General features: G+C 38.2%; 2 long non-coding RNA genes across 3 annotated transcripts; both read right to left on the reverse strand.

Moving 5' to 3' along the window:
- Positions 1–4,466: 4,466 nt before the first annotated feature.
- On the reverse strand, positions 4,467–5,626 carry LOC113952309. The gene is made up of 3 exons (XR_003529510.1): positions 5,524–5,626; positions 4,943–5,073; positions 4,467–4,538 (listed from the first exon to the last, which is right to left on the reverse strand). It is a non-coding gene; the product is annotated as an uncharacterized LOC113952309 (long non-coding RNA).
- Positions 5,627–11,191: 5,565 nt separating this feature from the next.
- On the reverse strand, positions 11,192–51,477 carry LOC113952308. 2 transcript variants are annotated; one of them, XR_003529508.1, is made up of 5 exons: positions 51,322–51,477; positions 18,435–18,494; positions 16,434–16,544; positions 14,237–14,547; positions 11,192–11,376 (listed from the first exon to the last, which is right to left on the reverse strand). It is a non-coding gene; the product is annotated as an uncharacterized LOC113952308 (long non-coding RNA). The 2 variants fall into 2 exon arrangements; XR_003529509.1 differs by lacking the exon at positions 11,192–11,376 and having other exon boundaries at positions 11,825–14,547.
- Positions 51,478–72,089: the final 20,612 nt, after the last annotated feature.

A 72,089-nucleotide genomic window follows, 5' to 3' on the forward strand; every position in this document is an offset into this window, starting at 1 on the left:
TTTGAATAGTGATAAGACTTATTTGCAACAAAATCCTCTTATAAATATAAAGAAGGAACACTGAACACTATGGAGCTTGAAAAGCAAAATAACAGAAAATGTCATCAAGAAAAAGTACAGTCATAGGTGAAAGACTTTCATTACATTACTTTTCAATATATCTCTACTACTAATGTCAGAGTAACAGGTCAAGGCTTTAAAATTCCCAGCATATGCCATGTTTATTAGGCAGAAATACCTGAACTTCTTGCACTCTGAGGATTTTCTTGTGATTGCAGTTTTTTTAAAGCTGCTGAACCAATGTTTTAATTTAGCAAAGATAAATATAATTTCCTGTGTATGACCTTGAATTTTAAGTCTCAACCCAGAGGGAATATTTACAACATGTAAACAGGCTCTGATAATGGAAATTCTGATAAATCTCACCATTATGATGCTAGTTACATTCATCTTCCAATTTTTTTCCCCTCTCTAAGACATAAATATTAACATCTGACTAAAATCCTTGTCTTGGGTGTCTATCAGAACATCTCAGACATTTGCAGCATAAAACCCGTGGGTTCACTTCTCATTTACTTCAACTTGACTTAGTGTGTATGAAGTCAGCTTGTATTCAGGCCTGTATTCCATTTTGGAGTGTTTTACAAAGTAACTCCTATTGGCAAAATTTAAGCACAATATTGACTACCTTCATTTTCACAAAGACTGTAGATTTCAAAGTGTTCTTTTTGCTTGTTCTGACTGGCTTTGCTGTCTCATACATCCACTGTAAAGCAGGAAGCTTCTCTTCCACTGCCTTTCAGAAACCATACATCACCTCCTAAGTGAAATATTGACGATATAGACAAGAAGCTAGAGACCAGCAGTGGTGTATCTGGGTTCTATTGAATCCATATTGTGAGTGCCCACCAGTGTTTCAGGTTATGCAAACTGGTGCTTGCTGATCATCTTAATTCTTGTGACAAAAGCATCATCAGTCTATGCTTGTTCTTACTTATCATACAGTTCAGCTACAGCAGGGCTACTACTCATCCTCAGAGAAAAGGATACCCATATCTTGAGTTCTCAACCCACTTTTCTGATGAGCAGAAGAATATTTTGCTATTTTACTATGCCAGTATACTGCACATATTGTAGTGTTCTTTGGGGTTTAGGATTCACAGTTATTAGTGTGATTATCATTTCAGTATTTGGGGAATGAAAGGAGAAAATAAAATCTTCTCTAGAATCCATCCCCTACAAATATATTTATTAAATATAAATATAGTACGTGAGTGGCCTTGGTGTCAGCTATCTTGCTGATTTGAACCAGTACAACTAATCTGTAACAAGTCTCTCTGCGAAAGTCCTCTCCTGTTCACCTTCACAAACTACTTAAACCTCCAAACTCTGGAAAAGAAGTTTAGCTGTTAGAGACAGATTTGGAGAAACCAGTCAGTAATGTGCTGACTGAAATTCCTACTGCATTGCATCAGACATAGCTAAGGAGAGGGCAAACCTTCCAGAAATTGAAACACCCTGTCACATGCCTTTCAAAATCGGGAGGAAAGATTTGTCCCTTGTTCAAGAAGAAAACACTAAATTATCTCAAAACAAGCCAAAACCTCCAACATCACAAGTATTTTAACTTTTGATCTCTATCTCTTCACCCATATGTTATCACATGATAACATGCTACAGAACTACATTACAAATTGCATCCCTCTTTTTATTTTGCTTCCTGTAGCTGCTAGTCTTCTAGGAACATTCTGGTTAAACTGCTTTTTAAGCTCCAGAATCATAGTGAAAAAGCAAAATTCAGTGCAACTATTTGTCTAGATATGTTCATTAACTGTGATGGAAAAAGAAAATGACCCCAAAACAGAAACCAGCTGTATCTAGACACGTATAGCAGCATGTATAATTTTCCATAGCCTTAGGCAAGAAATCTATTCATAGCAAAATTTCTAAGGTGTCAGAGTAACCAGAAATGGATTAACAAGAAGATAATTAGGGACTGATTATGAAAACTTACCAGATGGATATAAAATTAAAGATTGGGGGATTTCTTGGTTTTGAGTTTTTATGTATTTCCCAAATAATCTGTATATTTAACTACAGTCAGCAATTTTATTCTCCCCGTTACCCAGTATAGCCAAGAAGTTACTTAAGTGTTGTTACTGGAATTTCACTCACAAGTTCTTCCTGATTTGATTCAAATGCTTCATCTGGTACCCAGTTCATGCCTTTTGTTCACTAGGTTGTCAAAAGGTTAAAAATCTATCAGTAAATAAGCAGAAGTATTTTTTATTTAGAAGTAGTCGTAGAAGGGATTGTCTTTTCAGTAATGTTTACATTACGAGCAACTACTTTTCTTTGAAACAGTACTCTTTTTGAGAAAAAAAAAGGGTACTCTATATGCTGTCTCATCCATAAAAATTACATTACTGAGATACTATGTTTAGGAGTCTGGGCATATACATGTCAAGAAATTCACTGTGCAAGCTTCCTAGCTGTTTTGTTCTCATTTGCACACAGTGAAAACTCCTTAATGGTTGTACACAGCAAGCAATGCCCGTACCGAAATATTTGCACTACCTGTGATATCTATGAAGTTAGCAAGTGAGAAGGAAAAGACAAAGTTGATATCAACATGTAGACTGAAAATATCCAAGTTTCCTCACAAGACAAGTTCATCATTAATAAAATGTAAGGCATGCAGGGATAAAGTTTTTCTATTAACAAAGCAAATGCTTGTGTAAAGCAAAATAGAAGCAGTGCAAGTTTTCCAAAATGTCCTTTTCCTATGCCATAAACCAGTTCTGGCAGGACAACTCCTGAAAGCTATCCACTCAGTTCACTGCTGCCACACTAAGATTGCAAGTGAGAGTGACGATAGATGTCTTAAAAAAAATAAATCTCACCACTAAAAAAATGAGTTCATTTAGCATAATTTTCTAACCGGCTGTCAAATGGTAACAGCTTCTGGTCATTACTACTAGAGTCAAATCATTGCTCTGGTTTCAAGATCTCTAGTTTTTAATTATTGATTCCCCAGCCTCTCCAATCCCTCCAATTGTCAATTCACGTCAGCTGTAGGTGCTCTTGGTTTATGATGGAGCCGTAATAAATATGTACATTGTGCAAAAAATATTTACCAAAAAAAAAAATCTATACATCCTAAACTCACAGCAGTACTCTGAATATCATCTTAGTGATCCCATCAGATTTTACGTCTCAGGAATACAGAGATCCTTGATAGCTCTACCTAGTCCTCACCCTGCATCCCCAAAACGAAGAGGACTTGATACATGAACAAAGAGAAAGAGAGGGAGAGAGAGAGAAATTTTTGTGTGCTCTCACTAAATAAGTTGTCTGACAGGAAGCAAGGAGAGTTGTAATGCACATATGTACTATTGTGGGAAAACCTATTTGGGTCTATTACAATAAAGAAACAGATGAAGAACAGTCCATCTGTGCAAAAATATGACCCCTGTGATGCTGCCAACATCAGAGTGATCTGCCAAATGATACCATCTGCACAAATTGAAATTCTTCTATGGGCAGATTGAGCTCATGTGCAGATTTAGTAAAACTCTTAAAGGAATACTGTATCCAGAGACTGTCTGCTTTGGAGGTGGGGGAAACTTGCTATCTGCTAATTCTTGTTCTGCTGCATGACAGATTGAGGGTCTGAAGGATGTTGTCTTTTACAGATTGGCGGGGAAAAGGAGCAGGATTGTGAACTTTTCAATTTCTTGGGATCCCTGAGCAGGACAAGTGCATCTTGTTCTCTTTTCCAGCCAGCAAGAATTAGCTCCTTTCTTTGTACCATTTTAAGAGGACTCCTCTTTCTCACCTCAGTGAGGGCAGCTGGAAGACCCTGGTTCAGGGCTGCACTACTACTGCATTGCAAGGACCTTACGGGACTATGATTTGGGATTCCTGATTTTGAGTGCAGCATCTCATCTCATAGAGCTCCTGACCTGCAAAGAAGGAACCTAACACCATAGCACAGCACCTTAATTGATTTCCAACTGTGACCCCATTTCTGTGTGACCTCCCAAAGAGTAGCACAGATGGTTGAATCCATAAGGAATTTAACCACTCCTTTGAGAACAACCACCCTAGAGGGAAGACATCTGTACCCTGGAGCACAACGAGGTTGCCTAAATTCACCAGCACTTTCACAGTTGACCTTATGAGGGAGGTTTCCAAGAAAGCCACCAGAACCAACTGGCAGGATAGAAGCTGTCAGTGTGCTCTGGAAGTAGATTGGGCCCCGTGGCTTGACAAGAGCCTGTGTTGCAGTCACGTAAATATTAATATATAGGTGCAACTGTTTGAGCTGCACAGGAAATGAAGACAGTGAGTCCCCTAAGCCACAGAGAGCGGCCTCGGTCAAGGATCTACTCGCAGATGCCATGAAGTTGAAAAAGAGCCTGATCTAACACAAAGAGCTTAAAGCAGTTGTGAAGCTTTTTACCTGTTGCTGAGACTCCTTGACAATTTCTCTGGACTTAAAATCATATTTTAAAATCTTCATCTGTCCTCTGTTGCTTTTTAAAAAACCAGCACATAAGAGACCAAGTAATTGACTTTGTAGTGAAAACTAAATCTGACCATGCATAAAGCACTTCCAAAAGGTACTAGTGAAATTAGAAAAGGCAAATATATATATTTCCTTTAATCCTCTTTCTGTAAGGCATTTTAGATGTTACTTATACAACAAATAATAATAAATACAGAAATAACTCATGTTAATGATATCCCTGGAAAAATACATAGCATATGCACTTCACTCATGGTAGGCCTTAAACCACTTTCATTCAGTACTATTTCAATGGAAAAAGTTTGGATATCTTAGCAAGAAAGGTGATTTCTTTATGTATTTTCTTCTGGATGCCCTTCTAATACAGGGAAATATCATCATTTTTCTTACCCATAAGCAAAAACTTCTTACCAGTATTTGGTGGTCCTGATCTGAGATCAGGCCTTGTATCCACAAGTATTGATTGATTAAAGCACAATTCCAAAACTGGGCTTAGTCTGCAATGATGAGCACTGAAGTAATCAGCTTGAGGGGTCAAAGTTCTGGAACAGAAATTGTAATATTGAGACAGGTACTTGGGGATCTCCCCTGGGCAACCCAGAGGTGGGTATCCAGTGTAACAAGACTGATGTGGGCAGGTCTTAAACACCATGATTTGCCAGGCACCACGTGCTGTGTGCAGTGCAAACAAAAGACAACCTACTCTCTCCAAATCAGAGCTTCAGTTCTTCCCTTATGAAGACAAAACAGCTTGCTTCTTTTCTCCCTTGGAGAGCACAGCTACTGTAGGATGTGGCCTCACCCTTTTATGTAAATAGATCACTTTTCAAAAATGCAGAAGAGCCACTTTCCCTGTATTCCTCAACCTAAAGGGATTTGCAGCTGCATGTCTCCCAAGAGAATGTTAAAGCTACCCACTATTCTGGAAAGAAGGTACTCTCCCATATTGCGGCAAAAAAGGAGACAGTAAAAGTGCCTTGATGAGTAGGTACCAGGTAGATAGGTTCATCATCAAGGACTGTTTCACATGAAACTGAAGCAGCCTGTGGAGCATCGACTGGAACTTCTTCTCATGCAAACACCCTGATTACAAATTTGTGATCAGTTGCAAAAAAAAAAAAAAGAAAAAAAAGTCAGCTATTCTGTTTGATGAGAGATGTCACCCTCCAAAATGTCCATTCTGAATTTAGCATGTTTCATGTTTTTTCCTTTTTCAGGGTAAGCATTCAAACTATTCAAACATGCTTAAAAAAAAAAAAAAAAAAGCTCTATACTTGTGAGAGACGACTGATTGAAACATGCTGTCAATGGACCAGTTTCCAAGGTGATGGTGACAGCTCTTCCAATAAGTCGCTTTATAACTGGGTTTTGAGGGTGCAGGGAAATATGTATAAATATAGGTATAACAGAATGCCTTCTGTTCAAAATTATTTTTCTTCTTCCAAGAAATGTTTTAAATGTTGACAACCAAGCTGTATCAGAAAACTAATCAGCACATCGACGCCCCAGAGTCAAAATGAAATGCAGACTCCACTTATCTTGAATGGCAGTTGCATAGTGACACTTGTCTTCTGTGAAAAATATTATGGAACAGAACCAAGCCTTGGAAGATTTGGGTTCTTTGTTTTGCCAGTCTTCCTGTGAGACACTAACCAAGATATGAGGCTTATTTTTTGTGGTTTTTTGTTTTGTTTTGTTTTGTTTTGTTTTTTTAGTTATACATCAACTTATTCCTGAGTTATGTGAAGAGTTTAGTTCAGAAAGTGATAAAAATTTGTTGGATGAATAACATCAGCCTGCTGTCTACATTTTGCCATCATACTAATCACTAGGGACACATCTGACTTTAGCTAAAGAATACCTACAGGAAATATCTGTTCACGTATTTTCAACATTAATTATTTTGCTTCCAGTTTGCTACATCGTTTTATTATAACAGAACTCAGACAACTGTGGTCAATCTGCCTGGGATAAATTTCCTTAATTCTTCTCTTGAAGAACTTAACTTTTTAAAAATCAAAATCTATATACAATAATATAACAATATGCTAGACATATGTAAACCACTTAGTAAATTGTGATTTCAACTTTTTTTTTATCAACATACTTTATATTATTCCATCCATCTACACTCTGCATTAAGCAGAGTGTTTACAAAAACACAACAGGAACAGGTTGTTCTCACAAAAACCTGGTGCACTAGAATACAGTAAGATATATCAGAAAGAAAATAGTAAAAAGGAGACTAATAATAATGAAGGTTAATTTTTTATCTAATTTTAGAATTTTCTGCTAATATTACAGGTTTTGATGAAATTCTTTTTTGAGAAAAACAAAACAAATAAACAAAAGTAGGAGGAATTATTTGCCTTAAGCAAGATGATAATTTACCTAAGTATTTTCTACTTTTTTCCAGCTGAGAAGTCTTTCAATTAAGACTGCATAGGTTGTATTATGAGCAAGATACTATCTTTCTCTAAGTATTTTGCACACTGTGGGATATTCCAAGGACAATTCTTGTTCTTTTCTTGCCAAGATATCTTATAAACTGTCAGGTGGCCATTTATTCCACCTAGCTGAAGGTCTGTTTTGAAGGATATTTGATTAGGTTCCCCTGATCAAGATAGAGATCTAACTTTACAAGGAGGATGGTAAGGTCTATTCCCAAGTTAAACGTTCAGAGGTACATGCATTTAACATAGTTCCTTCTCCTATTTCAGATTACAGATAATGTTTCTTCCTCTGTAAGATACAGATCTTACTGCAAGTTCAAGACTGCACCAATCCCATCTGACAACACTGGCTCTTTATGCTATTCTACAAGATTAATTTGCTCATTTTCATAAACCATAAACTCAGTTCTGAAGTTCTGTTATTTAATTGAGTTTAAAATCATTACAGGTAAAGGCATTTCAAACTGTGTGGCGTCAAAACACGAGCAAGAAATGGCCACGAGGTAACTTCATGCCTCAAACAGTTATTCCCATTAGACTTTGAAGAACTACATCATACACAGTTTAGATAGTTTCATCCTTTTTTTTAATTTTATATAAAAAGAAAAGCTTGTGCAGGTATTATAAAAAGCACTATATCAGAGTAGAAAGCCTACAAAATTTAAAAGATTAATCGACCTACAGGAAAGAGATGGATGGCCATTGATTACTGTGCATGCATGTCCAAGATGATAGATGAATGCTGTTGGACCATTGATCTTTGCAAATTAGCCTGCTTTTGGTCAACGAGCACTTGTCTTTGGGACTTCTTCCATTAATAGCTATCCTGAAAGAAAAAAAAAACAATAAAAACCAAAACCCAACATATCTCACTGAGTTTTAAGTCATTACTTTGATCACAGTCTCATTGATACAGCCATAGCACATTGTAATCTTAGAGCTGTTCTGCAAAAAAAGAAAAGATTGCTTCATTTTTTCACAATTCTGTGAAAAGACCCACAAGATTTTTTGTGTTTTCTGCCAGGACCTATGTTCAATCTCCTTCTCCCATATGGTCTTTTTTCCCAATAAAGTTTACATTTACATTTCTAGAACAGGTTAAAAATGTGAGAAACCGTTCAACAAAGATAAAAATGTTTATTGAAGGTTTCTCCTAACTCTCATTCTGATCTTGTACTTTTATACTTGCACAGTGTTAGATCAGTTTTAAATGAACGTTTTTGCTATTCAGCAATAGAAGCAAGATCCAGATCAGCCTATTGAAAACAGATGTGAATTTTCTGCTGACCTTTGTTGTGCTACTGAAGATCTAGGCCAAGTAATCAAGTGCTTTCCTATTCCCTATTCTTTTTCTGAGATCTACTCAGATGATCAGCTGTAATCACTACATGCAGCACGAAATTCAAAATCTGTACATGTAGGTACATCATGGTTTAAAATTGAACAGATATATGAGGAAATAAAGTGTGCCAGTTTTACCACCATCTATGCACAGACACCTTGGAACATGGCTATTGATCATGTCTAGGCTTGTCATTATTCACAGCAAGATCCTCAGCTTCAATTTTCAGAGTTCACTGACATTGTATACTAACTTACAAGTCTTTCAGCCTTGATGTGAACTTTCAAGAAAGACCAATATACACTGTTATTTATGCTGAGGAAAACTTAGCCTGGACGCACACTGGCTTCATGTCCAATGAAGATCATAGAAGTTGCAGGCCAGGTGTCTAAGGAGATATATTCCTGACAACCTGGGAAACGTTTCAGCAAATGTACTGCCTGAGATGTTAATGTTGATAATGAAGAGGGTAAAGTCTAATAGGTAGCAAAATGCTCATTAAATATGATAATTTCATACAGGATTCTTTCCTTACCCCTAGAGGAGGTCTGGTCTGACAGCAAGGGAAGAAATCACTCTAGGAAAGGGGTTGAAACTAAGAAAAGTAACAAGCAGATGAATTTTAATACTAGGCTCTAGATAAGTACCTAAACACACTTGCTTAGCAGCAGATAAGGCAGACTATATGCAAACCTTACTCCTAATGTTATGTATATCATAATTTGTGGTCTAAAACCTACACTTTATGAACAACTGTGCTTCACAGCTCCTACTAAGCAAGATATAATATGTTTACACAGGGGAAAGAAAGCAAAAGGTACCAAAGTTAGAGAGGGTCCTTGCAGGTCTGTCTAAGATTAGAAAAATTCATCCATTTTACCATGCTTGAGGTCATTTCACCATTTCTTGAGAAAGAAAAAATATCTGGCATATCTTGGGAACTTTGTAAATCACTAAAATCCATTCAGTGACTAAACTGATTACCAAATAGAACTGGCCAAAATCAGTTTTCACCTCATGGATAATTGAAATATTTCACTGTTTGTTTGCATCCAGAATTAAAACGAAAAATCTACGTTTTCAAATGATTTACAAAAGGATTTGGTTTCATAGAAGGGCCTCAGAAATGTCAAAATGAAGTTTGACATTGCCAAGCAAGTAAAAATATTTTGTCATTTGCAAACTTCTCTCATTTCACTTAACAGCACAAGAACTTTTGGGAGGGATGAGGGTATGTTCAGCACAGATCTGTTTCCTCCAACAGGGCTGGAGAACTCTGTGATCCACAGTCTATATTGCCAGGTCCATGCTCTCCTTGGTGGATCAGATCCTATTCTGACAACAGGTGTAATGAATGCTCTTTGCCCACCCGACTTAAAAGCTACCCCTTGAGTTCGATCAGGTAAGCAAACCTCAGGTATCATTTTCTGATGCATTTAGGGAAAATTTCCATTTTATGAAAACTGTCTGTCATAATAAAACAATGAAATACTAAACTTCCCAAAGAGTTTTTAAAATATTAGTTTAAGTTTCCTTCCTCTAGTGTTGTTATAAAAACAGTAGGGCTCAAATTATAGGGTGCTTAAGCACCTTTTGTAATACAATTGTAGAACAAGTTGCCACAAGACCAACCCGAACCCTGTGATTGATCTCTTCTATTGAAACCAAACTAAAATATTCCATTTCTTTTCTTTTTTTTCTATGTAGCTGCTCTCACTTCAGTCTGCTACCAGATGCTTATTTTATGTCAGACTGTCATATCCTTTTCGCAAGCATTTTGGTCCCTTTAAAAATGTTTCCACTTAATAATTTCACTTGACCAAGGTGACTTTTTAACATTAGTTCATTGACTAAACTTGTGAAGTTCTAATCAATGCAAGTTCAAAGCCTGTTTTTCATCCAAATCTCTTCTGTTTTCACTGATCTCTTGCTGAGACAGCAATTTAATTCTTTTGGTTATCTCTCGTATATCATATATAACAGGTGTTGTATAAATATTTGTCTGCACTTCCACACCACCATTTTTCTAGTTTTCTAGAGAGCACCGCAGTATTAAATAAAAGACTTCTTGTATTTTGGGTTTTTTTTTTTTGGTTGGGTTTTGTTTGGGATTTTTATTTGGTTGTTTGTTTTAGGTTGGTTTGTTGTTGTTTTTTTTAGCAACATCTATGAACCTGTGATATCCACGTTTGTTATCACAATATAAATCAGATTGGAAGGACGACACCCAGCCCTACACCCTGCTACAAGACTGCACAATATGTCCATAAGCCTGCTTGGCTACCGTTATGGGCAGTATGAAACTCTCATTTCAGTTTGTTCCCACTGTCCTTTGTGCTCCTGATCTATCATTGACATTTATGAATTTTAGGAAAGTTCTTCTGTTCTCTTTTCTTTAACCTATGCACCAGGTTGGCAGTCACTTTGCACATGCACTGCACAAATTCTGCAAGGCATGCTGAGGTTACTCATGTCTGCTCAGAGTTGATGCTCAGGTGTTTCTGGCTGCCACTGTATTAGTAAGGACTACATCTCATTTTGGGTGCTGGAGACTTATTTAGCCCAGCACTCCAGCCTAGAAGGATGTGACAAAGTCCTGATATACTCCTCTGCAGGAACTCTGAGGCCTCAAGCCTTGTGTTACTTAAAAAAAATGTTGCTTTTTAGTTATAAATTATTAGTATAATCCATGTAAAATACTAATTTTTAGTCTTTCTAAGACAATAACCTCACTGAGGTGAAAGTGTCACTTTTTCTGAAGAAACTGCAAGAAGTACCCATTATGAAAAATAGGAAAAATTTCTAGTAGTGATGTAGTAATACAGGTAGCACTTTGGGACCCTCTGTATATTTATATACCTCTCCTCTCATACTAATTTCACCACCCTGCTTCCTCTACGAATGAGGCTGGCATGATACAGAAGGTTCAATCATCCCAAACTGCTCCATGTGTCCTTTCTCTGCCAGTGCCACTGCTTCTCTTCAAACCACAGTGGAGGCACCTGATTTTCTGCCTGTTGAGAATTCTCACACAAACACTGAAAGCATATCTGATAAACATTCAGAATAGGAAAATAAGAAATTTTATGTAACACCACTGTTTTCTTTTCATAGTGCTACATCTCTCCTTGTTATCACCAAACCTACTCTAAAACCAATATAGCCTCCTATGTTTCTATCATGTTCAATTAAAGTACTGATATTTGCTCTTAGTCTTACCTGTAAATGAGGGTAGATTACTAGAATACCTCCTCTCAACCTGTCAGTCCAAGAATCTGTGGTACATGTAGAAAAAACTCCAAAACCTATTGAAATATATCTATGTTTAGCAGTTAAACTCCAAAAGTAATCCCAAGAGGAAGTCTACTGCAATTGTGCTTCCACAGCACATTGTGTTTCCTCAGTGCAGTCACTGTGCTTCTCTTTAGTCCTCTTATGAGCGACATGATATGTGGTTACTCAGAAATCCATTTGTAACTCTGACAGACAAAAATCAAATTCAAGGCATATTATGTCTTTATTTTGCGTGCATAATTTCTTTAACCCAATCACATCTTACACAACATTTAAACCAGACAGCCATGTAGTTTTAAGTCCCTTTGAGTTAAAGCATTTGAATGGTTCCTAAATTCTCTTTGTTAATCAGACAAACATCTCGCACATCTCAGAGTATTTTGTCCCATGGCATATATACCCATCCTCTTCTGAATTGTCAGCTTTGGGTACTTGGGTCTGAAGTAGAGTTATTAAATATGCACTCAACTTTCTGCTTTGCCTTTATTTTTAGTTGAGTCATGCAGCCATTTCATTCATGCTCCCCTTTCTGCTAGGAAGTAGATTTTCATTGTCTGAACTTGTTCCACATTTTCAAGATGTTCAATCAAATAATGAAGCTATTTTCTACATGTGTTTCCTCAGCTATATTGTCCCCTGTGTATCATTATTAAAACTTTGTGTAAAAAGAATTTTCTGAATTTATTCGAAGTTTATGAATAGTTTTGGTCATATACAGTTTTACTTTTCAGACAATTGTTTTTTTATGTAGAATGTTACCATTCCTCCAATTAAAACACCACCATCATCTCCAGTTTTATAAGACCTAACTTCTGTGTTGTTTTGTGCCAAAATATTTCTAGAAGTAATTTTAAGGAGTAACTGTCCCAGATGTCACTATGAAAGCAGTTCTTAAAGCCTTAAGAAATACTTTCACATCTCCAGATGAAAGATTTCGGTAATACATAAGGGAATTCTCTGTATTTCTGTCAACGTATCTAATTTGCTAGAGGATTTGACTCCTGCATCCTCTAAATTTTGTCAGTAAGTGCAAGCATTTTCTTTTATTCTTCTCTGTAAACTCATAAAGATGAAGAACTCTGGACCCTCCCATTCTTCTGGCCAAATACTGTACTCACTCTTCTGAATTTTTAAAGGATATCATACATTGTTTTGCAGCTTCTTCTCCTTTCTGATTTTAATTTAAGGAATATATTTGTAGCACGTGCTACAGAGAGGAATAAATACAGTTGAAAAGAGGGTATGTTAACTGGAGACTTTTTATCCATGTAGGCATATTTGGAAAAATTCTCAACATTATTTCTGGGGGACAAAAAAAAGAAAGGGGGAAGGGGAAAGGGAACATTTTAATCCTTTTTGTTTAATACAGGAACATTTTACTGAATATTAGAATATTCCCCTTCTGAGGAAAAAGAAAAAAAAAGAAAAAAAATGAGAAAAACTCTTTCAGATTCCCCCAGGGTTTCTCAGTCTGGCTCATTCTCCTACTGTGAACTTTTGTGGCTTACATGACTGTGGTCCATCCTGGGAGATGCAGCTTTATTGAAGACCCTGTCAAGGAGCAAGAGCAGGAAGCATTGAAACAACAGTTCCTTGGCCCTTGGCCATATCTTGGAGTATATTTATCATCCCAGGCCTACGTAGAATCTCTGGGTACTACTGAAGTCAAAACAGCTTTAAATGGAATTGAACATGTTCAGTTTGTAGCAGCTATATACTGTCCTGAGCATTTGATTGGGTTGGAATGGTAAATTATGATTCCTTTGAGATGACAGATGTTAAGAAGTGGGTTTTTCACACTGCTGTGCACATGTTGTTGTGAAGAAAAAGATAATTATTATTCTGACATTGTTATCATAATAATCCATATGAAAACTTTTCTTTTTCCCACCCAAGCCAGTCACAGGTGACTTGATGGCCTGTTTGATGTGTGCTAGTACTTATTCATTTCACCAGAAATGAACCTGCTAAGGTGTTTCATGTAGGTATGTAGTTTTTAAGTTTGTAAAATAAGATGCTGCCTGAAATGTATTTTTCATGTGTTCCCCACTCAGTCAAATTTACTGAAAACAAACATCATCACAATGACAAGATCAGCACACTTGAAACATATCTTTACATATCCAAGGAAATAACCTAATGCTTGTCCATTCTTCTTTAATATGATCCAGAAGTGAAGTCTGTCTTTCAAGGCACTGCCTATGAAGAGGGTATGTCCTGACTGGTGTCCATTGACTAAAATGTGTGCAAGCTTGAACTTTGAGGCAAGGAGTACATCTGTTAAATACAAAAAAGAAGGCTGTTTACCCGCCATGGACATTGTTGCAACCTGGTTTATATGTTAAAGAATCTCACAGTTTTCTGCCAAAACTGAGGCTGTTTTCCATTCTAAAAATAAATAAACAAATCTCATCTCTTCCATATAATGCAGGCAGGAGATATTAGCCCTCTCAACACCTACTGGGTATGGCTTACAGAAGACCTGACCAGCATAGCAGCTTCATCATGGCCAAGGCTGCACAAGTGCATGTGAAGATACAGTGCTACCCTTCATTGGAGAAGTTACAGGGCAGTTTGTGTTTTCTTTGGGCAAAAGAAAGGCCCTATACTGCTTACCTGCCCTGCTTCAGGTTTTCTAAAAGGTTCTGGATGCTTTCTCCACAATAGTTGCACTGCTGAGACCCTGGAATCCTTCAAGCAGAGGTGAGACAGGAGTGCTGTTCCTCAGCCCCAAGGAGAGCAGTTTACAAAAGATGATCCCCAAAAGCTCCAGCACCAGGTTACCTCATTCCTGCTTCAGTAGGTACCACCCTTGAATATGCCTCTCTGTGCTAAATGTAAGTAGTGTTGGTAACCTCTTCTTATCAGCCAGACTTTTTGTCAAATTTCAGAGTATTCACATTTTCATGAATTCCTTTTTATTTAGCCTGAAAAAAAAAAAAAAAAGACATTTCTCAACTCCTGCACAAAAAACTGCTGAAACGAAAGGCCTGTTACCCACCAGAAATAACCAACTACCTGAAGTATCTTTAAGCATCTGACTGCAAAACGGGTTCATACTGAAAGATCCTGTGAGTATAAATGGCTCTTTTGTGGCCTGACAGGCAAGGACTCCCAGAAAACCCCAGCAGTTGCCTCTCCTCCCTACACATGTGAGATCTCAGGAAACCTAATGAGCCTCTGTTGCTTCCCAGTGCTGCCCATTAACACAGCTAATGGTTAATGAAGCCTTGCTGCAGCTTAACTCTGCTTCTCCTGGGTTCTGCTGCCCCAGGGAGTGGGGTGTTCCACCACGAACCTTTCACAAAATCACACAGTTCCCATATAGGGTGTGAAGGGAATTCAGGCTCCATGGTGACTGAGGAGAAATTGTGCTGCTCCAAATGTATTACAATGCACCCCAAAACACAAGTCTGCTTGAGGTGATCCTGAATAGACAGTCTAAGCTTTAGATAAACACATACCTGTATGAAGTAGGATGGAGAAACTGAAAACAGAGCTGTTAGGAAAGGAAATGCATTCAAACTCAGCAATGTATATCCCTTGCCTGAAATATACTTTTGTCATTGTCTCAGTCTTAGTAGCAATGAATCTGTTTCAGGTACATGCCTTAAACTGCTGTAAGCTTTTGTAACACCTTATAAAGATGTGTTCTCAAATCTCAAAGGGTTGTATAAAAATTGCTTTGTTTCATACTCTAATTTCAGACATATGTTTGATAAACTGTTGATTAATTAGTTTCCTGATCACATCCAGAAGTGTATTTGTTTATATGACTACAGTTTGGTATAAAACAAATTATTATTCTGATTCTTCCAGTCTGTAGCAACAGTCACAGCTTCAGGTTTTGTCTTTTTTTCTTTACCCCCCTTAGTTCTTTCTATTACAACAAACAACATGTAGTCAGGATGAGAACTGCAGACAGAAGACTGCAAGCCCTGGGTTCTTTAGGGACTCTACTGAAGGTACAGGCAAACCAGACAAATTCCATAAGTGTAGGTTTTAGATGGACCCCAAGTTAGATTTGTTCTTCATAGAGAAGTGAAAAAACTGCAAGTGGCCATTAAATCCAAAGCCCTGTCGATGACTCACAGGATCCATTTCCTTAAGATATAAGCCAAGGACTGGCCAACCTTCCTCTTGGAGCATGATCTTATGCACTGGGTCAGCAGACAGCCTAGGAGAGCATTATTGACTCTCTTCCACTCCCTCCAAATGCCCTTGATAGCAGACTTCGGGCAAAATGCCCTGTCCTTTGTTTTTCAATGAAAGCAGACACAGATGACTCCCCTGTGGCTAAGATCCCCATAAATATAGACACCTCTCGGTCAAGAGAATTAGATGTGAATTTCCTTCCTGTGGGTGAACCCTGGAAATAATAACAATACCCTGGAAAAACAAAACAGATTGTAGCACCTTTAATTATGTTTTGCTTGCCCTCAGTAATCACCAGCAAGGCAGAGCTCTTCATATGCATGATTAATGTGGTAATTTAACAAGTGATCTATAGCAAAGGCACAACAAGTAGAGGTTTTGTTTGTTGGTAAGTAGGCATGCACCTGCCTACCAACAAACAGCACACCCTGATCTACAGGAAGATGGCCTGATATGAACATTGCTCTGACCTGATCTTTTAAAATATTTATGCATGTACTGTAGTCCCTCATGAACCTCCACAATATTTAATTGGAGACACATAGTCCTACTACTGGTCTCTCACTGCAGTAAATATTTAATCACAGAGGGAAGTGTGCCTTTGCAAGAGGAAGCATCAGTCACTGACTCTTAAAAACAGCACAAAGGGCACTATTACCTGGAAGAAGTATTTTACTCTGTAGTCTAGAAGTCAAGAAAGGTCCATCTAATTATTTCTGCAGTGAAATAGCAGTCTCTCTTTGTGAGTTTGACATTTATCCCCTCTTCTCTGGAAAAAAAATTAATTGAACACAGAATTATAGCTTTTCCTGGCTAGTTTATTACTAGATTTTGTAGCAGGATCCATGGTGCTTGATTAAGTGGCCAGCAACATTTAATTTGTTTTCTAAGACACTGTACAGGCACTGTACTGACAGTACAGGTTCTGGGACTGCCCAAAAATTCTCATGCCAGATCATCCTGAGAGAGTTGCCTCTCTCAGGACAGAGTTTTTAATAATCACTCAGAAAGTATGAGAATGTGTTTAAAATAATTCAGAATAAGGTTTGACTGAATCAAACAGGTGATGAAGAATTAATGGCAAAAAGACATCTGCTTTTATAAGTGACAAATTTGCACTAATTCTTGCAAGGTTGTTAGCAGAAAGGGGGATAGATAACTACAATCTGGGAATATGAGGGCTAAATACAACTTGATATACACAGTAAACAAAATGATGATTTGAGTAGGCATTAGGAAGTAAATCTCAGAAAAAAAACATATTGAGGAATGTATCAGGAAAGTAATGTATCAGAATGAGGAAAATGGAGTAGAATGTGATTATTTTGAACTCAGAACAAGTTTAGTGGAGCATAATATACTCATTCTGCTAGAGGTCTAGATTGTTCCATGAATTTAACTGTTGAATGATGGGCAGACCAACATCTCTAATATAAAAAAATAAAATTAAAAATGCTTTTGTTTGAGTCTTAGTACTTAGGGGTTTTTTCTAACTGGGATGTATACCTGAAATGCAAAATTACATAGGACAATTAAAGGATACTACTATTAAATCACTGCTTCTTTTGGTTCTGAATTATGTTTCAATTCATTAGTCAGAGACTATCTTGCATTATTCTCTAGTTTAAATTTTCAGACTGTGGCTTTCACTGGAGTTGATGACATAAGTTTTTCTTAATTATACTGGAATAAATCAAAAGTAATAATGCAGCAATCTGTGGAATTGCTCTGGGTATACAACAACTTAATTGGAAACAGAATTTGAATCACTAATTCAATGTTCTTTTTTTTTTTTACTGCCTTGCGTGTATGTGTCGCACTACATTAATTTTATATGAGGAATATTCTAGAAATACAAACCTACCTAATTATTATTTTTCTTTTTTTGCCTGACAAATGCGTATTTGTTGCAATATAGATCATTTATGTAAAAATATTTTCTGAGAAAGTTACACTAGGGTTAAAGTAATTTCAGGATGATATTACAATGAAAGGGGTGTAAATGTTTCTGATCTGAGGGCACCTTTTTTTTTCTTAATTTCAGCTAATGAAATAAATCTAAATCCTTAAGCCAAGCTTGAGGAGGAGACAGCACATAAGGATTCTAAACAAGTATTGATGGAGATAGTAGCAGACATCAAAATGTCAATATAGTGGGTTTTTTTGCAACAAATAGTTTCCTAAAAAATGTCCAGATGCTGAAGTTCAGGTAAATCCACACCCACAAGTCATTTAGTCAATTAGTAAAACTGCCAGTGCCACACACAAGATTTTCCTTCTACTTAAATCTGTGTTTTGCAATAGATTTGTAATGAAAACCTAATAAAAAAAAAGCATCTCTACAGAGAGAAATTTGGTGAATAAGGGATAGACCACACACAGGCATATATAATTTCCATTTTCCGATAGTGATAAGATGCAATTTGTGGTCTTCAGTGACAAAAGACCAAGACTTTGCTTATTTTGTTATATGTTTAAAGCATTGGACCAAGTGAGTTGGGAAGATTGTTATCAGACATCTGGCAAAGACTGTACATTGTAATCTGGGCATGTATGTTATTTTGATGTTTCAGGTTTGACACTTCCCCTACTATCAAAATGTATCAAATCCGACAGATGCAAGTCAACAGCTGGGTGTCCACACATACAGCTTCCTTACTTAGTTCAAAGGCAGATTTCCATTTCTGCAATCTGTGGCGGTCAACCCGGAAATGAGAAACTGCAAATAAAAATTTTTCCGTGAGAATTTTTTTACAAAATTTTTTATTTCCCTGGGAAAAAAAAAACATGTCAGTGCAAAACTTCCATCTCCAGACCGTTCAGAACATTCCTATGAATGTATTTTTCATGATTGCCTGAGAAGTCTTCTTCACTGGTATTTTTCCATGGGCTCTCTCCAGCTGCCAATACCAAGCTTGGCAAGATAAGATTCTCCTAAGTTGTTGCACGGCCCAGCCAGCCTGATTAGGTTGATTAGGAGGTCTGGAGCCTGGGACATATTAACAATGCTTAATCTCATGACACTCTATATGCCAAGGCAGCACGAAAAAACAAGGCACCTTTGGATGCTGTTTATACCAAAATAATAAACACACATAGATAAAACAAAAATTTTAAAGTCCCAGGCCCATAGACAAAAATCTGAAATTTGAACACCTGGTGAAACTGTTTGCAATATGCCAGAACAAGTCCCATGACCCATAAGACTACACCTCAAGTTTGAGAGCTCATTAGGGTAGGCAATTAAGGAACCCTGAGATTCTCTAAGGCTGAGGTTGTGACTGCAGAGCCCACACGGGAGCATGGGACAGATGCATCCTCCTGACATATTAGATTCATCCAGAAAGACACTTAGGACACAACTACTGCTTCTCTTGCAAAAAGGTCTATAGTTATGACAGACCAGGGACAGCCCCAAGAGCCTAGATGTGGTCACCAAACACTTCACAGACTGTGTGTACTTCCAAACACCTCTCCTGCCATGATAGGGGGAAGTTGGTTGTCTTACATGGGTTTCCCTTTAGGAATACTACATTTGCCATGCATAGCAGTAGGTAGTTATTTGGAGTCTCAAATTTCACCCTGGTAGGCCTAGGATTAAATAGATATAGCCACAGTAGAATCATCTAGTTTGAACATGACCAATGCAAGCCAATGCAAGTAGAGGTTCCTGGGTGTGTGTCTTCATATACAGACACCAAAGCACAGACAGACTTATACGATAAAAGTGTCGCTTGGGAATTTGCCTGTGACCTTTCAGTGATATATCTGGACAAGGAATCTCATCAGTGCCTTTGCCCACTGCCTCAGCAAGAAACCAAATAGAAACACTCTACCAGGGTAGGGTCAAGAACACTGAGCAAACTGTGGGCTCACACTGTCCCTAGGTGGTGGTTGGAACCACTAACACAGTCCCACCAAAACCTCACACATAGATTGCTTCCCAGAAGTGTCAAGCTTATCTGCAGCATCCAGCAGTTCTTATACAGGTTACTCCCAAAGGAGTCATCTTAAATCCAAAAATCCTCTTGGATCTATCATCCTTAACAATAAAAAGCACATTAAAAAGTGAGATTAAAAGCCATAATAAATCTCTAATTATAAGGTAAAAAAGACAAGAAGTTGTTAAAATTGAAAATTTTTTTCTTTCTTTTTTTCTTTTTTTTTTTTAACATGACAGCATAATAGCAATATACCAGCACTGTTAGTTTGAAGGGCTGTCCCAGCTTAGAATAAGAAAGTAAATCTTCGTGTGCATTTTAATATGAATGCAGCAATTAAAGTTTTCTCTTACAAGAAAGAGTATTTTTTCTCATAATCTTTGTGTGTACTTTAATGAAATATAGCATCTCATATTTGAAAAGTGTTGGCCAAGACAAAAATCTGAAATGGTTGGGTTTCTGGTACCTATGACTACAAATGCCTATTCAGGCTAAATGAAAAGAGAGTTTTTCAGATGTTTCAGATATACATATGGGGAATGGATGTTCCCCAAAAGGGACAACCTTTCCACAAACATGTAGAAATTTTGATGTCCTTGGTTGAAATGTGAAGAAAGAGGTTCTTTTTTTTTTTTTATGATTTCTCAGAGGAACAAAGCCCTGACTCAGTCATTTTAGTTCAATCATTAAGAAATAATAATAACAGGGTTTCATCTCTTTGACAATAATCCATTTTTAGACAAGCTATTAATTGAAAATGTATTAAGTATTACTTTCAGTTATCAGTCCATTGTTTTAGTGTAGTATTACATTAGAATGACTTCAAAAGAGTAATATGTATGTTACTTCAATATAGTAATAGATATACATATATAATTTATAGATAAAAATAGATATATAAAATAGAAAACAATTCAATTTAATCATTCTTTAGCAAATTGCAGTGAAAGGGAACTGAAATTAGGATGTCTTCTGGTAGGAGGTGAATCTTTAGTAGAGTTTTGTTTTCATGGGTAGTTATCAAATACTGTTTTACAGCAGTGAAAGCAACTTGTGCACTGATCCTTAAGAGCTGTTGTGGAATCCCCAGAACATAACCTACATATTTGTAGCTGAGATCTTCAGGTACAAGCAGTAGGAGGAGAGATAAGAAAGAATATGACAGCTCTCAATAAGTAGTCTGCACAGCTGTGAAACTAGGAGTCAGATTAGAAGACAGAAGGGAGAAGAAATTAGAGAGAACTGTGAAAGTAGGAGAAAAGTAGAAAGAAATTCCATCCGAAGACCACGTGAGAGGGTAAAAAAGAAGGTTTCATGGTGAAGATAAAAGATCTTCTTAACAGTCAAATAAATCAATGAGAGGTTGATATCTTCCGAGGAGAGGTTGATGTGGCAGGCTGACCAAAGCTTCAGCAGAAGGGTGGCTGCCCATAGCAGGTGTGCAACACACAGTCAGTGCAAGGTCAACCAGCATTATGCTAAATTCATGCAGTGCAGCAGTGGTAACTGCCCTTAGCAGTTCTCTTCCATTGAAGAGAAGGATCATTAAATCTTAAAGGAATTATTGTTGCTTTAATTATTATTGGAAGCTAGGGAAAGAATCACCAAATTCAACTTTTTTTCCCATATCTTCGAGTCAAAACTGTTGCCTACTTGCCCACCTGTTGACAAGCAGGTACATTTAAATAAAACCCGACATTGGTGTGGTTCTGTTGAGCCTTTTTCAAAGGCACTAAATTTTTTTGGACAAAGAAGATCCTAGGGAATACAGACAGGGACAGAAACACAGTTTGCATTTAAGCCAAAAGTGTTTGTTTGGTCATATTTCTTGACTACATTTGATTCAACACCCTATTTGAAAGAATGCTGCCAAGCTTTGCACAGCCAAAATGGGACTTACCCTTCTTTGGTTAATTTTAGGGATAAATTTTTAAATACTCTCAGTTTCTTATTACTGCTTGCTTCTGCTGCTAATAGAAAGCTCAGAGCCAAGTAAATCAAAGTATCCAGATGGAGGAGAAAAACAATTCACTCAAGAAAAGGAGTTCAGCTTCAGTTTTCCCAAGAAGCTTTTATGAACCTTAAGGAACAGAATGTTTATGAAAAATGTCTCATCAGTGTCCTTTTAAATGTGCCACACATATGTAACATATACAAAAATGTTAGAAGGGAAATGAAGTTCCTGTAGATACTCCATGTCATCTGGGCATTTGGAAGCCACCCATGCTCCAGTTTCAGAGTACTCGGCAATACCTATAAGCCCAGAAAGGATCTATTATAAGAAAGGTTTCTATCTGCCATGTATAGGGGAGAAACACATTGAGTTGAATATGTTTGGTCTGGGAAATCTGTTTTTGCCCATTAAGCAGAGCTCTCTTTACACATTAATAGAAAGATGAACGTAATGTTCATTGCCTCATGTGGTTTTGTGTGTCCCAGGAATACTACTACTACAGTCTACAACTACAGGACTCCATCTGGCTGCTCAATTGGAGCCCAACGTGACAACTAATTGTTATGCAAAAACAATTGATTAGATTTTTATGTCCCTCAACAAGCTGACTCAATTACAATGAGTATAATTTTTCTTTTATTTTTTTTTTCTTTTTCCTTTATAGCTTATAGTTCATTTTATTGTTTTCCAGATCTGGCACTGAAGTCTGTGGACTATCAAACGCCCTTGCCAAGAGGAAGCTATACCACTCTGGGAGCTCGATGTGCTGTGAAGGGCTTCTGGGAGGCTTAGCAGTAACTTTGCCAAAGCACAGTTGATTATGCAGCATTCAGACAGAATTTCTGAGTAGTCTTGTTAACCCCCTTTCCAAAATAATCGGGAGATGAATATTAAAAATGAATTTAAGCTACTAACTGTTCATCTGTTTACATCTTCTGAGAGTCTGCTCTTCCACTTTTAAAGCTCTGTTTTAGAGATGGAGTGGGCCAAACCCTTGACAGTACTGGTCTTCCTCATTTTGGACAGACTAGCAACAAGGTCTAGGGGAAAGAGGCTATCAGGACCTGTCACACTCAGAATCCAGACTGCCCTCTCATCTTCTGGAAGAATTGCTTTCCAGTGAAGTTCTTCAAATTTCTATTGACGTTCTGAGAGAAGAATTAGGGCCTCAGAGATGGATTTTTCCTCAGCATTATAGTGATTTCCAATAAGCCAAAGAGCAAATAAAGCTCCTTCTCCCCTGCGTATCCTGCATCTGGGAGTAACATCCTTGTGTTTACAAAGATTTGAGACTGCTATACTTATTTTCCCAATGTGTAGGAGGTGTGTATATACAAAAACATCATCAAGAGTGCACTTTACCTGCTCAGGCCACTGACGTTCATCCAGATGATGAGCATCCTCCAGGATGCTCCTCTGTGTTTGAAGGCTACTTTTAAGTATCATCAATGCAATTGAGCTGATTTCTCTGCAATGAACCTTGCCGCCACCACCAGCACTCACAAATTCCAAAAGGTGCCTGCCTCTTTGGCCTCCTCACTGAATTCTCTTGAAATACAGCCAGACTTGCCAAGTCCTGCAGCTCCATGACTAAACACCACACAATTTTAGGTCAGCAAAGGACTTTCTTTGTCAGTTGGTGCTGAAGTTCACTGGCTTATTCAAATCCTTGATTCATGGGTTCATAAGAAAGAGCAGTTAATGTACCTGTCTGGATGCAGGAAAGTTCACCAAAGCATCTGGGAAGAGGAGAAGAAATTGAAATATTTTCATGTTCAACAATTAAGTGTTTTTCTCGGTCAGCATTCTAACATGAAAATTAAACATTATGAGTTTCTCAGAAAAACCCCAAACAATTCAAATCATTGTGGCTTTTTTGTTTGTTCATTTGTTTGTTTTTGTTTTGGTTTGGTTTGGTTTTTTGTTTTGGTTTGGGGGTTTTTTGTTTGGTTTTTGTTGGATTGTAGGTTTATTTTTTTTTCCTTCAAGGGAAAGTAAGGGCAGGGGACCTCAAGGCAGAGTTAATTTTTCAGGAGACTAGACTTCACTCAACACTTAGCTCTTTACCTGTGAACGAGTATTGTGTAACTGGGACACTGGAGAGGGAATCACAGCACTAGAAGCTTTATACAGATGAACTGGCCATAACCTCTGCTAAAAGCCAGAAGTTTCTTAAAAAGTCAGCTCTGTAAAGAGCTTAACTCTTTGCAATGCTTTGAAAGATTGGAATAACTACTGTTTCATGCCTGCCTTAGGCAGTAGCACAAAGATGATAAATACCAGTACATTGCGATTTTTATAAAGCATAGTTTCTTCTTGCTTTTGTAAGTGAGGCCAATAAATTAAGGCCCATAGTCTATCCTGCCCAGCCAGTGTTATTAGACTTGTTCCACTGGGAGGGAGTCCCAAAGGTTTCAGTCCAACATGAAATTATTCAAGCTGCACCCCTCTTTTTTTCCAAGTAACCTTTAATACTGAGTCACACCAGCAGGCCATATTAGCAACATCAGTCCTGCTGGCCCATAGCCCCACACCACCTCCCAGGTGAGAAAAAAAGCAGCAACTGAGAATTTATTTTGAACAATTTAAAACATGCAGCATAAAGAAGAACTCAGACTTGGGAACAAAATAGATTTCTCTTGAAGAAACTGAAAAAAGGTATTTCCACACTACTAAAATCAAGCTACTAAAATCAAGCAGTGTTTAGTACAAAGCAGCTCAGCTGCCTCTCAGTTGAAGAGAGGGGCTAGTGTCTGCCATCTCAAGGTTAAGTAATGAATGAATGTATGCATCTTTTTCTCTCAGAAGTGACAGGTGAAAAGAAGGTAATTTGCTCTTCTTCTTACATGAGTCTTTGCACACTTTGGAGCACAGACAAGGAGGACTGTTGCTTGATCAAAATCCTTGACTTCCACAAAGCCAGGGGGAATTTCAACTAGTGCTAGAGCTGTGTAACTAGTCTATGTCAATGGATAAAGAGCCCAGCAATAAAATGGACTCAGGTCTCACATACTTAGGAAAGCTGACACAGGGTGATTGCTATTTGGAAGTGCAAATACTCACTGAAGTATACACCACATTACTGTTCTCAGCAGCAATGTTCTTCAGCTTTAATAATGCTGTCAAAGCACTAATTTTACCAAAGGTTAGAGGGGTAACACTACCAGCATCACAACCTTTCACAAATAGTAATACCCTTCAAACCGGAGTGTTTTGTTGCAGAACACAGTTGAAATTTAATTTTTCCACCATATGAAATATTGAAATACTTAAGTAATAACATTCAGCAACATCATCTGCCGTCTGATAGTGCACAGAAACTGGGCAATTATGTTTCGCCTCGGGTGGCTAATAGGCCTATTTCAAATTTCAGGCATTATCAGATAATAACACTGCCTGCATCTGAGTATGTTATTATAATTATTAGCTGTAAAGAAAGGGAGGGGGACATGCAAACAGGGAGGGACAAGAATTGTTTTTAATTATTTAATTTTGAAGTTATATAAGTTTATTTTTCCTCATGAGTTAATATTCAGAGACCAAGTGCTGGCACTGCTGCAGATTTAACTCAGTTCAAACTGTTTTGTTTTCACGTTCATAAAAACCTTATCATTGCTATTTGGAATAAGTAGGTCTCAGAGCAGTGAGACTTGCCTAGAAACATTACATGTGAGTGAAAATGGTTATGACAACAGAAACTTTAAGGAAGATTTCACTCGAATCCAGGGTTTTTTCTGCCATCACACTAAAAACTGTGATCAGTGTTTCAGTTTCATTGCTCTATTTTAATTATTTTGCTTTCAAACTCTTTTTAGGATGTGGATATTAATGAACAGAATGATGAGACAGAGCCTAGATGAAATATCCTTCATATATTCATAAATGCCAAAATTTAGGGCCACAAATGTATACAAGTTTGGAAAGTGGAGAAATGGCCTTTGGGAATAGGTGCCCTTAGTCCAAGTGGCACTGGAAGCCAGTGTTTTCTTTTCTGTCCTGGGTAAAAATATATAAAGGCAAAACATAGTTATTTTGACAAATTTCATATCCTCCATTTCTGTACCCATACCAAAAATGACATAGCATCAAAGTGAAACACAGTATTAGGCTTTTTAGATCTATAGCTTCTTCAGTGCATGGGAGGATTATTAAATATATATCTTCCCAGAGAAAGGAACAGAAAATCCAAAAGATATAGAATATTTAGGAAATGAAGTTATGTAATGCAAAAATTAATATTAAGTCATATAGAGGTCTCCACTTTTCTCCATTGGCTCTGGTTCTGTGATATTGGTATTCTTCAAAACTCAAGGCTCTGAGACAACATGAAACATGCTTTTAATAATTGCTTTATTTTAAAAGTAGTTCTCTAGCATTCTGTAGGAAAAGCTTCAGAAATAGTGATATAAATTTACGCTTTAGACCCAAACACAAGATAGAATAAAAAGGTTAACTAATGACTTAAAACCTTTTTCATTATTTCATATGAGACTGCCCTTTCCAGTCCTCAAAGGTCATTCAGTGCACAAAAAAACTAAATACATGAGAGTTGAGTGCTGTGTAAAAAACACCTTTAATGGACTTCCATGAAAAACAGAGAATAAGAAGTAAAGGCAGTTAAAACCATATATTTGTCTAATCACTCAGAGGCAAATAGTCCTCCATTTGAACAGCTACCATGAATCACTTCAAGCCACCAGCATCATGCCTGGTCCAGTCCCACCAGCATTCCAACCACATCAGAAGCCAACTTCTCATCTCTTACACCATCATACATCTGTGTCTGTGGATATGCTAGAAACAACTGCGTCCTTCCAAAAAATGGTAAACTTAAAAATTCAGTTTTTACAGATGTCTGTTTCTCTACGCATAGTGCAATTATCTCATGAATGATATTTTACAACTAGAAAAGCAAGAAAAATCTTCTGCCCTCTGCAGTGTTAAAAGGTGACTGTGAAAGAAGAGTTGTTTCAGGGAACTCACAGCAATGGACAGCCAGGCACTTCTCCGGATCACTCCAAAGCAGAGCTGCTCTACCTCCTTAAAGGGGAGTTTTGGCTAAAACAAAACACTTCATGTTTTTCCATTAGCTAATCTTAAATACATATGTGGATTTAGTTGTAAGGGATAAGGTGGATACATTGCAAGAAGGTCTCTGCCTCAACAGCAGTGGATTTGATGAAGAACAGGTTTCCCTTTTGAACTTTTGTGAGCTTTCACAAAACAGCCTTGCCAGCACTCATGTAGCCAGTGCCAGCATTTGCAGCTTCTCTGGTCCTATGTTCCAGGAAACTGGGTAGTTGTCTCCAGTGCTTTGCTCCTCAGCTGCCTGCAAGATTTCACAACATGGCCAGCCCAACCTGTGTAGCCAGACCATGTGCAATGCAAGGAAATTGGTAAAGGGGAGAATTGATTCTGCCACATGTCAACAGGAGACTGAGCAGCAAACATATGCTTTGGTTAGGCTTGTAAAAACGGAGACCATCGGTAACAGACAGACAGAGCTAAGCTGAAAAACATACTGAAATGTGATCTCCAGCATAAGGGTTCTGAGATGTAACCACCAGGAGGCAAAGGCACCCTGTTTTCCCTGAGTCTACACGGGCAGAGTTTGTGCATAGCAATCATGACCCTGACACAGCACCTGAGAATCAAAATGGGAGTGATGTTTGTGGTTACAAGTTGACTTTATGACCTTTTTTAACCACCGGGGAATTTTTCAGAAAGTTATTTTCTCAGGGCCACACCATGGAATTTTTCAGCATGATGTATGTACTTAATGTTTCAGCCTTTCCAGTGCCACACAAGAGGTAATTGGAAAGGACATGAAAATTTCCATTACTGTAGAGCAGTGTATCTCAGCAATTTTTTTTTCAAAGTACATTATTGATATGATATTTAGCAAATTCTGAATGGCAAATTACTTTCTAGTTTGCAAACACTGAATATATTGAGCACTAAGATATTCAACCCTTATTGCTCTCAAATAGAAGTAGATCACATCACATATTTAAAACAAACAAACAAACCAACCCAAAAGCAGAAATAAAACTGTTTACTCTAGTGAAACAAATCTCTTAGCTGTGGAAATCTTCCTCTCTCTCTCTCACTCTCCTCCTCCCCCATATTTTGAAATGGCATTGGCCCAAAATACAGTAATCCAGTTTGTTCAGTGACCAAATACTCTCTCACGCCTGAAGGATCAACTCGAGATGCCGCACAGCGAGAATCAATTCATGAAGCTGACATACGAGCACCCTCTGAAGGCTGCAGTACCTGGGGTGCCTGAAATGCCATTATTCTCCCTGCAAGCGGCGAATCTCAAGAGGTGGAATCGCTTTTTCCCTGGCCTGTTTTCAATGGCAACATGTCAGGTTTTAATTGCTTAAAAGGGTCTTAAATTTAAAATGCTTTTTCCCAGGTTCTTGGATAATTTAAATCCTTGACTAGTTCATTAAAAGGCCATTTGCGATGAGGGGGGCTGGCGCATCTCTCACTTAGCACGCTCAGTTGAGCTAGGAATAGAAGCAAATAAATGGCAACTGTGCTTCCTGACACTGAGCATGAGCGTTTGAGGGCACTCCCAGCAGTGGCAGAGGGTCAGATATACTGTGGTTAAAGGGCTCCATTCTTCCTTGAACAAACATATAAGGTGAAATCCTGGCTTTAGTGAAGTCAGTAGCAAAATTCTCCAAGCTTTCAATGCGACCAGATTTTTCTCTCTATTAGTTCCAGGGTTCCTACAGTGTGGAGCCCTTGAAGGTGCAGTGTAAATAGATAGCTGATCCATAAGGGTCCAATGTAGCTAATTGGAAAATGTAAACCAAATAGACCAACGACATGCAGTAGATGTATGCTTTGGCTCAATGCCTTCCTCAGGGTTTTGCATTTTCATTCTGTGTTCTGTTTGTGTCTGTGTATTACTTTAAAATGGTATAGTATTAGATTAGACCCACTAGTGGAAACCTGATTTAAAGAAGCATTCAGGAGACCTGTAAAAGTCAGTTTCCCGATGATTGGAAATGGCCCTATAACAAAAATGGAAAAGATGCATTCTCAAGATATTTGGAATTGTCTTTGAGAAAGAGCAATAACTGAGAGAAGTAGGAATAGCCTCTCATACAGGTTTTGCTTTCTATGCAAGAATACTCTAAGAACTTAATATTTTTTAAATTTGGAAAATATTAACATTTTCCAAAGTTTTGGATAAGGTAGTCAGGAATATATAATTAGAAAATTTCAGATCACGTTTAATGACTACATGTATGCACATGTGTAGATGGTATTCATAGACACTGCAATCGCTATTCATATACACATAAACAGCAATAATGTACATATGTACAAAGAAATAATGACACTTATAATGCAGCCACCTGCATTGTTCTCACCTGAATGCACATGCACTGTGCAGACCCTCCTTTTCAAATCTTACAGACCCCGACCACGAATATTTCACCAGCCAGGACTGCTTGCAAAATTCTAGTTCTAAACATCAATCACTTTATTAATAAATTTACTTGGCACTTTCATAACCTCTTTTGGGTAACTGATACCTTCTGGATGCTGAGAGTTTTTCCTTACAAAAAAGCCATACATTTGTGGTATCACAGTTTCTTGCCAAAAGCTTGGTACTATGGAGTGCTGAAAAGTTTTGCTCTGCAGTGCAGCCTAATCTGGTGCTATACAAATGTAAGATGCTGCTGATACCTCTAATGAATTTTTCAGATATTCTAATTTTGGCTCTTAGGTAGCTGGAAAACTAAATCTGGGTGGAAGTTGCAGCTTACCAGAAGAGTCCAATGGTGAAGCATAGCTGTTAATTTCCAAATGTCAAGGTATTTTTATTTTCCCGATGTAGTTCTTTCCATCACAATTTAAAGTAAGCTTCTTGATTAACTTTTTACACATTTCCCAAAGAGTTCGAAAAAGGAAGTGTGTCCTTTTAACTGTACTGTTTTTTTAAAAATCTATCTGCTTCCTTCTCTCCTCCTTTGAAATCTTTTTCCACCTTCGAAATCCTATTCAACAGAAGCAACCTCTTTCTGCTTTCTGTTTTTCTGTGACAGGTAAAGTCTCCAGGTTTTCCCTTTCTTGCTTCTTAGTGTCACTTTGCTGTACAACTGAACAGTAAAAAAATGATCCATCTCTGTAAAGGTTGTTTGTCATTAAACTTAATACCTATTTGAACTGCTACTTCTTTTTCTTGAAGGCCTACATTTGTCTTTAATTAAGAAGAAAGGATGTGGATGATGCATAGCTAGCTCCCTCTGATCTTTACTGTTTGATCCCATCCATTTGAATATAAATGTTCTTTCTTGTTCATCGAGACACTAAATCAATGCAACAAATCCAAAGATCTACTGCAGTGTTCGTTTGTTTGTGGGATTCTTGTTTTCTGTGTTTTAAAGAATGTGTTGAAAAAGTGATACTAACATAGCTGGGCCTCAAGAGCTCAATATTTAAAACACAGAGCATAGCAAAGCTAGAGCTGTTGTAGGCGATTCAGGATATTTTGCAACATAATGGAAACATCTACATTAGGAAAGCATCAAACTCAAAGAGTTAAATACCAAGAGAGGGATTACTTGAAGCTGACCCTACCTTCCAGGGAATGCAATACCAATATACACAGAGGATTAGAAGCTTTAATACAGGCTAAGTGTATCCATGTCTGACTAGCTCCTCTTTCATGCTATGGTTCAGTCCATATTCCCAATCAGTTCAATTTACTGTTGCATTCTTTTTTCAGACATGAACTACACCGTAACTTACAGCTTCTTTTCTGCCCCAGATAATTATAATCCTCTCAGAGACAATATCTTTTCTGCTTTGGTTTTAAAATTTTCCAGTTAGATTTGTAATACAAGATGAAATTACATTTCCATATCTTCTCCTGCTAGCTCTCCCAGCTTTCCTGCTCTGCAGCTTTACATGCTAAACTCACAGCATTTTTTCTTAAGATGGGTCTTGCTAATCTCCTCTGTTCAGCCCTGTCATGTTGGCATCTCAGGGTAGATCACATTGGAATAGGGAAGACAAGGGACCTGGTATGTTGTAAGTAGGAGATATTTTGCATATTTACCCACTTTCTCTTTTAAAAAATATTTTCTTCAGATTGCTTAATATTTTCTTCATATTGTAACTGTCTTTTGTGTCAGAGTCATTTATGAAATCCCTACTGGAGAATTCTATCCTAAAAATTAGCCAGCTGGGGACTGGAATAGTTAGGAAATAATATCATTACAATGCAATAATGTGTTAACAGTGCTATTATAGCTTTGTAATTCCTACAGTTCTCATATTCCTGGCCTGCTGTATGCTGATTTTTCTTTGCACTAAAGGAATTGCTATAGCAACATACCTTCAAACACATATGATTAATACTTTATATGCCCATGACTGACTAGATATTTGTTCTAGGCATAGCATATTGAAAAACAAGATGGAATACCTGCCACGAATCCACAGAACAGAAACTGATTTATACTGGGAGAAAAATAAATCATAAATTGAATAAGAACAAGTTAAAAATACAATTTCATAGATTCGGCTTACAGGCTAGTTGATAAAATATACTGCAATGCTTTGATCTCTATGGTATTCCTAAGAACCTAGAATATCGCAAGCCATTGTAATGTTACATATTAAAAAATGGAATCTTTTCCACATAGGAAAACAACTTCATCAATTTTTCACCTGTATATAGATTGCTCAACCTAGCAGCAAGATTCTTCCTTAGACCTTGGAGAAGATAAATCTGTCTGAGTTTGGGAAACTAAGAAGTGGTCACATTTTGCAAATTTAAGCTCGCATGCACCTTCAAGCCTATAGTAAATATTTGAGCTTCCTCTAAACAACAGTTCTGGCTGGTATCACTCAGGACTTTTGTATAACTGACTATAGTTGCCATTCCTGGTCAGAATAGACAATGAGCAAAATATGTTTTCTTAAAAGCCATTAACCACACTGGATTAGAGTTATTGGAGGCTGATAAACTTATTTTCAGAAGTCACCCCTTTTGCATGATACATCTAATGGCAGAATTTCCTCATCTCTAAAGCAAAAAGCACCAGGCTTTCCCAAGTGTAGTTACATATTTCATCTTTTAAAATTAATAAGGAATAAAGCTGAGTCATGCACTACATGGGGCAGTTGTCAATAGCAAAATTGCCTTGGTATGAACTGTCTGGCAGATTCAGGAGGATGCCCACACACTATTAACATGGACTTTAACAAGTCTTTAAAACAGGGCTTTGGGGCTGTGTGTGAGCTTTTACCATGAAGATGGTAAATTCCACCATACGGGTCGCCAGCGAAGGTCATGGTGAAGGGCAAGTCTGTTCATCACTCAGGTCTGTGGACCTCTTGGCTTTCTGAGACATCCATTTACCAGCCCAGATCCTTCAGTTCGTTTCTGTCTAACCCCTTCAACATGGGTTTTGTGTGCACGCAGAATGTGTTTTGCCTGATGCAGGAGTCAGAGAGTTTGTCATACAAAATGTGGAAGATAAATAGGGGGAAAGAAGTGTGATCAGAGTACCAAAGGGCAATCTCCAACTCAGAATGTGGAAAATGTCAAATCTCTCAGGAAAAATGGTGAAATCTGATGTTATAATGAATAGATTATATGGAACATTACTGATACTGGAGAGGCTCTTTAACATTCCTAGAGCTGGAATTATTTTTCTGGTTCTAATTTCTTGATGTTGCATGTGGTGCTCACATACAAGCCCCTGAACTCTATTAACCTGAAAGGGTGTGTGTACACAACTCTTCTCAGTCTGTGATAAACACACCTTCAAGACATTGGCAAAGAGAAACATCTCAGACAATCTGTCTTAAATGATGCTAACAGAGTCACTTGTGTTGGCTACTTTCCTAAATTCTTTCCTGGGATTTTTAAAAGGCATTGTCTTCCTATGGACAATCTCAGGGCCTGAGTATCAAGGTAAGTTTACCTGCTAGACACACATGCCTTCCCACTTTATAGGGATAAGTATCCCAGACATCTTTAGGTATCTCTGACCAATTAAATGGGCAGGTAGCTGCACTGGTGAATTTGATTTCTGACTGCTTATAAACAGCTGCTTGTCCTTTCATCTGAATGTCCACTACTTATGCCCAAGTTCTCAGCTCATTTAACAAATTCTCAGTTTGCTCTGTTTTAGCATTTTTTGGGCTCACAGCCTTTTGTAGGCTTTCCATTTCAACTTAGGCAAGGCTGATGGAAAAAAATGTCTCTAGCCTCTTTTTCTAAGTCAAAATTTTTAAACTCTGATTGTGACAATTTTAAAGGTTCAGACAGCCTTCTGGTATCATACTGTGACATAACGTGCCTCAGTTTCTCTCCTGGCAATGCCAACTCATGTTTTCCAAATAACTGCCTATGGTCTTGCACAACCTCTATGTTTCAATGCTTTATCCTGAGCATTTCCTCAAACAATTCCTCCCAAGTAATTTTTCCAAGACCTATAAAGACCCCAGCTCATGCCAACTCACACTAATTCTTTTGAGAAGGGAGTGAAAAAAAATGGTGCAAAATCCACTCCCAATTTTCCTAAATAAACAAAACTAGGTTATCTGACAACTGTCAGTTTAAGTGAATAAAGTACATTTGTTAGAATGGACGGAAACAGATGCCTTAAAAAATGATAGGCAGCATTAATCAGTGATGGGGACAAAGAAATTAACTAAATTGTTAGTGAGTTAGCCCTGAGTGACCCTTTTATAGAAAGGTCAAAGTCTTCCTTAGCCATCACTGCTAGCTTCATTAGTACACACAAAACTTAACACAGGAGCTTCTTGAGCACTGATTTTTACCTGAGAGTTGACTGCCAGTTGCATCGTGAATTGGGGGAGCAAAGGGAAGAATGGGATAACACAGGCAGGAGGTAAGCAGAGAAAAAATCTCACTGTCCCCTCTGCAATCCACTCCCTCTTCCCATCACACATCTCGTACCATCCATTCTTGCTGCAGAATCCAAGAGGCAGGAGAAACGAGTCTGTCATTTCAAGCTTGCATGCCTTTAAAACCACACTGACATGGGGTCTCTTTTTCTTTTTCTCCAAAAATGAGAAGGGACTGAGGGAGGCAGAATTATGGTGATTTGCTAGTCAGAGATACCATTCCTGAAGAATACCAAGACATTTCTTCTTTAGTTATATTTTCTTTTTAAATGTATTTTATTTTAAAATATGTGTTATTTTAAACAGATGCCTATTTCATCTCCATTTGTCTGACTGCTATCTAAACACTGTCCACATATAATGATCAGGGGGATTACAATAGTGCTTTATCACAGTTCCCCATATTGTCCAATATACATGCCTTTGCCTGTAACCTTGTACCTGTACAAAAGACTAAGACCTTCTGTATTGAGGCAGTGGTTTAAGTGTTTAGATGCATCCTTCTAGACTGTTCATATGTGGAGATTCCCTTTAATCTTAATTCTGAATTTGTGTTAATTTAATAAGCAAATTCAAGGCTCATAAAGCTTTAAATTGAGCAAGAGGAACTGAGTGCTTGGTTTAGAATTTCTTACTAGAAAGATGATTTGAATAAGAAAGACCTTACTCCCGAAAAACAAATTAAATTTATAAGGCCAGGTTTTAACCTGCAAAACAATGTATTTTATATCTGCAAGGACAGAGAACCTCTTAATTGCCTCACTCCAACACTTGCAGAAGGAACTTGCAACTCCCATCAACTGAAAAATCACTACCTCATCATTTTGCCCCTGCCAGTTAAAACCTGTTTCTGTCACTAAAATCCAGAGCCATATGTAAGGCCAGTAAGTATCCACCTTCCAGCTTCTCTGCATTAGTTTGTCCAAGTCTCCAAATGTGCTCTCAAGAGAGCAGATCCTTCTTGAGATAGCACTGGTTCAGTAGCAAAACACACCCCAGTCAGACCACCAGAATGGGAGCAGGTAGCTTTCAAAGCAGCAGAAAATAGCATTGCATCAGCAATTCTGTCTCTCTTAAATGTGAAGTACTGTCAGACTACAAGTACATTTACAAGATACTGTCTTTCCAGAATTATTCTAGTGGGAAAGTATGACTAGAAATCAAAAGAAAAATGTTTTTAATCACCTTCTTTTGCTATAATCTAACTAAATTAGAAAGAACTGAATACTAACTGCAGAGATTTGAGATAAATCATATATTCTGGACCATATAAGATGGATCCTAGATACAACACCAAGAGACCATAGGTGTAATGCAATTTTTAGTTTTTCCACACGCTGAGGCAGCCTAAGTTTCATTTACCTGAATCAAGAGACCAAAAACTCTGCAGAACATGAAGATATACTTTATTTGTCACTCAGGGATGGACATATTCCACTGCGAATACAAAAGAAAATTATCCTTCCTTTCTACACTAAAAGGAGTCTTCAGATCCATGAACACTTATATGATGGTGGAAGACCCACAGGCTTGCCTCTGTGAGAGAGTAGGGAAAATAACATGCTACATTTTGAAAAATTGGAGGAAAAGTCACATATCCTGTATTATGGCATTTGCTCTTTCTGTCTCAAGAAAATGGAAGCAAGCCAGAGAAGAGTATATGGAATCTAATTTGATCTCCAAACATTTGAAAACTGTGGGATAGAGTAACTTGGGTAGATTCCACAGAAATCTGTAGACATAGGATATGGCACTTACTAAATATGTTCAGATGTTTGGTAACTGTTTCTGAAGCTTTAAAAAACTTTCCATTGTGGGAAAGCCATCTGGCGGGTCATCCACATTTGCTCAATGAGAAATTCTTTGTAAAAGTGAAAGTTAAGGACTGTCCTGAGCCTGACTGATTAAGAACCACGAGATATGTCTGCTGGCAGGGCCAAGTCCCAGAACTTTATCAGTTTCAGTTCAGACAAGAACTGCTGGGAGAACAGTCGGACACCTCAGACAGTTTCTGACAGACTTCAGAAGGCTGGTGAACAGTGAGGAAATGCTGTGGCCAGGACAGTCTTCTCAGACTCTGAGCACAGATGACATTTGCACAAACATACTGTGGTTATGCTACAAATTTTAAGAACTGCCTTGGGAACAAGATGAGAAGGGAATTCCTTTGTATGCAATAAAAAGTGCCCAAACCCTCATATTTGGATATAAAACAGTAAGAAAGTGAGCAAAAGTGCATAAAGAATACAAACAGAAATACTCTAGTAAGTTTTGTTTAAAATTTTTTGAGGGTATTCAAAATACATTTTAGTGTTACCATTTACAATATTTTCTATATACATTAAACATTTTCTTCCTTAAGGAACCGTATGGTATTTTAAAAATTTTCTGTAAGTTAATAACACCTGTTTTCCAGAGCTGTGTCTGCAACCCCTTGAGGTGTGAAACTTTGAGACCATCTTGAAAAATGAGGGCTGTAAACAGTACCTCAGCTAAGAGTTAAAAGCAAGTGGGAAGACGGGAATTTAAGGACCTGTGCAAAACATTGCCTACATCATTATATTAACATAGTTTAGTCTGCCAAAAGCAAACATGTTTAAACAGGAAATACCTTAAATATGCTAGCTTACATCTCAGCTGATGTCCTTAATTTTACTTCGGGGATATACTGCATCAGCCCAAGTTCAGCATTACTGAAAAAGACCTGATTTCCCTTTTCAGCCCTACGTAGATAACCTTCCTTCATCAGTACTAAACCCATCATTATTATTGGCCTACTGTTGCCTTATCTCTTTGCAGGACATCTTCCATTCAAGCTTCATGCTGAGGTACCACGTCCAGGCTCTGCCTTGATAAAAGTTGTTAGTATTTTCTGCTCAAAAGCTCTTGGAGTCTTTCCTTCAGACCAGAAATTCTCATTCCCCGTCTTGAATATTGCCGTGTTCCTTCCCTTACCCTTATCAAAAGTTGTCTCATCTCTCTGGAAAGCTGTTTTCCCTTTTTCTAGTTTGTTGGGTTGACTGTATCAAACCTCTCTTCACATTTTTCAGTGGCTTCCTTCTCTTTATGACATCTTTGTTTTCACTTCCAAGGTGCTCCACAATTTATCCCCTCCTCAAAATCGTCTTTTATCATACAGTTAGCCCCTGATGCCAGCTTTTCTCTGCTCACTTTGTATTTGAGATTTTTCCATGAGTGCTGAATAAATGTTCTCAGAGTGACCTTGATATCTTCCTTCACATTTGTTTTCCCATTGCCTTAACTTTGCTGGTAACTCAAGGCCCTGTTCTGTGCTTGTGGATGCCTTTGGGAGTATTGCTGCAAGAATGAACAGGAGTAAGAGAGAACCTCTGCTATGAGATACTGGGATAGTGTTATAAACCTTAGCTGATGTTTTGGTTACCATGTCATCAGTGCATTTTGTTGCATATTGTTTCTCTTTCTTCTAGTGGAAATGAATAAAGCTATATTGAATAAGGGGGGGATTTTGTGTTAAACTGTGTGTGATTCAGTTTTAAGAAGGACTGGAAGCAGTTCAGTGAAAACTAGTCTGAATCATAAACTTAAAACTGAACACCTCTTGTCCTTGAAATTCAAGGTTGAAGGAAAAGTTCAAACTTCAAATTTCCTTGGGTTTTGATTCTGAGCTGCATTCAAAACCAGAAGGGACTTATTTTCCAAATGCAATTTGATATGGCCTGGGATAGCATAAATCTCACACAAACATCTGGGAAGAATTTTGCTGATAGAAAGAACATGGGGGTAGTGTTTCTTCATAATGCCCAGCATTATAAAGCTAACATATATTTTTTCTAAAATTATTTCCATTTTGACATTAAAATGTGGGTCATTAGTCCAGAAGAATAGCAGAATAACTTTGAATAATTCTTTGCATCCTAATTACGTATTGTTATTTTTATTTCTAAGAAAATAAAAATACCTGCTTGGTAGAGCTAATGATGTCCAACACCATCAAAAGGACAGTGGAATTTAGGCCACATTTTGTGGTCTGTTCTTCTCACACTTCCTGAGCATCCAGAAAGACTGTTTTAAGGATGTTCCAGGACATATTCATGTCTACTTCACTTCAGTCTTAGTGCAGATCTACTGTCCATTAGTTCCTCTAATTCTTTCCTGAACCTAGTGGTATGCTCTGCCTCCACAGCTTCAAATGGCAACACGTTACAAAAGCTCACAACACCCTGTGTAAAGACATCCTTTTGTCTGTTTTAAACCAATCTCTTACTAGCTTCAAATGCTCTCAAGTCGTCATTGTAGAGTGTGGCAAAGAGAAGTTCTGTATTTGCCTTACCCACTGCCTTTGGATTTCATAACCCTTCATTGCGTCTCTCCTAACCCAGCTGTCTCTTGAAGCTGAACAGTCCCAAACTTTTTACTCTCTCCTGGTAAAGTAGCTGCTCCAACTCCTGGAACATTTTGTTATCCTCCTCCTCACCAGTTGCACATTATCCTTCTTCAGTTATGGAGATCAGAAGTATACACCGCATTCAAGATGTGAGCCCATCAATTTTTTGTATGATTCCCTCCTTCCTCCTTCCTGACAACACCCTGCATTTTTTTGGCTGCTGCTGCATGCTGAGCTAATGATTTCAGCAACAACTAAGAACTCTTCCTTGAGCCATCACTGTCATCTCTATGTTCAATTCAGTGCAGCAGACCAGTTTAGACTATTTTATTTCCAGATGCATTTGTTTATATTTATCTGCATTGGTAATCCTTCGCCCCCTTTTTACCCTCAAGCTTCATTTTCTGAGGTCCTTCTGAAGTTCCTTGCCATTAGCATGGCATTTGGCTTTCTGAGAGTGCTTACTGTCTGTTGCTTGGAGATTGCACTGTGAACTCCCACCACCACATCATTGATGAAGGTTCTGAATAAACCTGGTTTTAACACCAGTTCTGAGGGAACAAACTACTGACTCATATCCATTTAGAAAAATCACCTTTAAGGACAGCTATCTGTGTCCTGTCCCTTTACTAAGTTTAACCCCATAAATGATCCTTTCCTCCAAATCCATGACAACTTAATTTCCATAATAACCTCTGGTGTGGAACCTTAAAAAATTGTGGAAACTCCAGGTTCTGTCCTTTATCCTTTATTGACATGATCATTGACACACTCCAAGTGCTTGATCAGGCTACTGAGACAGGATTTCCTTTTGAAGAAGCCATGTACCTTTCCTAAAAGCCCATGTTCTCAAAGCTTTTACTAATATTTTATAGACTATATTATCTGAACTGATTTAACAGCCTCTAGTTATATCCAAAGACTTTCTAACCAGACTGCTGCATTAAGCAATGATGCCTAATCTCCATAAAGCGTGTTCTCAATGTATTATTCATATCCTGGAGGTGGGTAAATGGTGCAAGTTTCTCAAAGCTGTAGCTCTTGCTGAAAATTATTTTTATATGCTAAGTATAGAAGTTCAAGGGAAGCCAGCTCCGACAAGTGATCACACCCACTTAATTTCATTGCTAGGCAAAGAAAACAAAACCAAAATAAACCCCAGGTGTGTTACAGCCTTACAGTTATAATGCAATTAGCAGCATGATATGGACTCTTCCTTTCAACTAGGTTTCTCAGCTTATATACACCGCCTCCCCATATTTCTATAGGAGTAGTCTTTTTATTTTTCTGTTTTAACTCCTAATTAAGTTATGTTTGTTTTTCATTCTCTCTCCATTGTTTTTCCTTCACTCATCAATTTTTCTTTGCCTTTCATATCTCTTAACTTCTTTATTTTTCCCACTAAGAAGTGGGAAAAATGCTAAAATATAACCTTTAATAAAATACTTCCCCTTGTTATTAAAATAGATCTATCTTCCACATTCATTTAAAATCAAAGTGCTGAAAAAAACTGATCAATTATTGAGAAAATATTACCCTTTCTATGCCAGTAAGAAAAAAGTCTATGCAATATAGAAAAAATCCTTACAATATCAAGTTCTTACAAATACACCTAATTTAAAGTAAGGAATATATGATGCTCTGATTTTTTAAAGAAAGGGATCTGACATTGGACAAACACGCATACACACTGCTTACACATGTTATAGTGAAATTGCATGAACCAATACTCTAAGGGCTTGGCCAAACTACTCTGGCTGGCAAAAATAATGATGCAGTATCCAAGCCTTTCTTTTGGGGGTTCACTTCATGGTATTTATCAGACTTGACATTTCACCCCCACTATGCAGTAGAAAGGTTACTAAGAGCACAGCACAAATAGCCTGTATTCCCAAGAGCATATTTTAATCAGGAAGAAAAACAGTAACTGCAGACTCTGATAAGAAAGGGGCTCTGTGTGAGGGAAATATCAGAAATTGCATGGAAGAGTTTTGCTTGTGCCTGCGGTCAGGCACATCCTGTGGTGCAAAAGGGAATGAACCATCACCTGCCACCAGCTGGAGCTGATCTCTGGAGTCATGTACCGAGATGCAGAAGAGATATATCCTTTTCTTGCTTAGCTCCCATCACCTGTCTTTCCTGTGGATTAAAAAAGACAAACAAACATACAAAAAGTTGTTCCTTTTTGTCTATGAGGAAGCAAAATCTGTGGTACACTTGTGGTCTTATTCCCTTAAATTTCTTGGTAAATACTACTGGAAATGTGCCATCCATTAGTGTTCCTTCCCTGATGTACCTTTCAAATTTCTTTTTACTTTATTTTGTAAGCCATTAATAGGAGGGTCAACATGGCTTCATCCTAATTTATTGCTCCTAAGAAAAAATTAAGCAGTATGTGACCACACATGGCTGCTGACTTCCACCATGCTTAGGTGATATGGCTGAGCTGGAGTCAGGTCCCAGCCATTCCTGACTCCTTCAGTGGCATCTCTGCCCAGCAGCTGCATCTGGTTGCCTGCCCCTTGCCTCTGCTGCACAGCAGTCAGGCACCCACTCAAAATGGTGGCTCAAGTGTGGGACTCCTCTCCATACAGCACGAACTTGCAGCCTTGGACAGGGCCAGAGAGGTGCTGGGGAGCCCTAACCATAGAGGCAAACTGGCAAACGGCAAGAGCGAGAGTTCTGGGTGCAGAAACATCTTCAGCCTCTTTGGTTAGCCTCAGTGTGCTGTACTAGAGCCACAGTAGCATGCAGGGATGTATTAATCCCTCATAAGTCATCACAGGGGAGAAAGAGGCAGATACAATGGGTAGTAGATGAGCTCAGGCAAAAACACAAGAGTCAGTGATTTTGAAGAAGGCAGGTAGTGAGGGAATAGCAGGAGCTGGTTGCATATACAGGCAAATGGAGCAGAAAGCCTAAGTGTTGAGTCCTGAGCACTCCTCTAGACCAATCATGCTACATCATCTCCTGTTCCACTGTTCCATGGACTTCAGCTTCTTGCACTGGAAACACTCCTCAGTCTCAGCATCATGATCTGGTGGCCGCATCCCAAAAATGCCCATAGCTGTGCAAGCAGCAAGGGGTGGAAGACCACATGCCATCAAGTTTTCACAGGCGCACCGTGACACAAAAAGCAGAAATAGTTGAAGGGATTAGAGCTTTTCATCTACTTTTCTGCCATGGCAGGGGTGTTGGAAATATTGGGTCCTCAGCTACTGAAGGTCATAATCTGGTACATTAACTTCAACCTCCCTTATTGATCTCTTCACTCACATCAACTCTAGAGTTGATGACTTGAACAAAGATGGAGAAAGGGGAGCACAGAGGTTACATTGATAGCCTCAGATAGGTAGACTCCTAGCCTAAAGAATGGATCTCTTCCCCGCATCTTTGACATCTACTTCAGAATTTCTCAACATAGAGAACTGGAAAGAACAAGTTCTGTGTGTCTGAAGTTTTGCTACTCTATTGCCTTTTTTTCCAGTTCCGTAACCTTTTTAGGTATTTCGTAGCTGAAAAAAAAATCCTTATTTACTGCTTTTGAAGATTTCACATTTCTAAGTTCACCTCATCATCAGAGGGGACATGCCTCAGGACTTCTGAGTGCATGGCACTGTCTGCCCATGATGCAGCCTACATTACCCTGCAAGCAGACACACACTTCCTAGTGCTGAAATTCTCAAGACATCTCTCCACTGTGGCTTCAGCTGCAGTCTCACAGCTCTGGACGCTGTGAGGTATATATCAACAAGGCTGACTGCCTCAAAAAGCTGCATGTTACCTAGCAGCAGCATAAAAAAATGTGCCTACTAAGTAGCAGTGTCACTCTCACCGCTTGACTGGAGAGCACAATGAGGCTGTTTGAGCCTTAGCCTGATCAGCATCCAGTAAAAATGAAAAACAGTGTTGTGATAAATCAGCTTGAACTCCACTCCAATGTATTCAGTGACATTATGATGAATTTCTCCATTCACGTGCAATCTGCTTCTATCTTTGCCAACGTTTCTCCACCATATTTTCAATTCCAAAGTCATGGTCATCAATATTTGATTAATTTAACTAGGGATAGTTAAGATAACCTAGGGATATTATTTAGATGTAGAAGCCAGACATTAAAAATGAAGTACTTCTTAGAGTGTCCATAGGTCAATCATTACTCAAATAGAAGATTCAGTGCAGAATTAAATGGTTTTCTACCTTTGTCTGATGTAGGTTTTTATCAGCCCTAAAATAAACTCTCTACGCAACCCCACAACAATTATATCATGCATTGTTTACATCTGACTGAGGTTTAATAACATTTAAACTTGAAAAAAGGCTGCAGTTTTTAGTCTTCCATGATACCTTAGAAGCAAAATGTTCTCTATCAGGATATTTTGCCCATGTACTATATAAAAAATGTATAATGTGAATGTGGAGTATAAATATTTATACCACATTCACTTAACCTCAATCCATCATATATATTCAGTTTTAACTGTGTAAGTTTTGGGGGAGAAGTATAGCTTCCAGGGTAAATTGTCAATAGCCCATGCTTATTACAGGATGATTTTTCCTTCCTTCTTCCTCTGTACCCCACAGGGAAAGAACACGGTGGTCAAGACCAGAATTTACCATTCCAAAGCATAATTTATTATTAAAAGATTAATTTGTTGATAACTGCATGTTAATCTTTCCTGAGTTACAGACAAGCACCACAAGGCATTACCCAAACTATGCTGGAGATATTCCCATGGGTTTTCATATCTTCAGTAGGCTTTGATGTTATCTTTGGCAGCGCTCTAGCTGATTTCCTTACATATTGATGAGTGCCCTCACAAATTAGACCACTATTATACTTCTTATTGTAGGGATCTTTAATTAATTAGTTCCATTTAAATCTCTTTGTTCTTGAAGCTTCATTAAACAAATAGATAGAACTCACTTCCAGCTATCCTTACAGGTTGAGTGTACAGTCTTCCTTACATTGGTGTGGATGGATGCTTTCGTACTACTCTTGTATTTCAAACTGTCCAGGCTTGCCCTGCATGTATAGATATCCTCTCTCACTAACAATTATCATGCACCACATCTGCAGGGGGTGGAGAAATTAATTAACAAAACTTTATTTTGCTTTAATTTTTTGAAAAATATTTTTGTCCAGTCAATGAAACAGATTAGCAAAGAAATATGAATTATGTAAGTGACACTACATGGATCACAGTTACTTAATATATTAAATGTCATCTAATGCTGTAAGTTTTCTTAGTATAAAACTACTGCACACACAGGATTTCATGTAAATAATTAGAAAATATATTTTAGCCCCACAAAAAAAAAAAAGCCTTCCAAGGCTTTCATTAATTTTCACGTAAAAATATCCAATTAATACTTATCACAGAATGTTTATTCTTCAGTCTTTTTCCAAAAGTCACATCACAATGTACAAAAGGGGAGCTGAAAATAACAGAGTTGTTCAATATCATACCTATTAAAATGAATGTTTAGCTGAGTTGAATATGGGTGAAAATGCACTCACAGAATAAACAATTTAATTTTCCTCCTTAAGAGTGACCTTGCAAAAGCAGCTTTGCTCCAGGAAGTAATAACTGACTCATCATGATGACTAGTTCAAAATTAAAAGTGCCTCTGACTTTCCACACCATGCAAGTCGTGGAAGGTAATAGGCTCTACCTTGGCAAGAAGCCAGCCAGGTCCACTCAAGGTCATCCAATCAGGCACTGCTATTTTTGGTAGCTAAGCAAGGCCAAACCACTGCAATTTTCAAAGAAAGAAGACCTAAGAAATTTGAGAGGTAAGGACTGGGAAGGAAAGCCAATTCACCCCATTGTGAGGAAGGAAGGTGAACGCAGTGCAGCCAGCTGGGGCTTGGAGCAAGCCTGCTTCAGCTGCCCAGTGACATAAAAACTGAAAAAGAAGAAGGATGGATTAGAAAAATGTATTAAAACTGTTTAGGAATTTCTCCCTTTATTAGTTCTCTTGAATGGCCTTACTTTCCAAGGGAAGGCATCAAGCAGAGGATATTTTAAAATCTTATAACTTCAGTACACAGCATGAGATCTGAAAGTCAGAGGATTATTCTTGGAAAGTATGCCACCGAAGGATTGTTTCCTGTCACTGAGGGTTTGTGCTGTACACCCTATGGGCTTTCTGAGTGTACCATACATGTGGCCTCCCTGCAAGGCAGGGATATTGTCCAACCTCCCAGGAGCTGGCTGGTGTGCAGCTGCCTGTGGTCACCTTGCTCAGGTATGGTAGGACTGAGCCCTGCCAGCCTCTCTCACCCTCAGCTCCTGCTCTGTTCCTCCTGGCAGGGTAGCCTGGCCTTGCCACAGCCTGACAGATGAATCTTACAACAGAACAACATTCAACAAAATGTAGTGTCTGTTTTACATAAGCTATTTATGGACCTGGGTCGTTCAGACAAGAAAGAAAGCAGGCTCAGAGAGCTGTTTGCAGTCCCATCACAATCATCCAATGTTTTTACCATTATTCTTCACAACACTGAAGAACAAGAGCAGTAAGAAATGAGCACTGCAACATTATAGTGACAAGATAAAACTGTATTCAGGCTAAATAGGGTAGCTGCTATCAGAAGCCTCAGGGTTTCAACTACAAAGCCAGTACTAAGATTATGTTGATCAGACGGTTTTTCTACACAGAGAAAAGAAGAGGACAATCGAGCAAATTAGCAGAGGGAGGAAAGACAGAGTGCATGTCTGGAATATGTGCAGTAAGCCATAGAATTCATTATAAATCATAGCTGTGTGTACATTTGCTAAGCCAGCTGTGTATATTATTTTATATATGCTATGGGGTAGTTTTGCACCAATAACTCTTTAAATATTATTCTGTTTCTACACTGAAAGTCTTTCTCTTCAGTGTACTGAAGTTCACCATTTCTTTGACAAAACCATATTAAATAAATAATCCACTGCTTTGATGTTTTTGGTTTAAGGAAAATGAAAACAACATTCTGCCAGTGAATACTGCAAGGAATTCCATTTTCCAGCATTAACAGCAAACTGTCACTTCAGAACCCAGCAAAAAGTGTCTGTAATCCCATAGGGTTCATGCTAACTATTGGGATAGGTTACTGCGGGGGAAAGAAAGAGTGAGAGAAAGAGAGACTACCATGAAAACTGATAGTCTTTGAGACAGAGCCTGGATTCCTGATACTCATTTTTACCTTCAGCTTTGTGCCCTTTTCACTAAATCCATCATGTTTAATACACTGCTGCAACATGATTGTTTCTACTTGGCTTGTTAACACCCTAAGGCTGATTGACATTTTGGTGAGCGTATATCACATTCATTAGTAGTCAGAGAAGACATCAGAGACACTTGTTCCCAAGCTGGAATGCCAAAGAAAGGCACTTCATTTTCACCTGGCTTACCTTTTCGATAGAAATGCAGTACAGTCACTAACATCATTTCAAGAACAAGGGATCAGAAATCAGCAACTACAGATCTTTTGTCATAAGGAATTGCTTCCTTCTCCGGGTTAAGCAGTTGATGGCCATCCTGATCCTTCTCCTGACTAAATAAGCAAAACTATGGCTCTGAATCAGATTCAGAATGAACTGGGAGATCTTTTCCCTGCCATGCTTCTATAAAACATTGGTACCTAAGAGCTTTCTGACACTACCCGCTGCTCCATGACTGGGACATCTGCAAGATACTGGATACCAGACCAAGACATATATTGACATCTACATATCTACAGACAGATTAAGCTATAGATATAAATACGTGGATATCTATCTACCTACTGTATCTAGGTGCAGATAGCTACTGATATAGACATCCAGGTATCTTATCTCCTAGTAGATTGATACACAGATGTCTAGCTAGCTGGTTCTATACATATACCAATATTTGTCTATCTAGGTAGATAAAGGTATCAAGATATAGATAATTTTCTTTCTTTCTTTCTTTCTTTCTTTCTATCTATCTATCTATCTATCTATCCATCTAATCTATCTATAGATCTCTAGAGCTGTATGGTTACCTATCTAGATCTACAAATATCTACATAGACAGATATCTAGATAGATCCAGACAGATAGATAATCTTTAACCATATAGATCTGTGTCTATATCGATATAAGTCTATCTGTTCCCAACCAGATGAGTGTAGATACTGGATACCAGACCAAGTCATGTAGTTCAAACATTTGCTGGTTGCTCCATTAATTTCAGCCCAGCTAAAGGAAAGTGATATTCTCACCAAACTAACAGTATGGACAGAAGAAAACAATATTGTTCACCACCCGCTATTTGATAAAGCTGTACTGCTGAAACAACAGGAATCTGTTTGGATTTCATCAGAGGTCTCTCTGATTCTTCATTTTCTTGGAGATATTTAATTTAGATTACTATTAAAGTGAATTAAATTAGTATTAACCTTGTCTGTGAAAACGATGCTTCAGAAAGGTAAGTATATTTCTCTTGGCATGCATGAAAATGAAATGCTAGATTGTCCAAATCTTAATGCAGATGGAGCCTTTCTAATAAGTTATCAACAATGTGTAAGTCTATTAAGTTTGTAGATTGTCAAGTGGTATGATACTGGATGAATTTAGAGAAATCAGTCTTTGAATATGTTTAAAGATGGGTCTATGATACCATTCTAGTTCTAAATTTTACCTGGCTAGAAAAAAGCATGGAATGTCACCACCATTTTAGGTGGACACATGTCTAAGCAAAACTGACAAGCTGAGATACAGTTTATTAGATTGGCTTTGTAGGAACTGGATAAACTTTATTATCAATTATATATTGTTTAAATTATTAATTGAGCAGAAAGAAATGAGACAGAAAAACATTTAATAAAAATCCACAGTTTTTATTAGCTATTAAACTGAGGTTAGCTTCCTAGGTTCATACTGCTTTTTAGCAAATGAGGGGAAAAGAAATGGCTCATATTACTCTTGTTTGCCTAATTTTGCATTTTATAGGGGCTGAAAATTGTATATCAGTCTCTAGATTATCTCTATTACAGCTTAGGTTCAGATGTACCCTACTAAATTATTATCTGACTTAAATTTTCATGAGTGCTGCCTGAATACCTGGTTTTTGATGTTCAAGATAAATTAAAATAAAGTCTTATTCTGTAGTGAACTTGAGGCATCATCTGCCTGCCATGTATTTGTTTATTACATCCAGTTCTATTTTTTAATTGTTCCTAAATAGAACAATCTTTCTAACTGTCTATCTATGGCAGAATTTCTATCCCTGTGACTCAGTTCTAAAGAAAGACATGAAAAAATCTGTAATATTGTGAGTTACATGATTACGTAAGTTCCCAATGTGTTCTTAGAAGAGGAAATGGCAAGCACATACTTAGCTTATCACTAATTCAAACATGTTTAAATCTATAAGTGGGATGCAATTAACAAATCTCACTGCACAGAAAGTCTATTTTAGCCATGACTTGGCAGTTAAGGTGACATTTTTCTAAAAGAATACCAATGACTGTCCTTACATGGTCAGCCAACTCTGCAACTCCTTTAGACATGCTGATGAGTACTTTGAACAAATTGTGGTTCTCTTCAGGTGAGATTGCATAGTAAAGGGCAGATCAAGACATGTTTGTTAAGCACAAATTATGATTTCTTTCAGTCATGCCAGGTTTTGTGCAAATATCACAGTAGAATAAATCTCATACTATGTTTCACTAGCATATTGTAGAGTCTTGCATTTCTGAAAATCACTGAGTTTTCTGAAGGGCAAAAGCAAAACAAGAATCTAAAATAAAAATAGAAAATCCAACAGGTTTGGGTCACTCCTCTCCCACAAAGTTATACAAGCTTTATTTTTATTGCAAAGAAAGACTTTCATCCATGTCTTTGATGCCCTGTGCACTTTCCTTCACAGACTCTATTGCTGCACTGTGTTTTCAAAGAATAATATTCACTTTGAGTTCTCCTTGTTTCAGAAAGTCCACCCCCACTGACACTTCTAACTATGCTGATAGAGATAATATCAGTGCCTTGCACCATATTTTATCCTGGTATTCTTATAGCAAAAAATGGTATTACACAGCAATTGGCTTCATTTGGGTCATAAACCTGTCTCATATGATAGTTCTGAATTTTCTAAAGCTGCAGAAAACTATTTGTCTTACCAGAATATGGAGAAGACATATATCAAAATTGTACAAATTACAACAACAAAATCCAGGAATCATAGTTCAGTTTCTCCTAGGAAGATTTGTCCCAGCATTTCAGGGTGTAGAAGGTTAGAAGCTGCCAATATTTGCTTTTCACCAACTAAGAAGAGCTAGTTTTCCTTTACTCTCTTCCCTCCTTTTCAGTCCCACACTGCTTTTCTTTATATGTTCAATTTGTCCTTGAACCAGATTGGCTCTGATCTTCTCTGACTGCTTGCTAAACTAGTGAAAGGGGGTGAAATGGAACAGGCATAGAGAGTCCTACGGTATGAAAGAGAATAAAGGAAAAAGAAAGAACATGGGGTCTGTAATGTTTGACCCTTCTCATACACATCATGCTGCAGCACAGCACATTGCACCCAAGGTTGCGTTGTATGATCATACCTCACAAAGATGTGTTATAACCTATTGGAGTAACTCCACTGAGGACTAAGCTACTCCCTTGCAAACAAACATCTTCTCTTAAAAATCATCTGAACACACGGCAAAATCTCCGGGCTGACTTGAAGTCAGTGTTTGAAAATTGTGTGGAAGAAACCATCTTCAAAAGAAGGTACTATTAGAAAGTGGCCTGATACATATTTGGTTTTAAAATGGAGCAGGATAACAATAAACATTACCAACATATCCTATAGAAGTGACAGATGTTTAGTTCTCTAGTGAAGCTGCCAGGATAAAGGCTTGGTAGAGTTTGACTGAAGTATCTGAACTCTATAATTTCTGGTTCAGCTGTTTTCATAACCTGTTTTCTGATAAGCAGTCAAAATGCCAGTTACCTAAATGACCATTAGGTGAAAAAGCCTAACCTTCCCATTCTCCCCACAGCAAAACCCTTTCTGTAGAGTTTCTCTAATTTTTAAGCTATGAAGTCTATCAAGAACACGTTTTGTCTTTGGCTAGCTGCTGAAAAACTTCTATATATAGGATGGTAATATTATGTAGTTTTATGACTACATTATTTATCCCTGTTTCACTTCATCTTTTTGGGATTCATCCATCCATCTTTTGTTGCCATTGGACCCTGAATCTTCCATTGTTTATCAGAATAATTAGATCAAATAATAATTGAGATTTACTGGAGCTCTTACAACTCGTTCAGTGGGTTCCCAAAGAGTCTTGGAAATTGAACAAGTTCATATTTTGCCTTTTCCTTTCCCACCAAGGCCAATTGCCTGGCAAACTCATGGTACTGCATTAACTGTCCTTTGACACAAAAGAGTTTGATAGCAGATCACAATTTCCATTTCTCTATATGCCAGTTAGAGTGGGAGAGCTCAGGCATTGCTCAGTTTCTCCAGATGACTAAAAAGCCCTGGTTTTCACAGTGCAGAGAGCCAAGTTTAGTCTGCCTTGTTGAAAACAACACTGTGCACAAGGGTGGCTGAATATGAAATTAAAGAGACATGTAATGAGGGGGTAGTAAGGATCTGACCAGAGTCCATACACAGGACCCTCTGGAGAGAGGAAGAAAGAAGACAGTTTTCCAGCTGATGTTACAACCTCAGTTACAGCATCCTGCACAGAGGAGGTGTCATAAGGAAATGGCACAGGGAGCACAGTGCTCTGCTGCACTCTGAGCCCAGCACTTTCACCCACTGTCACACTGGGTCTCAGGGCACCACAATGAGCAACCTGACAGTGCTGTGACTTACCACCACCCTTATATACATGTGGCGGGCACAGAGTCCTGGGACGGACACCAGCCATCTAACACTGCCTTAAGCTCTTCAAATAAATATCTGGCTATCTGTGCCAAGGAACACACTACTGCACTTCTACTAACATAATATTTGTGCTCAACTCTTACATGTTCTAAAGCAAACATAGTAGAGATTATTACTACTGGTGGAAAGTTTACAGTCTGGAAAGAAAAGGGCTACTTTCTTGAAGGGTTAAAAGAAGGTTGTACTGCTTCTTTGTAGTTCTCTGCACCATACCAGAATGGAAACTTCTTGAAAGCCACCTACATTTTTTTTCTTTCTTTTTAAGGATATTAGGTATTAGATTTGAAATGTTGAGGCTGAATTTTCAGTTTAAGATTTACATAATGCAGGTCTCTGGCAAAGCTGCACATCTTTTCAGCAAGACTTCTCTTGGGAAACAGAATTTTAGAAAAATATCTTGAAACTTGAGTTATGTAAAATAAAGAAAGATTACTGTCATGGAAAGCATCAGTCATATCCAAAGTGATCTGTAATGAGCTGTGTGCTTATTAAAATAAAACAGTAAATGTGAACTACTTGGTGTATATTTTATCTACATCTTAATACATTACCAGTTAAATATGCTTGGTGACTCTGAGATGATCAGCTGCATGGGACCTGTGTCTCACCCCTCCAAAACAAAGCCATGGCACCTCATTTCCAGCACACTGGAAAACAGCCCATTCATCACTGCCATTGGGACTGTAGCTACCTGACATTTTCCTGCTAGGGAGAGCAGAGGATTTTGCCAAGAGCTATTTGGTTGCTCACTGCTGCCATGAAGCATTGTTCTTGTCCTTTGGTTGGGATGCTCTGCTCAGCACATAATAACCAGTGCACAGGTCACATGAGAGCAGAAGCAGGAGAGAGATCAAGATGTAAATGTAAATCTGTACCAGCAATAAACAAAAAACTAGCTAAGTTAGCTCAGTCAGATTAAAAAAAAAAAAAATTTGCAATGGGTTGATGGCATATACTCATGTTCTAATACGTTTTTTTTTCACCTTTTCCCAGGAAAGACAATGACAGGCCATGGAGTCACAATCAAGGGTTGAACAACAAGAAAATTACAATGGATTTGTACTTCCATTTCCTTATTGTTTGTTTCTTTGGACTGGCAAAAGTGTTCCATTTCAGACACATTTCTGAAATGAACCACAAACATAATAAGGACAGCAGAGTGAGAAAGTAGAAGTAAAAAGGAAGGGAGAGGAAAGAAATGTGGGCTAGAAAATGCACAGCAGGATTAGGTAAGTATGCTGTTAGCATTCCTGACGTGGGTATGTACATGTCCAGGGAGCTTTCTGATGTGCTGTTGCTTTGATAAGCAGAACAGTCTGTAGGTTTGGGTTAAGAAAAAGCAAAATCAGCCAAAGGAAAGTGTCAGGTCCAACATTTGATAAAATTAACCTAAAACTGAACATCAGTTGAGAAATGAACCTCTTATGGTTTTCATTAGATCAACATATATGTGAGCTGATATGGAAGCACTTACCCCAAGTCCTAGAATGGCAATGCAGATCCAACAGTCCCTGGAGTGGGAGTGCAGAGCCTGGCCTGACCAGTAAGGGCTTCCTCAGAACTGCCTCCTTTCTGATTCTTTCTTATTATAAAAATACATCAGCTGGTTCTTGAAAGAATAATGAACAACTGGCCTCTGGTAGAAAAAGTAACACCAAATCACACACATGCACAGATTTATAGGTTATATGTGCTTTTCCCACAAGCAAAAGCTAGCAAATTCATGCAAATCTAAATTTTGCATGAATTTCTCTAATAATGCCTTACTTTAATAATGCCTCCATTTAATTTTTCTTAGCCTTTTCCCAAGAGATATCACAATTATAACTAGCATTATGCTAAACCAGGTGATGCAGAAAGAAGTGTTCACACAATATATTTCTCATCCACATTTCACAAGAAAATTGGGAAAATTCTGGTGCTGGACATAGATCCTGTACCCAGTAACATGTACATGCTATCAGCAGACAGGAGCCTTTTATTTTATGAAATGGTAACATAAAACATATGCACAATGTGTGCTTACTTAACTTTAGCTTGCTGCATGTACAGAAAACATGATGTTCACAGATGCCCTCTGCAAGTGTCCATCTTTCATGTTTTCTCTGAAGAAACTTCACCATGCTGAGCTGTTGAACATGGCTAAAGCCCAGTGTGATGTCAGCGGTGGAAAGTGCTCATCACTGCACAGAACAGAGGGAAAGGGAAAGAACTGTAGGAGAAAGCTCTTCTGCTAACTTGCAACTTAGAAATCCTAGTTTTCCATGCTAAATAGACAAGATAAGTGTATTTCCTCTATTCCTGTCTTACAGAACCAAAAATTCTTTAGAAAACCTCTTCACAGAAGAAATTAGTCTCATGTAGGACCCATCCCCCACACACCCATTCAAAGTAACACCCTGAAGAACTAATGACACACTCTGCTCACCCTCAAGAAACTACTCACCCATCCACCCCAGGCTCTGAGTGCCAGCCCTACCAACCACGAGGGGCATAGCAATCAAACTGCTTTCAGGATGGCAGGGGGAAGGAGTTAAAGAGACTTTCGGTTTGGCCACAGTAGTGCTTTGCACAACCAGGATTTCAGACAGACAGAGAGTTATCCACACTCAGCATGGTTTGGCACCATTAGGATGGTAACAAAGACCCTAAACAGAGACTGAGCTCAGTCTTGTGTAACCCTTTTCTGCCTTAAGCTGAGTCAAAGTTAGACACTAGTTGGGATGGAACTTCATGTCAAAATATGTAACACTTTTTTGAATAAACAAATTCCTTTTTCAAATACATTTTCATAAAACCTAAATATTAATATATCTTTCCACTGTGCCCAGACAACTGCCTATTTCTAATTTTTTGTACACATAAACAATATCTGTACATGTGAGGGTTTGGATATGGAACTGTAGGAATCCTCTGGAAATTTAGATGATTGTTAAAATAAATATTAATGTAGATTTTCAGGGGGTTTTTTTAGATATTGAAAATGTTTCTATTGTATTTTTGAGGACATCAGGTATTGTTTGCATGATTTTATATCAGCTTAGTGTTTCTAAAACAGAATCCAATCAAAAGAAAGTCCTGAATGAAAGTTCATTCTAAATATAAAAATACGTAAACAATACCAAGGAAAAGAGCCCAGGCTGCAGGACACAAATTTTCTGCAGTCTAAGGCTCTTTTTCTAAACTATTCTTTAGCAAAATGAAGCTCCTTTTTCTTTTGTTTACACAAATACTTCTTTTTTTTTTCTTCTGAAATATAAGTTCTTATATTATGCTCTTCTGATTCAGCAGGCCTCTGTTGTACTCTAGGAGCAATATTCCCCCTCGGTGGCTTATTTTTATCTTCTTTAATATTGATAGAGGTAAAGGTGGAGAGGGAGAGCTTTCTTAGCTACAGTGCTAATATTTAGCACAGAATTCATTTGGTAGCAACACGGCTTTAGCCTGGGCTGCCGAGCAAGCAATAAACCCTTTAAATGGCTCAGGGACCACTGGGGCCAGGGCTGTGAAGAATTCATGAAGCCAGGCCTGCAAAGGCTGCTACTTTGATATTACTTTCAGTGCCTGGAGCTTTCTATCTGCATCCAGCCAAGCCTCTTTTGTAATCCTTCATATTGATCCACCCTCAAGAGCACAGCCGTGGGCAAAGGGTTGGAGCTGGAGGTCAACACCAGAGCCGAAAGTCACTGCTGTCGCCTTCAAGGTGCTGTCTGCCCATTTGGCTCAGTTGAGGGTCTTGGGGCTGCTGGGTTTGGGAAGCAGAGCTGCTGTCCTCATTGTAGCTCACAGTCAAAGAAGGAAGGAGTGTAGGAATGGACGAGGAAATGACATGAAAAACAGAATAACAGCAAGGTTTCATGGAGCCCTGCTAATAAAACGCCAAGAGCACCCTCTGATATAGTGAGGGATTCTGCCAATATATTCTGCACATAATGATAAAATCTATTTCTTTCCCCATTTCCTACCTCCCTTTGTTTATTTTCTTGCTTACAGGGCTTGCCAGGACCCCTTACTGTGCTTCCTTTCTATTACTCTTTCCAGTTTAGTTGCTTTAGTATCAAGGAGATTTCTTTACTTTTTTCCTTTTTTTTTCCCTCCCAGTAAAATAGTCTAGGGTATTTTTATTATTTCACACTTGATAGTAATTTCTGCAGTCTCCTCTGGCCTCTGTGGCCATTTACAATGATTAGAAGTTTGCAAGAGGTAATGAGTTTTTATCTTTTCCTTCTCCCCCTCTCTCTTTTACTCTCTGATCCTTTTTCTGGCACAGTCTTTCAGTTATTCAAAATAAACAGGCAACTGCATAATTAACAACCTTAATGCCAAAAAGAAAATATAATTGAGCCTTCTAAATACTAAGGAAAGAGAGGGAGAGCTTGATAAATATCGTTACATTTTCTTTCAAGTCAGGGTGTTGGGATTTCTTCTCTACCCTCTTTAATTTCTGTTTAAGAACAAAAGATTTTTGTGTTTGCAAGAGGAGATAAATGATTTTAGATTTGCATGTTCTCTTCACTACAGCCTGTCACTTTATTGAAAATAAAAAAAATTCCCTTTTACAAAGGAAAACATCTGCTTAAGTAAAAAGCCACTTGAGAAAAAAAAATCATAAAAAATAATTATTATTATTTTTTTCAAAGCAGGGACTGAAATATCCAGAGGTCAGTAGAAACTCCTCTGCGGTGACTAGTGACTGGACCTGAGGGAAAGGCCTGAAGTTGCGTCAGGGTAAGTTTAGATTGAATATTAGGAAAATGTTCTTCACCCAGAGAGTGGCTGGGCACTGGAACAGGCTCCCCAGGGCAGTGGTCACAGCACCAAGCCTGACAGAGTCCAAGAAGCTTTTGGATGATACTCTCAAGGACATGGTGCGATTCTTGGAGATGGTCCTGTGCAGGGCTAAAGGTTGGACTCGATGACCATTGTGGGTGTCTTCCAGATCAGCATATTCTGTGATTCTGTGAAATAACTAACACTTATTTAAAGGTGTCTCTTTCATTTTTTGAAAGCTCCACTTAAACTGTGGATAAAAATCTACGTTAAACGATCTGCTCTCATTTCACACAAAACATCTTGCCTCTTTTGAACAACTGCAGAAGCCTTTTAAATACATCAATTTTAATGAAGCCTGTTTATCAAAGTTGGCCATATGCAAAGCAGCACTCAGAGACAGTAACCAAGACTTTCTTCTCTGCCCTGACTGGGTGGCACTGGAGCTGGCTGAGCTACCAGCAGGCCGGGGAGTCAGGCAGGAGTGGCATGAGGGGTACAAGGCACTGCAGTCTGATTGTCAGAGCGCAGCCAAGACCTGCATATATGTCATGACTCCTAGGCCAGGAGTCCATCACCTGGGCCAAGTCAGTGCCTAGGAGGGAGCTTCAGTCTGTCACCCAGTATAAAATGGTGACAACAGATGTGGCAGTCTCACCAAGGTGTCCTGCACTGGACATTTGCTGTTCTCATAGCCTTGATGAGCCTTCATAATGTCTCCAAGATATCTACTGGCCACATTCAGGTCTCTTCATTTCCTTCTGGTTACTGGAAAAATACTTTCATTGTTTTCCCTGTATTCTGAACAATTCTTTTTGAAGGGCAGAGTATAAGAATAGACAGAAATTAAAAAATAAAAATAAAAATTTGGGGATTGATTGTTCTTAATTGAATTCTGCCTCAGTTTGACCTGAAATAGAAACTAGGAGTCTAATCTTTGAAAAGGAGTTTGGAGAAGCTATTCTTGGACATCTTCTCAGCTTTGAAAGTACCTGAAAGTAATTGATTTCTCCACTTTGACTAGTGAGCTCCCTAGGCACCTGAGCAAAAACTCCAGAAGTCCACTTCAGACCCCAGACTGGCCTGGTACATTTAGATTTCATATTAAATCCCTTAGACATTTCAATCCAAAATCCCACCATGATTGCGTGTGATATAATACTTCTATTACTCCTCATCTCTGCGAAATAATTTCTTAAATACAGCATTCACACAGGGAGATGGAAATCATTTTGAGAGTCAGCCTGAGGGGACTTGATGTGTTGCTTCCATATTCCAAGAGGCAGCTGAGACTGAGTTGGGATCAAACTGCTTTTATTTCTTGCCATACCTCATCTCTATGGGGCAAGTGAGTGAAACAGCCTAAGAAAAGCCAAGTCTGATTCTGTGGTCTAGCTTACATTAGAGTCTCTGGTTTGAGGATGGGTTTTGGTTTCTGGTCCCCGATAAAGAATTTGCTTATGCTTTCTTACACTGGAATGTCACTGAAAAAAAGTACCAAAGAGCTGAGGAGCACACAGCAAGGCTCAGAGGCCCACTCACAGCACTTCCACTCAGGTGCAGATACCCAAGTAAAATGATCTTTATTTGTGGTGAAAAAAAAAGGTGTTTGTTTCTCAATAACCCAATATGTCATCATTTTTTTTTCCAGTAAGCTGTGTTGATTTCATGTTGTATCTGATACTGCAGACTTTTATTTTTTCTTGTTAAGAAAATATTATTTTTAAAGATCCTATGAACCTTTTGGAAAAACATAGTTGCTTTATCTTTCACTTGAAGCCCTGCCAGGGACAGCAAGTCCTCTGTTCTGCTGCTCCTCAAAAAACAAAAGTGAATCAGAAGATATATTGAAATCCCATACAAGAGCTGTGCTTGGTGATGGCTCACGGGTTAGCCCAAGTCCAAGGCCAGTGCCAAGAGGCAGCCTGGATTCCCAGCCTATTTTAGGAACAAACTTTCAGTTTTCTGGGCAAAAGTCATGCTCATGCTCTAACCTGAGGGCCAGGGAACAATCCCCAATCCATTTTATTTACTAGTAAAAATGTAGCCAGGGAGACCATTGTCCTAAGAATACCTAGTCGGCCTCAGCATACTTTGTTAATTGCTATTATTCTCTCTTACCTCTCTTGTATTAATAGAAGACTTTTTTACAATAATAAAGTGAGTTGAATTTGACCCAACAAGAATATTAGCATGGGAGATCCCACACAAGCTGCTTTTGTTTTACAGAGCACACAGCCAGTGCAGCTCCAGTACTTTCACCACTGTTTATTTCTCTCTCAGTTCAGTCTCATCCTCTACATTTTCCAGTTGTCATGCTGAAGTATCTTGGCAGAATTCACACGCCTATCAAGGTTTGGCCTGGCTCATGTTGCTTTACCACACTTACACACTTGTATACGCTCCAGCCTTACAGTAACAGAAACTTAACACGCTGTAAATAAAGCCTATTGTTTTTACCCATGGGCAAGCCTATTATCTTTAATTTCATAGAGGGTGAATATGTTCTGACTTATATAGCATGATTTTTTCCATTCTCTCGCCGATTTCTCTCAATATTGTATTTTAAGTTCTTTGTAGTTGAATATAGGCCAAACTCGGGACACTTCAGCTGCTCACACAGAAACTATTTACTTGGTTCCAACTGTGAGCCCAAGTCAGTCAAACTGCGCAAGAAATGGAAAAAGAAAATGGTTGTATATTTTTCAATAAGACCTTCATGTGGAAAGGAGCCAAGATTTCTCCATGCCAAATTGCTGACCAAGGGAGAGTACCTTCTGCAGGGAGGGAGCCTATTGGGTTCTGGCTGATCCCATGCAGGGAGGTACAGCCTTATGGGGACCTGGTGCCTGACCCAACCTCCTCCAAAAGGCAGATTCAAAGATCATCTTGGTAGAAAGAGGTCATTTGGTGGCCTGATCTGTTCTCATGCCTTTGACTAGAGAGCAGATTGGATGAAAGACCGAAATAGTCAGCATTACTAAGTCACTTCTGCAAAAGACCAATTTTGTTAACTGCCACAGTCCACTGCTTTTTTTTTGAATGATGTCACACCTTTGCTTTAGCTTTGTACCATGCTATACTGTAATTTACTGATTAGGCCTCTGTTTTTAAAGAATCGTCTTCCCATTTTTGTATTTTGGCATATAATAAAATAATTTCTTTTATTTTTTTCTTATTTTCTTGTACAAAGGCAATAGATTGAATTTACTTAGGTATACCATGGCAAATTAGGTTATCTATTTTCCTGCATTTTTGTTTTTCACTGGATGGCTATGGAACAGTGTATAAAATGCCCCATTCTAGATCTCACTAGAAAAATAGGAAAAATAACTTCATTTCCCTACTTTGGCTTCTGAGGATTCAATTGGCTCTTGTACCTCCAACATCATACATGGACATCCTGTTCAAATGGTTCTTTTTTTGAGTCCTTCTCAGAGGCACTGGTTTTGGAGATATTAATTAGTTTCAAATTTGGTAATTTATAAACAAGGCTAGCAATGATCAGATGCATTTATTTTCTATAGTGGACTGAAGCAACCATGAACTAAGATTTTCATGGTGCATGGTCATGTGCTAACACCTTGATATAAAATAATGTTAAAAGAGGTCCATCTTGCTAAGTGTTACAATATCTTTGTACATGAATATCTGGAAAAGAATAAATAATACAGTCATTTAAATAACTTCCATTTAGGAGTTAAGCACCTTGAAAAAAAATATAAGAAATTTTCTTTGAAGTCTTTTCTGGAAACATGAGTAAAACAACAGGTCTGCATTCAGGCTCCAGCTCATGGATATTCATTAAAACAAATAAACAATGAAGTGATGAGGAAAGCATTGCACAGCTTAAAGCCTGGTCTAGTATCAGATGAATAATAAATATATTAGTGTTGACTGTGCAATGGCAAAATACATTTCTACATACCAGGAGATAATGAGGTCACTCAAAGAGCCTTGTGTATGAAAAGAGATTTCTGAAGAAACACATCACAGGATAATTGAGAATTTGTTATTACTAATCCTAAGGCTTTGAATTTCTATCCCTCAGCTTTCTTTTTCTTTGATTTGTCTCAGCATACCCTATGTAGCAGTAAATACATATAAGTGAGCCCAATACAGGCAAAAGAGGGAAATACAGGAAGCAGTGCCTGGAGAGAGGTGCTATACTCAATTAGAACAACCACCCAGTTGCCCTAACATAATATGATATGTTTAGGAGTGGTAAACCATTTTAGTAACAATTATTCCTTCTTTTTTTTTTTTTCCCTTCTTTAGGCTTTTTTTTTAGTGCTAAACCCCAGCCAACATATTTTAAACCTTATGGAAGCCAAGTGACAAATGTCTTCAGTCATTTAGCACACACTCTTAGTAATCATAACAACATTTTTGTATTATTATATGCAGTATTGGCAGTATGTTCAATTGTGCATGGAATAAATAGCTCTCATTAGAAGTTTGCCTTAAAATTCATGTGACGGTAGCAGCCAGCTTAATTAAGCTCATCTTTCTGGGAAATCAGTAATAATAGTAATGAATGAACCTGCTGCTGACTTGCAGCAATGACAAGTCATTCCAAACATTGCTGAGTTTGGAATTAGGAATCACCTAAAGCTTCCTGCTCCATAATGCTGTGATTGGGAAAGGCAGCCAATACTACCAATATTCATCTTAGCTTGATAATTGTCCCTTTATTCCTTACTGGCCACTATACATCATGTTAGGGTTTGGTTGGTTTGTTGTTTCTTTTTTTTAATGGGATTTTTGACGTAATATTTCAACCAGATAAGGGGCTGCTGTGTGATTGGGTGCCTGAATTCTTCCACAAAAAATATTTAAGAGTAGTTTAGATATTTTGGCCAGTGAACGAGAAGCAAGAGGCATCCATTTGGTTTCAAAAACTAAATGTGTCTATTCAGATCATACCACCCTAAAACATGTTTGGGGGCAGGGGAAGCAAATACCTTCTACAAGAGAATTGTCTCTGATTTTGCAAAAATTACTTTTCAAATAAAAAGCAAAACAAAGAAGCTTTTCACTGGAAAATTCCCAACTAACTTTTGCATTGACAGATTGTGACTTCTGAGAAAAAGCCAAAAACAAACACAAAGGCATAGAGCCTGGAAAACTTGCCTTGCAAGGAAAAATTGAAAAAGCCGAGGGCAAACATTTGACAAAGATAGAAAGACAAATAGATGTTTAAACATATTTGAACTGCATAAACATCGAACATGGAGAGAATTTCTCTAGTTAGACACATGCTGTCATAGAACACATCAAGGACACATAGTCCTGGGGCGGCCTAACAAGAGAGGATGTTAGAGACACAGAGTACATTTTTATAGGTGGCATACATTTTACTAATACCAGTAAAAGAATGGAAAAGGTTAAGAGTACACTGCCTTAGTGTTTAGAATGTAGAGAAGGAAGCAGAAAACAAACTAAACAAATGGAAGTATTAAAGAATATAGTTGATATTATACAGGAAATATAGGAAAATTACAGAATATCCTATATCGATGTTGGTAAGAAAATGTACTGAACAATGTAACAGAGCATTTTCTGATTTTTTGTTTCTATAACTGTCCAGAGACCAGAGTATGAAAAACCTGGATACCATGCATGGGACACCATAGACACAGAGAAGATGTTGTTGACAGGCAGTGAGTCATCTCTGGTAACAGTTATTTAAATAAAAACTATAGCATTCTTCAAATAAATTTCTAGGAAAAGCCATAGGCAATAGCGAAAACCAGAAAGAGTAAACAAGAAAAGGGATGTGGGAGAAAAGTGTTTCATACCAAGAACAGTCTCCTTCAGCATTTGAACCCTGTCAAACATCTCAGTCATAAACAAAATGTGCAGCAGTTTTGTTTTAAAGAGAAGAGACACAGAGGGAAATCTTTGTTTTCCTTTCTTTTTCTCCTTATTAATTAATTAATAGCAGTGATGCATCTCATCTAAGCCAAGCAAAGAAAGAAAAAAGAGACTGGAAATAATACTTTGCACTCTAAGTCTTTGAAATGATGGTCAGTTAGGGAAGACTTCCATTTCCAAGGGAAAAACGACTTTTACATTTAACATTATTAAGGATACAATAAAGAATCATATTGCTCAGAATTAAGTTGGGTTTTTTTTATTCATCACAGGGTCAAAAGTTTAGTAAAGCTGGCAATGCAAAACTTGCCTGAAAACTTAAATGGAAAAATTCTAGAAATCACAAATAATAAAGAACCATGAATTGCAGGATTGATACCCATATATGCTTTTAACCCAGATGGCCAGTAGCCAAATTTTAAATGAATTAAGACAAAGTCATTGGCCAAAGAGAAGACTTAAAAATGTATATAAAACCATAAAGGACTCCAAAGAATCAAGGTCTCAAAATCAGAAAACAGAAGTTGGAATATTTTCATTAGTCCAGAAAGAATGTGTTCAAGGCCAGATTGGACAGGGCTTGGAGCAACCCAATCTAGTGGAAGGTGGCCCTGCCCATGGCAGGAGGGTTAGAACTTGATGATCCATCCTCAAGGTCCTCTTCCAACCTAAGCCATTCTGTGATTCTCTGATTCTCTGATGTTCTTCAAAATCCTTGGAGCCTATAGCCCAGCAAGCAAGCAAGAAGTCCAACAAGAGGTAAGGCAAGAGATAGAGTAAAAGATACTGAAGTTCAGTTGAGTCCTCTGTAGGGTTGCTGAGGTACATTGGTTGCTTTGCTGCTGATCTGATATAGTAGCAAAGCTTACCCATAACTGTGTTGTGGAGATAAAACAGAAAAATAAATATTTCCATGCACTTATCATGTTAGCTTTGCTTCAGACTAGGTCTCTGAGTGTTATTGTTACAGGGCCAGACCACAATACTCACACAATCAATACATAATCTGGCTAGGCAGAGTTCAGAAAAAACAGAACTGGATTTCATTTTTTTTCAGTCTTGAGTGAGCTTGAGAAGCTCAAAAAGCAAAGTAAAACCAATTAAACCCTATTCACCTCCATATCAACCCCAAGTTGCTGTGGAAAAGAGGATTCTTGGGGAATTACACTGATAATCTACCCTGTTCTGTTTCGGGGCTCCTTATCCAAGTCCTGAGGCCAGCAGCACAAACAGCGCCTTGTTCTCAGCAGCAGTGGCTGAATTCTCCTGCCATGTGGTGACACTGGTTCAGGGGAAAAGAAAGGGGAGGGGGAAAGGGAGAAACCCTGCCGTTTCCATCAGTCAGACAGACAGCGAATTGAGGAAGGAGCAGAAGTTGTTTAGGACTGTCTAGCAAGTGACAACTGCTTGATTGGCAGGAGGCCACGATGAGCATGCGGTGCCTTTAAAATAGATGTCTATCTTCAGCCTGGAATACATTCAAATCAGGTTGCATAAAAAGCTGTTCCAGCCACTCACAAGCTACTTACAGCAATTAAAAACGGAGAGCTGCCTTTGTCTCCCAGAACCTACAAAGAATAAAAAGTAAGCAGAGCAAAACAAATCAAAAAAAAAGCAATTCCCAAGGTCAGTTCTAAGGTATTATCCTCCTTTTCTGCATCTGCAATTGACATTTATCCATATAGGGCAGCACAAAGTCACTTCTCTGCAACACTTGATGACATACACTGCAGGAGATGAGGATCCTGGAGTATTTAGTCCATGTAATTTGGATTGTAAAATACAGGCAGGGACAGATTAGCTGAGCTGCCAGTAGGTAAGGTTAGGAGTAGGCAGGCAAACTATTATGCTTCAGACTCCTGTTCATCTTGCCTTTTTCCTCAGATTTTGTCTATGTTGGCCAAAAACATCATACATCCAGAGATCCAGCTTCCGAGTGCTCCTGGGGCACTTTAGCAGTGTGAGACCCAAAAATATGAAGAACTGATAGCAAAAATTGGATTCCACCTGCCCTACACAATCCCACTGTGATTTGCATTGGAAAACTCTGAATGTAATTAAGGCATGGAGGTTGCTCAGTCTACCCTAGTGCTCTGCAGAGGTATGCATCTGTGGAAGAGCATAAATAAATTTAATGAAGGGCATTCTGTCCCAGTCTACTCTGCTTGCAAATATGCACCTTATTTGTATGTCAGGAGGGCAAAAGAACAGCACTCCTTCCACAGAGGAAGCACTCACCCTCAGATCTCCCTAAAACAGTGAAGCTCTCAGCCAGTTACTATTGCTTTGCTCTACTTCCAGACCACACAAAAAGGAATGGGAAAGAGGCCAAATGTATAGTTAGGTGATGGGATATTAACTTTCTCACAATTTGGAAACATGGAAAGAACCACAGTACAATATGTAAAAAAATATGTAAAAAATATTAATATACACAATATACACAATATCTATACTATATATACGTATATCAGTAAAATATATTGATCAATACTAGTATGCTTATGGTAAGAACTCTGTCAGCTTCTTCAGCTAAGTTAGCACACCAGGACTTTGTCACTGTCAGTGAACACTTACACAGAAAGTATTACAGTATGTTTAATAGTAAGCGAACCTGTATAGATATATGGTGATTTCTTCAGCATACTCAATGTGCAGGGAATACCAAACCCAGCAGACCAATCAAGGCAAAGCTGTCACAACTACATGCCCCCAGGTCCATCCAGCAGCCAACCTGAGCACACATTCCCAATAGGGGCACACGCAAATACCCATATATGATACATACACACACACACACACACACACACACACACACACATACACACACACAGACACATGGCCAGCCACACAAACCATCACAGACACACTCAGCACTCACACAAGCACACACAGCACCAGCAGCCCCTTCCCTGTCCCCCTCTGGATGGCCAGGCTATTTCCATATTCCTCCATTTCAATCCCTCCCTTTCCCCCCCTTTGGTGAGTACCCTAAAGAACCCATAATAACTTTTGTGTAATCACAAAAGGATCTTCCCTGCATCCCAATGAGTCCTGTCCACATACTCATCTTTGCCATGAATTTGAAGGCTCCCCTAGGACAGTTCTAGGAGTGGCTGGGACAGGGTGTTGTTTGTGTTTTCTCACCTGCCCTTGTGCCTCTGTTCTCCTTTGTGTAGCTGCAGATGACACTGTCATCACACAAACCACCACTTCTGCTCCCACTGAAACATTCTTTTTCATCAGTCTACACAAAACAATTTACTCCAAACCCAATTCACCTCTGATTTCTTTCTGGAAACACTAATAAATGCCTTTAATAGATACAATTATATCAAGAAAGACAAATGATTTATCATTTTTCAATTCCGTCTATTAATAAACAGCAGAGAGTTAACCTAATATTCAGGAAAGATGGCTATCCATTATTTGCAACCTCAGTTAAAATTCCTCCTAGTAAAATAGTCTGAACTGAAAAATGGACTTAATCAAAATGGAAACTTTTTGTAATTAAGATGAAAAAGTTTTCTTTCACTTTTACAGTTCTCTCCCCTTGTGCTTCTCACTCGTCAGTTTGTCTAGGGAGAAGACAGTCAATCTATTGACCTTTTAACCTTTCTTCCAGTGCGTTAGAAAAATAACTCCTCTACTTCCAATATTTTATTTCAGGGAGTATTTTATTCTATAAAATTTCAGTTTATTTTATTCCATAAAATAACACTATCTTGTTCTAGTGGAGTAAAATACAGTAGTTTTCCCAACCGAAAACTTTATGGGAAGCTTGGGAATATTTTATTAAATATTTTTCTCCTAGCATATCATATACTCCTTAGATTTTCATATTTTACTTATGTATATGCAAATATGAAAAGCATTTGCAGTAAATACTTCAGTATTTTCATATTTGCATATAATATGTATATGCAAACATATAGACTATTTCGAAGTGGCTCTATTTGTTTGTAACACATTCAAGTATGAACAAATTATTATACAAATTTCAAGATTGTTTTATTCCAAATAATTTTTAAAATATGATGGAAATTTCATAATAGATTACAAATTCAAATTTCATTAGAAAAAACACCCTCTCAAATGTAGAGCATTTTACTAATACTCTAATAAATTGTTCATTGTACATGCACAAATGGATTAATTTATTTTGAATGGCTTTTTAAATAGTTATAACTTATCAACAGTCAACAAAATTTCCTTTATTCAATGATAAAGGCTATTCATTTTATTAAATATGTTTTCAGAGCTTGTCTAAGCCATTTATGTAAAAGGAAAATTTTTATAATGTAGTATAGTGTCTATGTTGCAGTAATCTGTGATGCTTGATAATATAACTGTCATGTCCTGTAAATGTGTTGTAAGACATTTAAATCACTGTGCAATACTGACAATGTCATTTTAAACATGTCTTTGAGTCCTCACAATTTTTATACAAAAATCTATGAGGTTTGTTACCGCCAAGGTAATAGAAACTAAATGCTTACAGTATCTCAAGGTATATTCGGGAAGGAAATAGAGACTAGAAAAGCCACACAGGCTAAACAGCAAATAATATAATCTGAAGTACTCAGATGATCGTGACTGCTGAAAAGAAACATTTCATCTTCTATGTTTATTCAGGTTATGCGATTGTTTCACAAGGGTTGTGCACCAAGGTGTACATACCATGAGGTTCTACAAATCTCGTTTCACTTGTACCACGAGAAGCACTGCATACATCATTGCAAAGATAACAAGATATTATTCAGAGCCCCTGGAGAAATTAAAAAACATACCCTGAAAAATTATCAGCTAGTTTCTTAGAAGAGAAATAATCCAAAATACAGAAACACAGAGCAGAAGCATGGAAAAGAGCATGAATTTACAATACCCCAAACTCAGAGGAGGGGCCAGCAGAGTTTTGATCTTTAGATACAGGACATCACGTCACGATCTTGATGAAGATCAATCTGCTGCAGTATGGTGAGTGTGAAGTCATTCTCTAACAGAAATATATCAACTGGTATACTGGAAAGAATTCTGATAAAGGCAAGAAAAAAATGGAAGTAATTTTATACACCAATCCAAATTCATCTGCTCTTGCTAGCCTGATGACCTATAGACGTCTCTCTCTGCTCCAGACTTCTTTATGGGCTAAAATCTGGGTCTGTCTCTCTGACATCTTGTCATGTGCCTTTAGCTGTCAACTGAAGTTAGGGAGGTTAAAACAAAACCGTGATTCCCCCTCCCCAACCTGGTTTCTCAATCTGTGTAGACAATGCCATTATTCTGCTTGTCACTCAGGCTCACAATATGGACATCAGCTTTGGAGAGCAGTCTGAGCTGGCAGTCTCCATCATTTTAGGCCAGCCTAAGTGCGAGCTGCCACAAAAAGCGTAACTCAATTTTTCTGGGTGAGGTTTAAGCTGGATCAGTGCCCTAATCCTGCTGGCAGCATGGCTCCACGGAAACTAACAGAATTGAGAGGAACATGGTGTCTCTTTTGACAACAGCCTGTCCAGTCTCAAACTCATTATTGTAGTCTAAGTCCTGGTGCTAACATCTGGATTTTTTTTTCTCCCATGCAGCTGCAGAGGTGAAACTCCTCTCACACCACATCCACTTTCTGCACTCCTTGAAAAATGAAACCTTGAACAACTGTAATCTGGCACAGCTGAGCTCTCTCCAGAATGCTACTGCAAACACTGCACCCTGAAGTTGTTTTGATCACAGCTGTCCATTCTTTGCACCATTCACGAGCTTCTTTTCTCTGTCATACCCAATACGGACTGCTTATTTCCACTTTCAGATGATCCTGACTTTACAACTATCCTATCAATCATGTCAGTCACTGCTCAAACATCCACTCTTTAGCTGGCTTAAACTTAACTCTTACCATAATGGTCAAACCAAGAAGCTGTGTTTGCTTTTAGCTGGAGTTTGTTCCCTGGCCTCTGGATTGATCCCATTATTCTACACTTAAAATTGTTGATGGAAAATGTACCAAAGAGTGCCTCCTGTTCCCTGCTTTGTTCCGCTGAAGCTCCAGCAGATAAAATTACTGCAGCCACAGCACTTGTCCATTGCAAGGAGTCCATCTGCTTGCAAAGGACATTCCTCTCCCCTCAACCCAAGCCCAACACAAACACACACACAAGCTGAAGCTTAATCATCTGCCAGTTATTCTCATTTCAGTTGAAACCATTCCCCAAGGGGGTGCAGATTTGTCATTTCTAAGAACTTGCTGTTTTGAAGTTCTCTGTATATATTTATCTACAGCCAGTCTCTTCCATATTTAAAAACACACACCACCCAGACCTGTCAGCAATTTACTTTTGAGAGAACCAGCTCATGGTTAGTATCACCAGATGTCACACCTTTAATAAGCAGTGAGGTAAGAGTTTTGGACCTGGACTTACAGTGCTAAGCATCAGAGCTCAGACTCAGTAAACGAAAGCCATGGCTACTTTTCCTTGTGTTCCTATTGCTATTTGCACAAGAGGTTTCTTGCTTCAAAGCATGGTAGGGAACAATATCTTCATCTGCAGTATTCCCTAGAGTTTAAGAACTGCAAGAGGAACATGGTTGGTGGGAAAGACATCAACAGTTTTAAAATTAAATATAAAAGGTACAATATGAGTAAGGAATAGCACACACTTTATCAGGTACCTGGTCATTAGCTGTTTCACCACAAGCATAGGAAATATATGTCCAATCTGTTAGTACAGGAAATCTACTCTCAAAGTGATCTCTCTCTGCCATAGCAAATATATGTGATAAAATATCCAAGAATAATCACAAAGAGAGGAAAATCTTTTGAGATTGCTACAACAACAACAACAAAAATAAATTAAAAAAAATAAAAGAAAGGAAGTAAACCTCATGCACAATTAGTAAGGAAAATATATGCTTTAATAATACAAGGTATCAGCCCACAGAATGGTCTCTAGTGGGTATAGATGGAAATACCATCATTCAAGGCATTTGCATATAGAGAGGACAAAGCACATGAGAACATAGAGTATAGCAGGTGTAATCTGCCTTGACATAGGAATGAATCATGTCCTCTGATTATAGGGAGACCAGTAAGACTACCTTAAAATTTGGACTACAAAACTGAGCTCTGTTTTGTGATCGAACACTTAGTCTAGAATTAACTGCCCTTCCACTTTCTCAAGTTTATGATTTTCACCTCTTTTAAATATGTTGGCGTAACAAGAATATTTGAAATACAGTGAAGCAAAGATGATGGAAGGTGAATCTTAAAAAAGGGAAAGAAGGAATGACTCCAAAATGTTGCATGTTCAAATGGCAACCTGTCCTCAAGATCATCTCCTGGAGCTGCAGTCACTCTACCTGCATATTTCAGTGACACACTTCAGCATCCATCAGCCACTACACTTCTCTTTCTGGTAGCATTCACTTACCAACTTCCTGCAAGACCTACTTCCTATCCGGAATTCTCACCACGGTCTCCCATGCAAAATATGAGTCCAACAACACTTTTCATGTTCAGTTAATACACATTAACTGTGCCACAGGTCGTTAACCTCAATCCCCCTGTCCCAGACGCTCTGTGCTTCGCCAGGAGCTCAAGGCATCCAGCTCAGCTGGAGAACCCCTCACCTTGCACACATGTAACTTCAAGCAACATAAAATTTTTCTTTTAGTCTTTACTGCAAGAGGCATTACCAGGCGGAAGTAACTGTAGCCAGAGAGAGTCTACACCTTAGTAATACTACATCTCTCTACATTAACCTTCTGGGAGTCATAAGTAACAGTAAGGCTCAGAGATTACTTCAAAGTGGCCAGGGACCAACACAGTTCCCAATTGGCCCTGGGATTAGAAAGGCATAAAAGCAATTTAATGTTGAGTCTTCTTCCACACAGCAGTGCACAGCTGAGCACAGCTCCAGAGAGTTTGGAAAGTAAGCCTTATGCTTTTAGCTTTGATATATTAATTCATTTTCAGGTTTTAGTAGATAACTTGGATTTATTTTTATACATGTGATTTTGTTTAAGAAATACTTGATTATGAAAAAGTTGGTATATCCAGCAAACTGTATAAAATCCATTAAAGCAAAAGAAACTGAAAATTAGCCTGTTTTTCCCTCATAGTGTTTAGAAGAAATACTTGGCAAGCTCATGGTGGGCAGGAAAAAGAAGAACTACCATCTTGCAAACGGTGAAGGGACATTTAATACTTCTCATAAAAATCAGCAAATTCACTATACAGTCCTGACTAATCACTAGGTTTTCCAAATTAAATTGAAAAATTCATACAGAGCATAATCAAAAGCAAAAATTAAATTGAGTAAGGTTATTTTAAACACTGGCCAAAGGAATACGTTCCTGTTTAGTGTTGTAAATAAGCAGCCAAAAAGGTTCACCTTTTCTTTGCCAATAAGGTTTCAAGTCTCATAATTTTAGGATGGAAATCACTTGTGAAAGTGACAGGAGGAGAAATATTTGAGTCAGTGCCATCTGTTTAACAGACCCTTTATTTCTGTTTGATACAGGAAAGAAATATTGCAGGAACGTTCCTTGATGTCAGATGATGAAATCTCCTGAAACGGGTGTGTGTGGAAAGCCAGGGTTTGTCTCTGAGACCATATGTGTCGTCAGCTATTACTCATCATTACACCTCACCTGCCACTTTAAGATATATTTTGTTAAGCAATTCCTGGATTGGACATTTATACTTTAGCAGATGAGGACCTGCAATTAAGTCCTGCTTACAAGCAGTTGGATCCTCACATATCAGCTACAGAGGCACCTTCACCTGGTCAGATTTGCAGGTGTGCAGATTTGCAAACTGATCCTAGGCCAGGTCAGTTCTGAAGAGAGCACAGCAGTTTTAGTGCAGCATCACAGCAGAACAGATATAATACTGCTTTGTGTCAGCTATGCCCACACAGAACCAGGGCTGGTGTCTTCCCATTGCATACACTAAGCAGAGAGAACATCGAAGAGATGTACTGGGTGTGCACCAGGGTGTAAATCACACAGGATCGCTGGGCATGTGGAATCCAGGCTGATGTCACCAACAGTACTGTTTGCACACCCCAGCATGCAGTATTTCCACATGACCTGTGTGCCTTTCTGCTGGGTCTAGCTGGGGCCAACTCTGTGCATTTACACTGTGCCAAATCAAACAGGCCCCACACCAGAAGCTGGGGACTGCTGCAAACACACCCAAGAGAGTCTGTGGGAGCCAGTCTCATTCTTTCATGACTAGAGCCAAGGACCTGGACCTGGATCTCTGGCTGCACTCACCCTTGTCTCAGTGACACTGAAGTGGCCCTGCATTAAATCCCCAGTGAAACCCAGCGGCAACAAAATGATCAGTGCTTCACTCCTGCCAGGCAATCTCAGATCCTCACTGCGCTAGTAAACAGTAGACACTCACGTAGCCACTAGCCATTGAAATCGATGTAAATATTGGATTAGAAGCCACATTTTACAAGTGACAAATATTGATCTTATTTGCAGCAATAAAAAATCACTGATTGATGAGTGGCACAACACACACCAGTGCCTACAGACTATATAGACATGACATTTTTGTCTCTTACGGCATGTCCTTCATCATGGAGTATCAAAGATTACTTCTTTTTTAAACTAATACAAGGAAATGATTTGGTATCATATATTACCAAAAAAAAGGTTTCCGCATCAAACTTTTACAAAACAAGTATTCAAAGTACAGTTGGTAGAGTTTCTCCTTTTTTTCTGCTTCCCTAGTTTATTTTTGCAACTGGTTTTTCCACATGAACAGAAATCTTCCTGAAAATTGGACTAGAAGTCTTCAAACGCCAAATCTTTTCAAGCATAAATGGGCTATTTCATCTTGGTTTAAATTAATTATTGCATATACATTATGTGAACCAAATTGCTTCAGAAAAGGAAGAAGAGGAAGTCTGCACTAGATTATGCCAGATTAATTTCAGTGCAACTCCTTCAATTTCAATAAGAATAATTTACACCACAATCACTAGGAGCAAAATATGCCACAATATCTGGCAGCTAATGGAAACTCAGTAACTCTGGCAAATGCAGTGCCTAGATTTTAGCTTTCTTTGCATAATCTTGTATTTTTTTCCAAGTGATTAAAGCATGTACAGAGAGAATCCATCAATTTTCACCTCACTCTGGTTATTCTTAGGGATTATTGGTTACTTTGAATGAAGTCTTTCCTAAGTCTCTTAAAGAAATATGGGGATTATAAGAGGTAATTTATTTTCAAGAGTTTTTCTTTCTTCTATTAGACGTTGAGCTAGTTTGCAGTCTGGTCACTCAGAAGAAAATTAACACTACCTATACATATTAGTCACTTGTGGAAAAGAGGTCACCTGGATTTGCTGCTTATTTTCTCAATGAAAATCATTATTTATGTTAAAAAAGCTGAAAGATTTTTCTGGAAAGGAAGGTATATTTTCCAATATAAGATGCCCATATAAACATGTTTGGTTTAATGCCACTGAAATTGTAAGATAAAAGCACAGAAAAGAAATTACAAAAAAAAAAAAAAAGACTTTAATAAAATGCTAATCAAGCCTTCCATCAGCAGTTTGCTGACTGGTTTAGACTGTAAACCAAGGCACTAGGCAAGCAATAAGAAGCAATACTTGAAGGAACGGGAGAAAGTCAGAGAGAAATTAAGAATCTCTAAGCAAGAAGACTGAGGAAACATTCTACATAGTCAGGTCATAAAGGGACTAGACAACTTTAAAACCAGAGAAATCCTATGTCAAGAGTAACAAAAACTATTTATGTTTTCCTCTGTCACAGCTTATATTTTGTTATTGTTGTTCCCAGCACACTGAAAGTGTTCAGCTTTGGGACTCTGAAATATTAGAAAATTTGATTGGCAGAAAACAGACAGAGGGAAAAAACAGGGTCTGGGAAACTTAAAAACAAAGTAAAAAAATAAAACCCGATCTAGAACTGTTGTATTAGATGCATTTACTTGCAGGGAAGATGCAGGGAGGAGGGAGAGCAGTTATACCAAGCCTGGGACTGACCACAATTAATGAGTTGTGACCAAGACAGACATGAGCAGTTTCACAGCAAACAGATTTCCATTGTTCCTGAGAAGTTAGAAAATGCTGCTGCTTAGAAAAATACCAGCTGTATCCAAGAAACTGTCAGCTGCTGTTATCAATATTGCCTCTCAAGTCTTGACCCATTGCCCAGAAGTCCACTGAGTGACCTTGATCTCAGTGGCTTGTAGTAAAGAAATAGCTATAAATAATGCATTAAAAGTGTTCTTCCATGTTGGCAGACTCACATTTGTCAGGCATTTCCATACTATTCTGGGCCACTTTTTGTGGTGTTCACTTAATATGTTGTGCATTTTTCTTCAACTGCTTTAACATGGATTTATCCCTTCCTCAAATACAAATATATTAATATAGACTTGTCTCTCATCAAATATGGTCTGAAAACAACAGTTGGTGACTACAGTGGGGAAAAAAAACCAATTTAGGGATATCAGATAAAATATTGGCAACTTTACTACTTTTTAAAATGGTGTTTATTGTGAGGGAGCAACTTGCATGCTAATGGTGCTTTTTGTGTAATCTGATGATTCCAAATGTT

The sequence above is a fragment of the Corapipo altera genome, unplaced genomic scaffold (assembly GCF_003945725.1).
Source record: "Corapipo altera isolate COAL_440 unplaced genomic scaffold, ASM394572v1 60, whole genome shotgun sequence".
Taxonomy (NCBI): Eukaryota; Metazoa; Chordata; class Aves; order Passeriformes; family Pipridae; genus Corapipo; species Corapipo altera.